We start from the raw sequence: 72,089 nt of genomic DNA, 5'->3' as shown, positions 1-72,089 counted from the left end.
CTTTATCCCCAGGACCGGTGTGCATCTGAGTCAATTGGACTCTCTCTGACCTTTCTCCCCAGTCTCTCCCCTGGACCAGTGTGCATCTGAGTCAATGGGACTGTCTCTGACCATTTTCCCCAGTCTATCCCCAGGACCAGTGTGTATCTAAGTCAATGGGACTCTCTCTGACCTTTCTCCCCAATATATCCCCAGGACCAGTGTTTATCTGAGTCAATGGGTCTCTCTCTGACCTTTCTCCCCAGTCCCCCAGGACTAGTGTGTATCTGAGTCAATGGGGCTCTCTCTGACCTTTCTCCCCAGTCTATCCCCATGACCAGTGTGTACCTGAATAAATGGGAATCTCTCTGACCTTTCACCCCAGTCCCCTAGGACCAGTGTGTATCTGAGTCAATGGGACTCTCTCTGACCTTTCTCCCCAGTCCCCCAGGACCAGTGTATAGGTGAGTCAATGGGACTCTCTCTGACCTTTCTCCCCAGTCCCCCAGGACCAGTGTGTATCTGAGTAAATGGGACTCTCTCTGACGTTTCTCCCCAGTCTATCCGCAGGACCAGTGTTTATCTGAGTCAATGGGCATCTCTCTGACTTTTCTCCCATTATATCCCCCAGGACCAGTGTGTATCTGAGTCAATGGGACTCTCTGACCTTTCTCCCCTGTCTATCCCCCAGGACCAGTGTGTATCTGAGTCAATGGGACTCTCTCTGACCTTTCTCCCCAGTCTATCCCCAGGACCAGTGTGTATCTGAGTCAATGGGACTCTCTCTGACCTTTCTCCCCTCTCTATCCCCAGGACCAGTGTGTATCTGAGTCAATTGGACTCTCTCTGACCTTTTTCCCCAGTCTATCCCCAGGACCAGTGTTTACCTGGGTCAATGGAACTCTCTCTGACCTTTCTCCCCAGTCCCCCAGGACCAGTGTTTATCTGAGTCAATGGGTCTCTCTCTGACCTTTCTCCCCAGTCCCCGAGGACTAGTGTGTATCTGAGTCAATGGGGCTCTCTCTGACCTTTCTCCCCAGTCTATCTCCATGACCAGTGTGTACCTGAGTCAATGGTAATCTCTCTGACCTTTCTCCCCAGTCCCCCAGGACCAGTGTGTATCTGAGTCAATGAGACTCTCTCTGAACTTTCTCCCCAGTCCCCCAGGACCAGTGTGTACCTGAGTCAATGGGACTCTCGCTCACCTTTCTCCCCAGTCCCCCAGGACCAGTGTGTATCTGAGTAAATGGGATTCTCTCTGACCTTTCTCCCAAGACCCGCAGGACCAGTGTGTATCTGAGTCAATGGGACTCTATGACCTTTCTCCCCAGTCTATCCCCAGGACCAGTGTTTATCTGAGTCAATGGGACACTCTCTGACCTTTCTCCCCAGTCTATCACCAGGACTAGTGTGTATCTGAGTCAATGGGACGCTCTCTTACCTTTCTCCCCAGTCTATCCCCAGGACCAGTGTGTATCTGAGTCAATGGGAATCTCTCTGATCTTTCTCCCTAGTCCCCCAGGACCTGTGTGTACCTGAGTCAATGGGACTCTCTCTGACCGTTCTCCCCAGTGCCCCAGGACCAGTGTGTATCTGAGTCAATGGGACTCTCTCTGACCTTTCTCCCCAGTCTATCCCCAGGACCAGTGTGTATCTGAGTCAATGGGCCTCTCTGACCTTTCTCCCCAGTCTATCCCCAGGACCAGTGTGTATATGTGTCAATGGGACACTCTCTTTCCTTTCTCCCCAGTCTATCCCCAGGACCAGTGTGTATCTGAGTCAATGGGACTCTCTCTGAACTTTCTCCCCAGTCCCCCAGGACCAGTGTGTATCTGAGTCAATGGGACTCTCTCTGACGTTCCTCCCCAGACTATCCCCAGGACCAGTGTTTATCTGAGTCAATGGGAATCTCTCTGACCATTCTCCCCATATATACCCCAGGACCAGTGTGTATCAGAGTCAATGGGACTCTCTGACCTTTCTCCCCAGTCTATCCCCCAGGACCAGTGTCTATCTGAGTCAATGGGACTCTTTCTGACCTTTCTCCCCAGTCTAACCCCAGGACCAGTGTGTATCTGAGTCAATGGGACTCTCTCTGACCTTTCTCCCCAGTCCCCCAGGAAAAGAGTTTATCTGAGTCAATGGGACTCTCTCTGACCTTTCTCCCCAGTCCCCCAGGACCAGAGTGTATCTGAGTCAATGGGACTCTCTCTGACCTTTCTCCCCAGTCCACCAGGACCAGAGTGTATCTGAGTCAATGGGACTCTCTCTGATCTTTCTCCCCAGTCCCTCAGGACCAGAGTGTATCTGAGTCAATAGGACTCTCTCTGACCTTTCTCCCCAGTCTATCCCCAGGACCAGTGTGTATCTGAGTCAATGGGACTCTCTCTGACCTTTCTCCCCTCTCTATCCCCAGGACCAGTGTGTATCTGAGTCAATTGGACTCTCTCTGACCTTTTTCCCCAGTCTATCCCCAGGACCAGTGTTTACCTGAGTCAATGGAACTCTCTCTGACCTTTCTCCCCAGTCCCCCAGGACCAGTGTTTATCTGAGTCAATGGGTCTCTCTCTGACCTTTCTCCCCAGTCCCCGAGGACTAGTGTGTATCTGAGTCAATGGGGCTCTCTCTGACCTTTCTCCCCAGTCTATCTCCATGACCAGTGTGTACCTGAGTCAATGGTAATCTCTCTGACCTTTCTCCCCAGTCCCCCAGGACCAGTGTGTATCTGAGTCAATGAGACTCTCTCTGAACTTTCTCCCCAGTCCCCCAGGACCAGTGTGTACCTGAGTCAATGGGACTCTCGCTCACCTTTCTCCCCAGTCCCCCAGGACCAGTGTGTATCTGAGTAAATGGGATTCTCTCTGACCTTTCTCCCAAGACCCGCAGGACCAGTGTGTATCTGAGTCAATGGGACTCTATGACCTTTCTCCCCAGTCTATCCCCAGGACCAGTGTTTATCTGAGTCAATGGGACACTCTCTGACCTTTCTCCCCAGTCTATCACCAGGACTAGTGTGTATCTGAGTCAATGGGACGCTCTCTTACCTTTCTCCCCAGTCTATCCCCAGGACCAGTGTGTATCTGAGTCAATGGGAATCTCTCTGATCTTTCTCCCTAGTCCCCCAGGACCTGTGTGTACCTGAGTCAATGGGACTCTCTCTGACCGTTCTCCCCAGTCCCCCAGGACCAGTGTGTATCTGAGTCAATGGGACTCTCTCTGACCTTTCTCCCCAGACCCGCAGGACCAGCGTGTATCTGAGTCAATGGGACTCTCTGACCTTTCTCCCCAGTCTATGCCCAGGACCAGTGTGTATATGTGTCAATGGGACACTCTCTTTCCTTTCTCCCCAGTCTATCCCCAGGACCAGTGTGTATCTGAGTCAATGGGACTCTCTCTGAACTTTCTCCCCAGTCCCCCAGGACCAGTGTGTATCTGAGTCAATGGGACTCTCTCTGACGTTCCTCCCCAGACTATCCCCAGGACCAGTGTTTATCTGAGTCAATGGGAATCTCTCTGACCATTCTCCCCATATATACCCCAGGACCAGTGTGTATCAGAGTCAATGGGACTCTCTGACCTTTCTCCCCAGTCTATCCCCCAGGACCAGTGTCTATCTGAGTCAATGGGACTCTTTCTGACCTTTCTCCCCAGTCTATCCCCAGGACCAGTGTGTATCTGAGTCAATGGGACTCTCTCTGACCTTTCTCCCCAGTCCCCCAGGAAAAGAGTTTATCTGAGTCAATGGGACTCTCTCTGACCTTTCTCCCCAGTCCCCCAGGACCAGAGTGTATCTGAGTCAATGGGACTCTCTCTGACCTTTCTCCCCAGTCCACCAGGACCAGAGTGTATCTGAGTCAATGGGACTCTCTCTGATCTTTCTCCCCAGTCCCTCAGGACCAGAGTGTATCTGAGTCAATGGGACTCTCTCTGACTTTTCTCCCCAGTCCCCCAGGACCAGTGTGTATCTGAGTCAATGGGACTCTCTCTGATATTTCTCCCCAGTCTATCCCCAGGACCAGTGTGTAACTGAGCCAATGGAACTCACTCTGACCTTTCTCCCCAGTCTCTCCCCAGGACCAGTGTGTATCTGAGTCAATGGGACTCTCTGACCTTTCTCCCCAGTCCCCCAGGACCAGTGTGTATCTGAGTCAATGGGACTCTCTCTGACCTTTCTCCCCAGTCTATGCCCAGGACCAGTATGTATCTGAGTCAATGGGACTCTCACTGAATTTTCTCCCCAGGCTATCCTTAGGACCAGTGTGTATCAGAGTCAATGGGACTCTCTCTGACCTTTCTCCCCAGTCTATCCTGAGGACCAGTGTGTATCTGAGTCAATGGGACTCTCTCTGACCTTTCTCCCCAGTCTATCCTTAGGACCAGTGTGTATCTGAGTCAATGAGACTCTCTCTGACATTTATCCCCAGTCTATCCGCACGATCAGTGTGTATCTGAGTCAATGGGACTCTCTGACCCTTCCCCCCAGTCTATCCCCAGGACCAGTTTGTATCTGAGTCAATGGGACTCTCTCTGACCTTTCTCCCCAGTGCCCCAGCACCAGTGTGTATCGGAGTTAATGGGACTCTCTCTGACCTTTCTCCCCTCTCTATCCCCAGGACCAGTGTGTATCTGAGTCAATTGGACTCTCTCTGACCTTTCTCCCCAGTCTCTCCCCTGGACCAGTGTGCATCTGATTCAATGGGACTGTCTCTGACCATTCTCCACAGTCTATCCCCAGGACCAGTGATTATCTAAGTCAATGGGACTCTCTCTGTCCTTTCTCCCCAATCTATCCCCAGGACCAGTGTTTATCTGAGTCAATGGGACTTTCTCTGACCTTTCTCCCTAGTCCCCCAGGACCAGTGTTTATCTGAGTCAATGGGTCTCTCTCTGACCTTTCTCCCCAGTCCCCCAGGACTAGTGTGTATCTGAGTCAATGGGGCTCTCTCTGACCTTTCTCCCCAGTCTATCCCCATGACCAGTGTGTACCTGAATAAATGGGAATCTCTCTGACCTTTCACCCCAGCCCTCCAGGACCATTGTGTATCTGAGTCAATGGGACTCTCTCTGACCTTTCTCCCCAGTCCCCCAGGACCAGTGTATAGGTGAGTCAATGGGACTCTCTCTGACCTTTCTCCCCAGTCCCCCAGGACCAGTGTGTATCTTAGTAAATGGGACTCACTCTGACCTTTCTCCCCAGACCCCCAGGACCAGTGTGTATCTGAGTCAATGGGACTCTCTGACCTTTCTCCGCAGTCTATCCCCAGGACCAGTGTTTATCTGAGTCAATGGGACACTCTCTGACCATTCTCCCCAGTCTATCCCCAGGACCAGTGTGTAACCGAGTCAATGGGACGCTCTCTTACCTTTCTCCCCAGTCTATCCCCAGGACCAGTATGTATCTGAGTCAATGGGACTCTCTCTGACGTTTCTCCCCAGTCTATCCGCAGGACCAGTGTTTACCTGAGTCAATGGGCATCTCTCTGACTTTTCTCCCATTATATCCCCCAGGACCAGTGTGTATCTGAGTCAATGGGACTCTCTGACCTTTCTCCCCTCTCTATCCCCAGGACCAGTGTGTATCTGAGTCAATGGGACTCTCTCTGAACTTTCTCCCCAGTCCCCCAGAACCAGTGTGTATCTGAGTCAATGGGACTCTCTCTGACCTTTCTCCCCAGTCTATCCCCAGGACCAACGTGTATCTGAGTCAATGGGACTCTCTCTGAACTTTCACCCTGTCTATCCCCAGGACCAGTGTGTACCTGAGTCAATGGGACTCTCTATGACATTTCTCCCCAGTCCCCCAGGACCAGTGTGTATCTGAGTCAATGGGACTCTCTCTGACGTTTCTCCCCAGTCTATCCCCAGGACCAGTGTGTATCTGAGTCAATGGGACTCTCTCTGAACTATCTCCCCAGTCCCCCAGGACCAGTGTGTATCTGAGTCAATGGGACTCTCTCTGACCTTTCTCCCCAGTCTATCCCCAGGACCAACGTGTATCTGAGTCAATGGGACTCTCTCTGAACTTTCACCCTGTCCATCCCCAGGACCAGTGTGAACCTGAGTCAATGGGACTCTCTATGACTTTTCTCCCCAATCCCCCACGACCAGTGTGTATCTGAGTCAATGAGACTCTCTCTGACGTTTCTCCCCAGTCTATCCCCAGGACCAGTGTTTATCTGAGTCAATGGGAATCTCTCTGACCTTTCTCCCCAGTATATCACCCAGGATCAGTGTGTATCTGAGTCAATGGGACTCTCTGACCTTTCTCCCCGGTCTATCCCCCAGGACCAGTGTGTATCTGAGTCAATGGGACTCTCTCTGACCTTTCTCCCCAGTCAATCACCAAGACCAATGTGTATCTGAGTCAATGGGACTCTCTCTGACGTTTCTCCCCAGTCTATCCGCAGGACCAGTGTTTATCTGAGTCAATGGGAATCTATCTGACCTTTCTCCCATTATATCCCCCAGGACCAGTGTGTATCTGAGTCAATGGGACTCTCTGACCTTTCTCCCCAGTCTATCCCCCAGGACCAGTGTGTATCTGAGTCAATGGGACTCTCCCTGACCTTTCCCCCCAGTCTATCCCCAGGACCAGTGTGTATCTGAGTCAATGGGACGCTCTCTGAACTTTCTCCCCAGTCTAACCCCAGGACCAGTCTGCATCTCAGTCAATGGGACTCTCTCTGACCTTTCTCCCAAGTCTATCCCCAGGACCAGTGTGTATCTGAGTCAATGGGACTTTCTCTGACCATTCTCGCAAGTCTATCCCCAGGACCAGTGTGTATCTGAGTCAATGGGACTCTCTCTGAACTTTCTCCCCAGTCTATCCCCAGGACCAGCCTGCATCTGAGTCAATGGGACTCTCTCTGACCTTTCTCCACAGTCTATCCCCAGGACCAGTGTGTATCTGAGTCAATGAGACTCTCTCTGATATTCTCCCCAGTCTATCCCCAGGACCAGTGTGTATCTGAGTCAATGGGACTCTCTCTGACATTCTCCCCAGTCTATCCCCAGGACCAGTGTTTATCTGAGTCAATGGTACACTCTCTGACCTTTCTCCCAGTCTATCCCCAGGACCAGTGTGTATCTGAGTCAATGGGACTCTCTCTGACATTCTCCCCAGTCTATCCCCAGGACCAGTGTTTATCTGAGTCAATGGTACACTCTCTGACCTTTTTCCCCAGTCTATCCCCAGGACCAGTTAGAACTGAGTAAATGGGACTCTCTCTGACCTTTCTCCCAAGCCTATCCCCAGGATCAATGTGTATCAGAGTCAATGGGACTCCCTCTGACATTCTCCCCAGTCAATCCCCAGGACCAGTGTGTATCTGTGTCAATGGGACTCTCTCTGACCTTTCTGCCCAGTCCCCCAGGACCAGTGTGTATCTGAATAAATGGGTCTCTCTCTAACCTTACTCCCCAGTCTATCCCCAGGACCAGTGTGTATCTAAGTCAATGGGACTTTCTCTGAACTTTCTCCCCTGTCTATCCCCAGGACCAGTGTGTATCTGAGTCAATGGGACGCTCTCTGACCCTTCTCCCCAGTTTATCCCCAGGACCAATGTGTATCTGAGTCAATGGGACTCTCTCTGACCTTTCTCCCCAGTCTATCACCAGGTCCAGTATTTATCTGAATCAATGGGACTCTCTCTGACCTTTCTCCCCAGTCCGCCAGGATTAGTGTGTATCTGAGTCAATGGGTCTCTCTCTGACTTTTCTCCCCAGTACCCCAGGACCAGTGTGTATCTGTGTCAATAGGGCTCTCTCTGACCTTTCTCCCCAGTCTATCCCCAGGACCAGTGTGTACCTGAGTTAATGGGACTCCGTCTGATCTTTCTCCCCATGCCCCCAGGACCAGTGTGTATCTGAGTCAATGGGACTCTCTCTGACCTTTCTCCCTAGACCACCTGGACCAGTGTGTATCTGAGTCAATGGGACTCTCTGACCTTTCTCCATAGTCTATCCCCAGGACCAGTGTTTATCTGAGTCAATGGGACACTCTCTGACCTTTCTCCCCAGTCTATCCCCAGGACCAGTGTGTATCTGAGTCAATGGAACTCTCTCTTACCTTTCTCACCAGTCTATCCCCAGGACCAGTGTGTATCTGAGTAAATGGGACTCTCTCTGACCTTTCTCCCAAGTCTATCCCCAGGACCAGTGTGTATCTGAGTCAATTGGACTTTCTCTGAACTTTATCCCCTGTCTATCCCCAGGACCAGTGTGTATCTGAGTCAATGGGACTGTCTCTGACCTTTCTCCCCAGTCCCCCAGGACCAGTGTGTATCTCATTCAATGGGACTCTCTCTGACCTTTCTCCCCAGTCTATCCCCAGGACCAGTGTTTATCAGAGTCAATGGGACTCTCTCTGACCTTTCTCCCCAGTCTATCCCCAGGACCAGTGTTTATCTGAGTCAATGGGACACTCTCTGACTATTCTCCCCAGTCTATCCCCAGGACCAGTGTGTATCTGAGTCAATGGGGATCTCTCTTACCTTTCTCCCCAGTCTATCCCCAGGACCAGTGTGTGTCTGAGTAAATGGAACTCTCTCTGACCTTTCTGCCAAGTCTATCCCCAGGACCAATGTGTATCAGAGTCAATGGGACTCCCTCTGACCTTTCTCCCCAGTCTATCCCCAGGACCAGTGTGTATCTGAGTCAATGGGACTCTCTCTGACCTTTCTCCCCAGTCCCCGAGTACCAGTGTGTATCTGAGTCAATGGGACTCTCTCTGACCTTTCTCCCCAGTCGATCCCCAGGACCAGTGTGTATCTGAGTCAATGGGACTTTCTCTGAACTTTCTTCCCTGTCTATCCCCAGGACCAGTGTACATCTGAGTAAATGGGACTCTCTCTGACCTTTCTCCCAAGTCTATCCCCAGGACCAGTGTGTATCAGAGTCAATGGGACACCCTCCGACCTTTCTCCCCAGTCTATCCCCAGGACCAGTGTGTATCTGAGTCAATGGGACTCTCTCTGAAATTTCTCCCCAGTCCCCCAGGACCAGTGTGTATCTGAATCAATGGGACTCTCTCTGACCTTACTCCCCAGTCTATCCCCAGGACCAGTGTGTATCTGAGTCAATGGGACTTTCTCTGAACCTTCTCCCCTGTCTATCCCCAGGAACAGTGTGTATCTGAGTCAATGGGACGCTCTCTGACCCTTCTCCCCAGTTTATCCCCAGGGCCAGTGTGTATCTGAGTCAATGGGACTCTCTCTGACCTTTCTCCCCAGTATATCACCAGGACCAGTGTTTATCTGAATCAATGGAACTCTCTCTGACCTTTCTCCCCAGTCACCCAGGACCAGAGTGTATCTGAGTCATTGGGTCTCTCTCTGACCTTTCTCCCCAGTCCCCCAGGACCAGTGTGTATCTGTGTCAATGGGGCTCTCTCTGACCTTTCTCTCCAGTCCCCCAGGACCAGTGTGTATCTGTGTCAATGGGGCTCTCTCTGACCTTTCTCCCCAGTCTATCCCCAGGACCAGTGTGTACCTGAGTTAATGGGACTCCCTCTGATCTTTCTCCCCAGTCCCCCAGGACCAGAGTGTATCTGAGTCAATGGGACTCTCTCTGACCTTTCTCCCCAGTCCCCCAGGACCAGAGTGTATCAGAGTCAATGGGACTCCCTCTGAACTTTCTCCCCAGTCTATCCCCAGGACCAGTGTGTATCTGAGTCAATGGGACTCTCTCTGACCTTTCTCGCCAGTCCCGAGGACCAGTGTGTATCTGAGTCAATGGGACTCTCTCTGACCTTTCTCCCCAGTCTATCCCCAGGACCAGTGTGTATCTGAGTCATTGGGACTTTCTCTGAACTTTCTCCCCTGTCTATCCCCAGGACCAGTGTGCATCTGAGTCAATGGGACTCCCTCTGACCTTTCTCCCCAGTCCCCCAGGACCAGTGTGTATCTGAGTCAATGGGACTCTCTCTGACCTTTCTCCCCAGTCTATCCCCAGGACCAGTGTTTATCTGAGTCAATGGGACTCTCTGACCTTTCTCCACAGTATATACCCCAGGACCAGTGTGTATCTGAGTCAATGGGAATCTCTCTGACCTTTCTCCCCAGTCTATCCCCAGGACCAGTGTGTATCTGAGTCAATGGGACTCCCTCTGACCTTTCTCCCCAGTCTATCCCCAGGACCAGTGTGTATCTGAGTCAATGGGACTTTCTCTGAACTTTCTCCCCTGTCTATCCCCAGGACCAGTGTGCATCTGAGTCAATGGGACTCTCTCTGACCTCTCTCCCCAGTCCCCCAGGACCAGTGTGTATCTGAGTCAATGGGACTCTCTCTGACCTTTCTCCAATGTCTATCCCCAGGACCAGTGTTTATCTGAGTCAATGGGACTCTCTGACCTTTATCCACAGTATATACCCCAGGACCAGTGTGTATCTGAGTCAATGGGACTCTCTCTGACTTTTCTCCCCAGTCTAACCCCAGGACCAGTATTTATCTGAGTCAATGGGAATCTCTATGACCTTTCTCCCCAGTCTATCCCCCAGGACCTGTGTGTGTCTGAGTCAATGGTACTCTCTTTGACCTTTCTCCTCAGTCTATCCCCAGGACCAGTGTGTATCTGAGTCAATGGGACTCTATCTGACCTTTCTCCCCAGTACCCCAGGACCAGAGTGTATCTGAGTCAATGGGACTCTCTCTGACCTGTCTCCCCAGTCCCCCAGGACTAGTGTGTATCTGAGTCAATGGGTCTCTCTCTGAACTTTCTCCCCAGTCCCCCAGGACCAGTGTGTATCTGAGTCAATGGGACTCTCTCTGACATTTATCCCCTGAAACCCTGGACCAGTGTGTATCTGAGTCAATGGGTCTCTCTCTGACCTTTCTCCCCAGTCATCCCCAGGACCAGTGTGTATCTGAGTCAATGGGACACTCTCTCACCTTTCTCCCCAGTCTATCCCCATGACCAGTGTGTATCTGAGTCAATGGGACTCTCTCTGACGTTTCTCCCCAGTCTATCCCCAGGACCAGTGTGTATCTGAGTCAACGGGACTCTCTCTGACATTTCCCCCCAGTCCCCCAGAACCAGTGTGTATCTGAGTCAATGGGATTCTCTCTGACCTTTCTCCCCTGTCTATCCCCAGGACCAGTGTTTATCTGAGTCAATGGGACTTTCTCTGAACTTTCTCCACTGTCTATCCCCAGGACCAGTGTGTATCTGAGTCAATGGGACTGTCTCTGACCTTTCTCCCCTGTCCCCCAGGACCAGTGTGTAACTGAGTCAATGGGACTCTCTCTGAGCTTTTACCCCAGTCTATCCCCAGGACCAGTGTTTACCTGAGTCAATGGGACTCTCTCTGACCTTTCTCCCCAGTATATCTACCCGGATCCAGTGTGTATCTGAGTCAATGGGACTCTCTGACCTTTCTCCCCAGTCTATCCCCAGGACCAGTTTTTATCTGAGTCAATGGGACTTTCTCTGACCTTTCTCCCCAGTCTATCCCCAGGACCAGTGTGCATCTGAGTCAATGGGACTCTCTCTGATCTTTCTCCCCAGTCCCCCAGGACCAGATTGTATCTGAGTCAATGGGACACTCTCTGACCTTTCTCCCCAGTCTATCCCCAGGACCAGTGTGTACCTGAGTTAATGAAACTCCCTCTGATCTTTCTCCCCATGCCCCAAGGACCAGTGTGTGTCTGAGTCAATGGGACTCTCTCTGACCTTTCTCCCTATACCACCTGGACCAGTGTGTATCTGAGTCAATGCGACTCTCTGACCTTTCTCCCGAGTCTATCCCCAGGACCAGTGTTTATCTGAATCAATGGGACACTCTCTGACCTTTCTCCCCAGTCTATCCCCAGGACCAATGTGTATCTGAGTCAATGGGACTCTCTCTTACCTTTCTCCCCAGTCTATCCCCAGGACCAGTGTGTGTCTGAGTAAATGGCTCTCTCTCTGACCTTTCTACCAAGTCTATCCCTAGGACCAGTGTGTATCAGAGTCAATGGGACTCCCTCTGACCTATCTCCCCAGTCTATCCCCAGGACCAGTGTGTATCTGAGTCAATGGGACTCTCTCTGACCTTTCTCCCCAGTCCCCGAGGACCAGTGTGTATCTGAGTCAATGGGACTCTCTCTGACCTTTCTCCCCAGTCTATCCCCAGGACCAGTGTGTATCTGAGTCAATGGGACTTTCTCTGAACTTTCTCCCCTGTCTATCCCCAGGACCAGTTTGCATCTGAGTCAATGGGACTCTCTCTGACCTTTCTCCCCAGTCCCCCAGGACCAGTGTGTATCTGAGTCAATGGGACGCTCTCTGACCTTTCTCCCCAGTCTATCCCCAGGACCAGTGTTTATCTGAGTCAATGGGACTCTCTGACCTTTCTCCACAGTATATACCCCAGGACCAGTGTGTATCTGAGTCAATGGGACTCTCTCTGACCTTTCTCCCCAGTCCATCCACAGGACCAGTTTTTATCTGAGTCAATGGGACACTCTCTCACCTTTCTCCCCAGTCTATCCCCAGGACCAGTTTGTATCTGAGTCAATGGGACTCTCTCTGACCTTTCTCCCCAGTCTATTTTCAAGACCAGTGTGTATATGAGTCAATGGGACTCTCTCTGACCTTTCTCCCCAGTCCCCCAGGACCAGAGTGTATCTGAGTCAATGGGACTCTCTCTGACCTTTCTCCCCAGTCCCCCAGGACCAGAGTGTATCTGAGTCAATGGGACTCTATCTGATCTTTCTCCCCAGTCCCCCAGGACCAGAATTTATCTGAATCAATGTGACTCTCTCTGACCTTTCTCCCAGTCTATCCCCTGGACCAGTGTGTATCTGAGTCAATGGGACTCTCTCTTACCTTGCTCCCTAGTCTATCCCCAGGACCAGTGTGTATCAGAGTCAATGGGACTCCCTCTGACCTTTCTCCCCAGTCTATCCCCAGGACCAGTGTGTATCTGAGTCAAAGGGACTCTCTCTGACCTTTCTCCCCAGTCCCGAGGACCAGTGTGTATCTGAGTCAATGGGACTCTCTCTGACCTTTCTCCCCAGTCTATCCCCAGGACCAGTGTCTATCTGAGTCAATGGGACTTTCTCTGAACTTTCTCCCCTGTCTATCCCCAGGACCAGTGTGCATCTGAATCAATGGGACGCTCTCTGACCTTTCTCCCCAGTCCCCCAGGACCAGTGTGTATCTGTGTCAATGGGGCTCTCTCTGACCTTTCTCTCCAGTCCCCCAGGACCAGTGTGTATCTGTGTCAATGGGGCTCTCTCTGACCTTTCTCCCCAGTCTATCCCCAGGACCAGTGTGTACCTGAGTTAATGGGACTCCCTCTGATCTTTCTCCCCAGTCCCCCAGGACCAGAGTGTATCTGAGTCAATGGGACTCTCTCTGACCTTTCTCCCCAGTCCCCCAGGACCAGAGTGTATCAGAGTCAATGGGACTCCCTCTGAACTTTCTCCCCAGTCTATCCCCAGGACCAGTGTGTATCTGAGTCAATGGGACTCTCTCTGACCTTTCTCGCCAGTCCCGAGGACCAGTGTGTATCTGAGTCAATGGGACTCTCTCTGACCTTTCTCCCCAGTCTATCCCCAGGACCAGTGTGTATCTGAGTCATTGGGACTTTCTCTGAACTTTCTCCCCTGTCTATCCCCAGGACCAGTGTGCATCTGAGTCAATGGGACTCCCTCTGACATTTCTCCCCATTCCCCCAGGACCAGTGTGTATCTGAGTCAATGGGACTCTCTCTGACCTTTCTCCCCAGTCTATCCCCAGGACCAGTGTTTATCTGAGTCAATGGGACTCTCTGACCTTTCTCCACAGTATATACCCCAGGACCAGTGTGTATCTGAGTCAATGGGACTCTCTCTGACCTTTCTCCCCAGTCTATCCCCAGGACCAGTGTGTATCTGAGTCAATGGGACTCCCTCTGACCTTTCTCCCCAGTCTATCCCCAGGACCAGTGTGTATCTGAGTCAATGGGACTTTCTCTGAACTTTCTCCCCTGTCTATCCCCAGGACCAGTGTGCATCTGAGTCAATGGGACTCTCTCTGACCTCTCTCCCCAGTCCCCCAGGACCAGTGTGTATCTGAGTCAATGGGACTCTCTCTGACCTTTCTCCAATGTCTATCCCCAGGACCAGTGTTTATCTGAGTCAATGGGACTCTCTGACCTTTATCCACAGTATATACCCCAGGACCAGTGTGTATCTGAGTCAATGGGACTCTCTCTGACTTTTCTCCCCAGTCTAACCCCAGGACCAGTATTTATCTGAGTCAATGGGAATCTCTATGACCTTTCTCCCCAGTCTATCCCCCAGGACCTGTGTGTGTCTGAGTCAATGGGACTCTCTTTGACCTTTCTCCTCAGTCTATCCCCAGGACCAGTGTGTATCTGAGTCAATGGGACTCTATCTGACCTTTCTCCCCAGTACCCCAGGACCAGAGTGTATCTGAGTCAATGGGACTCTCTCTGACCTGTCTCCCCAGTCCCCCAGGACTAGTGTGTATCTGAGTCAATGGGTCTCTCTCTGAACTTTCTCCCCAGTCCCCCAGGACCAGTGTGTATCTGAGTCAATGGGACTCTCTCTGACATTTATCCCCTGAAACCCTGGACCAGTGTGTATCTGAGTCAATGGGTCTCTCTCTGACCTTTCTCACCAGTCATCCCCAGGACCAGTGTGTATCTGAGTCAATGGGACACTCTCTCACCTTTCTCCCCAGTCTATCCCCATGACCAGTGTGTATCTGAGTCAATGGGACTCTCTCTGACGTTTCTCCCCAGTCTATCCCCAGGACCAGTGTGTATCTGAGTCAACGGGACTCTCTCTGACATTTCCCCCCAGTCCCCCAGAACCAGTGTGTATCTGAGTCAATGGGATTCTCTCTGACCTTTCTCCCCTGTCTATCCCCAGGACCAGTGTTTATCTGAGTCAATGGGACTTTCTCTGAACTTTCTCCACTGTCTATCCCCAGGACCAGTGTGTATCTGAGTCAATGGGACTGTCTCTGACCTTTCTCCCCTGTCCCAAAGGACCAGTGTGTAACTGAGTCAATGGGACTCTCTCTGAGCATTTACCCCAGTCTATCCCCAGGACCAGTGTTTACCTGAGTCAATGGGACTCTCTCTGACCTTTCTCCCCAGTATATCTACCCGGATCCAGTGTGTATCTGAGTCAATGGGACTCTCTGACCTTTCTCCCCAGTCTATCCCCAGGACCAGTTTTTATCTGAGTCAATGGGACTTTCTCTGACCTTTCTCCCCAGTCTATCCCCAGGACCAGTGTGCATCTGAGTCAATGGGACTCTCTCTGATCTTTCTCCCCAGTCCCCCAGGACCAGATTGTATCTGAGTCAATGGGACACTCTCTGACCTTTCTCCCCAGTCTATCCCCAGGACCAGTGTGTACCTGAGTTAATGAAACTCCCTCTGATCTTTCTCCCCATGCCCCAAGGACCAGTGTGTGTCTGAGTCAATGGGACTCTCTCTGACCTTTCTCCCTATACCTCCTGGACCAGTGTGTATCTGAGTCAATGCGACTCTCTGACCTTTCTCCCGAGTCTATCCCCAGGACCAGTGTTTATCTGAATCAATGGGACACTCTCTGACCTTTCTCCCCAGTCTATCCCCAGGACCAATGTGTATCTGAGTCAATGGGACTCTCTCTTACCTTTCTCCCCAGTCTATCCCCAGGACCAGTGTGTGTCTGAGTAAATGGGACTCTCTCTGACCTTTCTACCAAGTCTATCCCTAGGACCAGTGTGTATCAGAGTCAATGGGACTCCCTCTGACCTATCTCCCCAGTCTATCCCCAGGACCAGTGTGTATCTGAGTCAATGGGACTCTCTCTGACCTTTCTCCCCAGTCCCCGAGGACCAGTGTGTATCTGAGTCAATGGGACTCTCTCTGACCTTTCTCCCCAGTCTATCCCCAGGACCAGTGTGTATCTGAGTCAATGGGACTTTCTCTGAACTTTCTCCCCTGTCTATCCCCAGGACCAGTTTGCATCTGAGTCAATGGGACTCTCTCTGACCTTTCTCCCCAGTCCCCCAGGACCAGTGTGTATCTGAGTCAATGGGACGCTCTCTGACCTTTCTCCCCAGTCTATCCCCAGGACCAGTGTTTATCTGAGTCAATGGGACTCTCTGACCTTTCTCCACAGTATATACCCCAGGACCAGTGTGTATCTGAGTCAATGGGACTCTCTCTGACCTTTCTCCCCAGTCCATCCACAGGACCAGTTTTTATCTGAGTCAATGGGACTCTCTCTGACCTTTCTCCCCAGTCCCCCAGGACCAGAGTGTATCTGAGTCAATGGGACTCTATCTGATCTTTCTCCCCAGTCCCCCAGGACCAGAATTTATCTGAATCAATGTGACTCTCTCTGACCTTTCTCCCAGTCTATCCCCTGGACCAGTGTGTATCTGAGTCAATGGGACTCTCTCTTACCTTGCTCCCTAGTCTATCCCCAGGACCAGTGTGTATCAGAGTCAATGGGACTCCCTCTGACCTTTCTCCCCAGTCTATCCCCAGGACCAGTGTGTATCTGAGTCAAAGGGACTCTCTCTGACCTTTCTCCCCAGTCCCGAGGACCAGTGTGTATCTGAGTCAATGGGACTCTCTCTGACCTTTCTCCCCAGTCTATCCCCAGGACCAGTGTCTATCTGAGTCAATGGGACTTTCTCTGAACTTTCTCCCCTGTCTATCCCCAGGACCAGTGTGCATCTGAATCAATGGGACGCTCTCTGACCTTTCTCCCCAGTCCCCCAGGACCCGTGTGTATCTGAGTCAATGGGACTCTCTCTGACCTTTCTTCCCAGTCTATCCCCAGGACCAGTGTGTCTCTGATTCAATGGGACTGTCTCTGACCTTTCTCCCCAGTCCCCCTGGACCAGTGTGTATCTTAGTCAATGGGACTCTCTCTGACCTTTCTCCCCAGTCTATGCCCAGGACCAGTGTTTATCTGAGTCAATGGGACTCTCTCTGACATTTGTCCCCAGTCTATCCCCAGGACCAGTGTTTATCGAAGTCAATGGGACCCTCACTGACAATTCTCCCCAGTCTATCGCCAGGACCAGTGTGTATCTGAGTCAATGGGACTCTCTCTTACCTTTCTCCCCAGTCTATCCCCAGGACCAGTGTGTATCAGAGTCAATGGGACTCCCTCTGACCTTTCTCCCCAGTCTATCCCCAGGACCAGTGTGTATCTGAGTCAAAGGGACTCTATCTGATCTTTCTCCCCAGTCCCCCAGGACCAGAATTTATCTGAATCAATGTGACTCTCTCTGACCTTTCTCCCAGTCTATCCCCTGGACCAGTGTGTATCTGAGTCAATGGGACTCTCTCTTACCTTGCTCCCTAGTCTATCCCCAGGACCAGTGTGTATCAGAGTCAATGGGACTCCCACTGACCTTTCTCCCCAGTCTATCCCCAGGACCAGTGTGTATCTGAGTCAAAGGGACTCTCTCTGACCTTTCTCCCCAGTCCCGAGGACCAGTGTGTATCTGAGTCAATGGGACTCTCTCTGACCTTTCTCCCCAGTCTATCCCCAGGACCAGTGTCTATCTGAGTCAATGGGACTTTCTCTGAACTTTCTCCCCTGTCTATCCCCAGGACCAGTGTGCATCTGAATCAATGGGACGCTCTCTGACCTTTCTCCCCAGTCCCCCAGGACCCGTGTGTATCTGAGTCAATGGGACTCTCTCTGACCTTTCTTCCCAGTCTATCCCCAGGACCAGTGTGTCTCTGATTCAATGGGACTGTCTCTGACCTTTCTCCCCAGTCCCCCTGGACCAGTGTGTATCTTAGTCAATGGGACTCTCTCTGACCTTTCTCCCCAGTCTATGCCCAGGACTAGTGTTTATCTGAGTCAATGGGACTCTCTCTGACATTTGTCCCCAGTCTATCCCCAGGACCAGTGTTTATCGAAGTCAATGGGACCCTCACTGACAATTCTCCCCAGTCTATCGCCAGGACCAGTGTGTATCTGAGTCAATGGGACTCTCTCTTACCTTTCTCCCCAGTCTATCCCCAGGACCAGTGTGTGTCTGAGTAAATGGGACTCTCTCTGACCTTTCTCCCAAGCCTATCCCCAGGATCAGTGTGTATCAGAGTCAATGGGACTCCCTCTGACCTTCTCCCCAGTCTATCCCCAGGACCAGTGTGTATCTGTGTCAATGGGACTCTCTCTGACCTTTCTCCCCAGTCCCCCAGGACCAGTGTGTATCTGAATGAATGGGTCTCTCTCTGACCTTACTCCCCAGTCTATCCCCAGGACCAGTGTGTATCTAAGTCAATGGGACTTTCTCTGAACTTTCTCCCCAGTCTATCCCCAGGACCAGTGTGTATCTGAGTCAATGGGACGCTCTCTGACCCTTCTCCCCAGTTTATCCCCAGGACCAATGTGTATCTGAGTCAATGGGACTCTCTCTGACCTTTCTCCCCAGTCTATCACCAGGTCCAGTATTTATCTGAATCAATGGGACTCTCTCTGACCTTTCTCCCCAGTCCGCCAGGATTAGTGTGTATCTGAGTCAATGGGTCTCTCTCTGACTTTTCTCCCCAGTACCCCAGGACCAGTGTGTATCTGTGTCAATAGGGCTCTCTCTGACCTTTCTCCCCAGTCTATCCCCAGGACCAGTGTGTACCTGAGTTAATGGGACTCCCTCTGATCTTTCTCCCCATGCCCCCAGGACCAGTGTGTATCTGAGTCAATGGGACTCTCTCTGACCTTTCTCCCTAGACCACCTGGACCAGTGTGTATCTGAGTCAATGGGACTCTCTGACCTTTCTCCCTAGTCTATCCCCAGGACCTGTGTTTATCTGAGTCAATGGGACACTCTCTGACCTTTCTCCCCAGTCTATCCCCAGGACCAGTGTGTATCTGAGTCAATGGAACTCTCTCTAACCTTTCTCACCAGTCTATCCCCAGGACCAGTGTGTATCTGAGTAAATGGGACTCTCTCTGACCTTTCTCCCAAGTCTATCCCCAGGACCAGTATGTATCTGAGTCAATTGGACTTTCTCTGAACTTTATCCGTTGTCTATCCCCAGGACCAGTGTGTATCTGAGTCAATGGGACTGTCTCTGACCTTTCTCACCAGTCTATCCCCAGGACCAGTGTTTATCAGAGTCAATGGGACTCTCTCTGACCTTTCTCCCCAGTCTATCCCCAGGACCAGTGTTTATCTGAGTCAATGGGACACTCTCTGACCATTCTCCCCAGTCTATCCCCAGGACCAGTGTGTATCTGAGTCAATGGGGATCTCTCTTACCTTTCTCCCCAGTCTATCCCCAGGACCAGTGTGTGTCTGAGTAAATGGGACTCTCTCTGACCTTTCTGCCAAGTCTATCCCCAGGACCAATGTGTATCAGAGTCAATGGGACTCCCTCTGACCTTTCTCCCCAGTCTATCCCCAGGACCAGTGTGTATCTGAGTCAATGGGACTCTCTCTGACCTTTCACCCCAGTCCCCGAGGACCAGTGTGTATCTGAGTCAATGGGACTCTCTCTGACCTTTCTTCCCAGTCGATCCCCAGGACCAGTGTGTATCTGAGTCAATGGGACTTTCTCTGAACTTTCTCCCCTGTCTATCCCCAGGACCAGTGCGCATCTGAGTAAATGGGACTCTCTCTGACCTTTCTCCCAAGTCTATCCCCAGGACCAGTGTGTATCAGAGTCAATGGGACTCCCTCCGACCTTTCTCCCCAGTCTATCCCCAGGACCAGTGTGTATCTGAGTCAATGGGACTCTCTCTGACCTTTCTCCCCAGTCCCCCAGGACCAGTGTGTATCTGAATCAATGGGACTCTCTCTGACCTTACTCCCCAGTCTATCCCCAGGACCAGTGTGTATCTGAGTCAATGGGACTTTCTCTGAACCTTCTCCCCTGTCTATCCCCAGGACCAGTGTGTATCTGAGTCAATGGGACGCTCTCTGACCCTTCTCCCCAGTTTATCCCCAGGGCCAGTGTGTATCTGAGTCAATGGGACTCTCTCTGACCTTTCTCCCCAGTATATCACCAGGACCAGTGTTTATCTGAATCAATGGGACTCTCTCTGACCTTTCTCCCCAGTCACCCAGGACCAGAGTGTATCTGAGTCAATGGGTCTCTCTCTGACCTTTCTCCCCAGTCCCCCAGGACCAGTGTGTATCTGTGTCAATGGGGCTCTCTCTGACCTTTCTCCCCAGTCCCCCAGGACCAGTGTGTATCTGTGTCAATGGGGCTCTCTCTGACCTTTCTCCCCAGTCTATCCCCAGGACCAGTGTGTACCTGAGTTAATGGGACTCCCTCTGATCTTTCTCCCCAGTCCCCCAGGACCAGAGTGTATCAGAGTCAATGGGACTCCCTCTGACCTTTCTCCCCAGTCTATCCCCAGGACCAGTGTGTATCTGAGTCAATGGGACTCTCTCTGACCTTTCTCGCCAGTCCCGAGGACCAGTTTGTATCTGAGTCAATGGGACTCTCTCTGACCTTTCTCCCCAGTCTATCCCCAGGACCAGTGTGTATCTGAGTCAATGGGACTTTCTCTGAACTTTCTCCCCTGTCTATCCCCAGGACCATTATGCATCTGAGTCAATGGGACTCTCTCTGACCTTTCTCCCCAATCCCCCAGGACCAGTGTGTATCTGAGTCAATGGGACTCTCTCTGACCTTTCTCCCCAGTCTATCCCCAGGACCAGTGTTTATCTGAGTCAATGGGACTCTCTGACCTATCTCCACAGTATATACCCCAGGGCCAGTGTGTATCTGAGTCAATGGGACTCTCTCTGACCTTTCTCCCCAGTCTATCCCCAGGACCAGTTTTTATCTGAGTCAATGGGACTCTCTCTGACCTTTCTCCCCAGTCTATCCCCCAGGACCAGTGTGTATCTGAGACAATGGGACTCTCTCTGACCTTTCTCCCCAGTCTATCCCCAGGACCAGTGTGTATCTGAGTCAATGGGACTCTCTCTGACCTTTCTCCCCAGTCTATCCCCAGGACCAGTGTGTATCTGAGTCAATGGGACTTTCTCTGAACTTTCTCCCCTGTCTATCCCCAGGACCAGTGTGCATCTGAGTCAATGGGACTCTCTCTGACCTTTCTCCCCAGTCCCCCAGGACCAGTGTGTATCTGAGTCAATGGGACTCTCTCTGACCTTTCTCCAATGTCTATCCCCAGGACCAGTGTTTATCTGAGTCAATGGGACTCTCTGACCTTTCTCCACAGTATATACCCCAGGACCAGTGTGTATCTGAGTCAATGGGACTCTCTCTGACTTTTCTCCCCAGTCTAACCCCAGGACCAGTTTTTATCTGAGTCAATGGGAATCTCTATGACCTTTCTCCCCAGTCTATCCCCCAGGACCAGTGTTTGTCTGAGTCAATGGGACTCTCTTTGACCTTTCTCCCCAGTCTATCCCCAGGACCAGTGTGTATCTGAGTCAATGGGACTATATCTGACTTTTCTCCCCAGTCCCCCAGGAACAGAGTGTATCTGAGTCAATGGGACTCTCTCTGACCTGTCTCCCCAGTCCCCCAGGACTAGTGTGTATCTGAGTCAATGGGTCTCTCTCTGAACTTTCTCCCCAGTCCCCTAGGACCAGTGTGTATCTGAGTCAATGGGGCTCTCTCTGACCTTTCTCCCCAGTCTATCCCCACGGCCAGTGTGTACCTGAGTCAATGGGACCCTCTCTGACATTTCTCCCCATTCCCCCAGGACCAGTGTGTATCTGAGTCAATGGGACGCTCTCTGACCTTTATCCCCTGACACCCTGGACCAGTGTGTATCTGAGTCAATGGGTCTCTCTCTGACCTTTCTCCCCAGTCATCCCCAGGACCAGTGTGTATCTGAGTCAATGGGACACTCTCTCACCTTTCTCCCCAGTCTATCCCCATGACCAGTGTGTATCTGAGTCAATGGGACTCTCTCTGACCTTTCTCCCCAGTCTATCCCCAGGACCAGTGTGTATCTGAGTCAATGGGACTCTCTCTGACATTTCTCCCCAGTCCCCCAGGACCAGTGTGTATCTGAGTCAATGGGATTCTCTCTGACCTTTCTCCCCTGTCTATCCCCAGGACCAGTGTGTATCTGAGTCAATGGGACTTTCTCTGAACTTTCTCCACTGTCTATCCCCAGGACCAGTGTGTATCTGAGTCAATGGGACTGTCTCTGACCTTTCTCCCCTGTCCCCCAGGACCAGTGTGTAACTGAGTCAATGGGACTCTCTCTGAGCTTTTACCCCAGTCTATCCCCAGGACCAGTGTTTACCTGAGTCAATGGGACTCTCTCTGACCTTTCTCCCCAGTATATCTACCCGGATCCAGTGTGTATCTGAGTCAATGGGACTCTCTGACCTTTCTCCCCAGTCTATCCCCAGGACCAGTTTTTATCTGAGTCAATGGGACTTTCTCTGATCTTTCTCCCCAGTCTATCCCCAGGACCAGTGTGTATCTGAGTCAATGGGACTCTCTCTGATCTTTCTCCCCAGTCCCCCAGGACCAGAGTGTATCTGAGTCAATGGGACACTCTCTGACCTTTCTCCCCAGTCTATCCCCAGGACCAGTGTGTACCTGAGTTAATGAAACTCCCTCTGATCTTTCTCCCCATGCCGCCAGGACCAGTGTGTGTCTGAGTCAATGGGACTCTCCCCGACCTTTCTCCCTATACCACCTGGACCAGTGTGTATCTGAGTCAATGCGACTCTCTGACCTTTCTCCCTAGTCTATCCCCAGGACCAGTGTTTATCTGAATCAATGGGACACTCTCTGACCTTTCTCCCCAGTCTATCCCCAGGACCAGTGTGTATCTGAGTCAATGGGACTCTCTCTTACCTTTCTCCCCAGTCTATCCACAGGACCAGTGTGTGTCTGAGTAAATGGGACTCTCTCTGACCTTTCTACCAAGTCTATCCCTAGGACCAGTGTGTATCAGAGTCAATGGGACTCCCTCTGACCTTTCTCCCCAGTCTATCCCCAGGACCAGTGTGTATCTGAGTCAATGGGACTCTCTCTGACCTTTCTCCCAGTCCCCGAGGACCAGTGTGTATCTGAGTCAATGGGACTCTCTCTGACCTTTCTCCCCAGTCTATCCCCAGGACCAGTGTGTATCTGAATCAATGGGACTTTCTCTGAACTTTCTCCCCTGTCTATCCCCAGGACCAGTGTGCATCTGAGTCAATGGGACTCTCTCTGACCTTTCTCCCCAGTCCCCCAGGACCAGTGTGTATCTGAGTCAATGGGACTCTCTCTGACCTTTCTCCCCAGTCTATCCCAAGAACCAGTGTTTATCTGAGTCAATGGGACTCTCTGACCTTTCCCCACAGTATATACCCCAGGACCAGTGTGTATCTGAGTCAATGGGACTCTCTCTGTCCTTTCTCACCAGTCTATCCCCAGGACCAGTTTTTATCTGAGTCAATGGGACACTCTCTCACATTTCTCCCCAGTCTATCCCCAGGACCAGTGTGTATCTGAGTCAATGGGACTCTCTCTGACCTTTCTCCCCAGTCTATACCCAAGACCAGTGTGTATATGAGTCAATGGGACTCTCTCTGACCTTTCTCCCCAGTCCCCCAGGACCAGAGTGTACCTGAGTCAATGGGACTCTCTCTGACCTTTTTCCCCAGTCCCCCAGGACCAGAATTTATCTGAGTCAATGGGACTCTCTCTGACCTTTCTCCCAGTCTATCCCCTGGACCAGTGTGTATCTGAGTCAATGGGACTCTCTCTTACCTTGCTCCCAAGTCTATCCCCAGGACCAGTGTGTATCCGAGTCAATGGGACTCCCTCTGACCTTTCTCCCCAGTCTATCCCCAGGACCAGTGTGTATCTGAGTCAAAGGGACTATCTCTGACCTTTCTCCCCAGTCCCGAGGACCAGTGTGTATCTGAGTCAATGGGACTCTCTCTGACCTTTCTCCCCAGTATATCCCCAGGACCAGTGTCTATCTGAGTCAATGGGACTTTCTCTGAACTTTCTCACCTGTCTATCCCCAGGACCAGTGTGCATCTGAATCAATGGGACTCTCTCTGACCTTTCTCCCCAGTCCCCCAGGACAAGTGTGTATCTGAGTCAATGGGACTCTCTCTGACCTTTCTCCCCAGTCTATCCCCAGGACCAGTTTTTATCTGAGTCAATGGGACTTTCTCTGACCTTTCTCCCCAGTCTATCCCCAGGACCAGTGTGTATCTGAGTCAATGGGACTCTCTCTGATCTTTCTCCCCAGTCCCCCAGGACCAGAGTGTATCTGAATCAATGGGACACTCTCTGACCTTTCTCCCCAGTCTATCCCCAGGACCAGTGTGTACCTGAGTTAATGAAACTCCCTCTGATCTTTCTCCCCATGCCCCAAGGACCAGTGTGTGTCTGAGTCAATGGGACTCTCTCTGACCTTTCTCCCTATTCCACCTAGACCAGTGTGTATCTGAGTCAATGCGACTCTCTGAACTTTCTCCCTAGTCTATCCCCAGGACCAGTTTTTATCTGAATCAATGGGACACTCTCTGACCTTTCTCCCCAGTCTATCCCCAGGACCAGTGTGTATCTGAGTCAATGGGACTCTCTCTTACCTTTCTCCCCAGTCTATCCCCAGGACCAGTGTGTGTCTGAGTAAATGGGACTCTCTCTGACATTTCTACCAAGTCTATCCCTAGGACCAGTGTGTATCAGAGTCAATGGGACTCCCTCTGACCTTTATCCCCAGTCTATCCCCAGGACAAGTGTGTATCTGAGTCAATGGGACTCTCTCTGACCTTTCTCCCCAGTCCCCGAGGACCAGTGTGTATCTGAGTCAATGGGACTCTCTCTGACCTTTCTCCCCAGTCTATCCCCAGGACCAGTGTGTATCTGAGTCAATGGGACTTTCTCTGAACTTTCTCCCCTGTCTATCCCCAGGACCAGTGTGCATCTGAGTCAATGGGGCTCTCTCTGACCTTTCTCCCCAGTCCCCCAGGACCAGTGTGTATCTGAGTCAATGGGACTCTCTCTGACCTTTCTCCCCAGTCTATCCCCAGGACCAGTGTTTATCTGAGTCAATGGGACTCTCTGACCTTTCTCCACAGTATATACCCCAGGACCAGTGTGTATCTGAGTCAATGGGACTCTCTCTGACCTTTGTCCCCAGTCTATCCCCAGGACCAGTTTTTAACTGAGTCTATGGGACACTCTCTCACCTTTCTCCCCAGTCTATCCCCAGGACCAGTGTGTATCTGAGTCAATGGGACTCTCTCTGAACTTTCTCCCCAGTCTATCCCCAAGACCAGTGTGTATATGAGTCAATGGGACTCTCTCTGACCTTTCTCCCCAGTCCCCCAGGACCAGAGTGTTTCTGAATCAATGGGACTCTCTCTGAACTTTCTCCCCAGTCCCCCATGACCAGAGTGTATCTGAGTCAATGGGACTCTATCTGATCTTTCTCCCCAGAGCCCCAGGACCAGAATTTATCTGCGTCAATGGGACTCTCTCTGACCTTTCTCCCAGTCTATCCCCTGGACCAGTGTGTATCTGAGTCAATGGGACTCTCTCTTACCTTGCTCCCAAGTCTATCCCCAGGACCAGTGTGTATCAGAGTCAATGGGACTCCCTCTGACCTTTCTCCCCAGTCTATCCCCAGGACCAGTGTGTATCTGAGTCAAAGGGACTCTCTCTGACCTTTCTCCCCAGTCCCGAGGACCAGTGTGTATCTGAGTCAATGGGACTCCCTCTGACCTTTATCCCCAGTCTATCCCCAGGACCAGTGTGTATCTGAGTCAATGGGACTCTCTCTGACCTTTCTCCCCAGTCCCCGAGGACCAGTGTGTATCTGAGTCAATGGGACTCTCTCTGACCTTTCTCCACAGTCTATCCCCAGGACCAGTGTGTATCTGAGTCAATGGGACTTTCTCTGAACTTTCTCCCCTGTCTATCCCCAGGACCAGTGTGCATCTGAGTCAATGGGGCTCTCTCTGACCTTTCTCCCCAGTCCCCCAGGACCAGTGTGTATCTGAGTCAATGGGACTCTCTCTGACCTTTCTCCCCTGTCTATCCCCAGGACCAGTGTTTATCTGAGTCAATGGGACTCTCTGACCTTTCTCCACAGTATATACCCCAGGACCAGTGTGTATCTGAGTCAATGGGACTCTCTCTGAACTTTGTCCCCAGTCTATCCCCAGGACCAGTTTTTATCTGTGTCTATGGGACACTCTCTCACCTTTCTCCCCAGTCTATCCCCAAGACCAGTGTGTATATGAGTCAATGGGACTCTCTCTGACCTTTCTCCCCAGTCACCCAGGACCAGAGTGTATCTGAATCAATGGGACTCTCTCTGAACTTTCTCCCCAGTCCCCCATGACCAGAGTGTATCTGAGTCAATGGGACTCTATCTGATCTTTCTCCCCAGTCCCCCAGGACCAGAATTTATCTGCGTCAATGGGACTCTCTCTGACCTTTCTCCCAGTCTATCCCCTGGACCAGTGTGTATCTGAGTCAATGGGACTCTCTCTTACCTTGCTCCCAAGTCTATCCCCAGGACCAGTGTGTATCAGAGTCAATGGGACTCCCTCTGACCTTTCTCCCCAGTCTATCCCCAGGACCAGTGTGTATCTGAGTCAAAGGGACTCTCTCTGACCTTTCTCCCCAGTCCCGAGGACCAGTGTGTATCTGAGTCAATGGGACTCTCTCTGACCTTTCTCCCCAGTCTATCCCCAGGACCAGTGTCTATCTGAGTCAATGGGACTTTCTCTGAACTTTCTCCCCTGTCTATCCCCAGGACCATTGTGCATCTGAATCAATGGGACTCTCTCTGACCTTTCTCCCCAGTCCTCCAGGACCCGTGTGTATCTGAGTCAATGGGACTCTCTCTGACCTTTCTCCCCAGTCTATCCCCATGACCAGTGTTTATCTGAGTCAATGGGACTCTCTGACCTTTCTCCACAGTATATACCCCAGGACCAGTGTGTATCTGAGTCAATGGGACTCTCTCTGACCTTTCTCCCCAGTCTATCCCCAGGACCAGTTTTAATCTGAGACAATGGGACTCTCTCTGACCTTTCTCCAAAGTCTATCCCCCAGGACCAGTGTGTATCTGAGTCAATGGGACTCTCTCTGACCTTTCTCCCCAGTCTATCCCCAGGACCAGTGTGTATCTGAGTCAATGGGACTCTCTCTGACCTTTCTCCCCAGTCCATCCTTAGGACCAGTGTGTATCTGAGTCAATGGGATTCTCTCTGACATTTCTCACCAGTCTATCCGCAGGCCCAGTGTGTATCTGAGTCAATGGGACTCTCTCTGACCTTTCTCCCCAGTCCCCCAGGACTAGTGTGTATCTGAGTCAATGGGTCTCACTCTGACCTTTCTCCCCAGTCCCCGAGGACCAGTGTGTATCTGAGTCAATGGGGCTCTCTCTGACCTTTCTCCCCAGTCTATCCCCACGACCAGTGTGTACCTGAGTCAATGGGACCCTCTCTGACATTTCTCCCCAGTCCCCCAGGACCAGTGTGTATCTGAGACAATGGGACTCTCTCTGACATTTATCCCCTGACCCCCTGGACCAGTGTGTAGCTGAGTCAATGGGACTCTCAGACCTTTCTCCCCAGTCTATCCCCAGGACCAGTGTTTATCTGAGTCAATGGGACACTCTTTCACCTTTCTCCCCAGTCTATCCGCAGGGCCAGTGTGTATCTGAGTCAATGGGACTCTCTGACCTTTCCCCCCAGTCTATCCACAGGACCAGTGTGTATCTGAGTCAATGGGACTCTCTCTGACCTTCCTCCCCAGTCATCCCCAGGACCAGTGTGTATCTGAGTCAAAGGGACTCTCTCTGACCTTTCTCCCCAGTCATCCCCAGGACCAGTGTGTATCTGAGTCAAACGGACTCTCTCTGACCTTTCTCCTCAGTATCCCAGGACCAGTGTGTATCTGAGTCAATGGGACTCTCTCTGACCTCTCCCCCCTCTCTATCCCCAAGACCAGTGTGTATCTGAGTCAATGGAACTCTCTCTGACCTTTCTCCCCAGTCCCCCAGGACCAGTGTGTATCTGAGTCAATAGGGCTCTCTCTGACCTTTCTCCCCAGTCTATCCCCACGACCAGTGTGTACCTGAGTCAATGGGACCCTCTCTGACATTTCTCCCCAATCCCCGAGGACCAGTGTGTATCTGAGTCAATGGGACTCTCTCTGACCTTTATCCCCTGACACCCTGGACCAGTGTGTATCTGAGTCAATGGGACTCTCTGACCTTTCTCCCCAGTCTATCCCCAGGACCAGTGTTTATCTGAGTCAATGGGACACTCTCTCACCTTTCTCCCCAGTCTATCCCCAGGACAAGTGTGTATCTGAGTCAATGGGACTCTCTCTGACCGTTCTCCCCAGTCTATCCCCAGGACCAGTGTGTATCTGAGTCAATGGGACTCTCTCTGACATTTCTCCCCAGCCCCCCAGGACCAGTGTGTATCTGAGTCAATGGGATTCTCTCTGACCTTTCTCACCTGTCTATCCCCAGGACCAGTGTGTATCTGAGTCAATGGGACTTTCTCTGAACTTTCTCCCCTGTCTATCCCCAGGACCAGTGTGTATCTGAGTCAATGGGACTGTCTCTGACCTTTCTCCCCAGTCCCCCAGGACCAGTGTGTATCTGAGTCAATGGGACTCTCTCTGACCTTTTACCCCAGTCTATCCCCAGGACCAGTGTGTATCTGAGTCAATGGGACTCTCTCTGACCTTTCTCCCCAGTCTATCCTTAGGACCAGTGTGTATCTGAGTCAATGGGACTCTCTCTGACCTTTCTCCCCAGTCCATCCTTAGGACCAGAGTGTATCTGAGTCAATGGGATTCTCTCTGACATTTCTCACCAGTCTATCCGCAGGGCCAGCGTGTATCTGAATCAATGGGATCTCTGACCTTTTCCCACAGTCTATCCACAGGACCAGTGTGTATCTGAGTCAATGGGACTCTCTCTGACCTTCCTCCCCAGTCATCCCCAGGACCAGTGTGTATCTGAGTCAAAGGGCCTCTCTCTGACCTTTCTCCCCAGTATCCCAGGACCAGTGTGTATCTGAGTCAATGGGACTCTCTCTGACCTCTCCCCCCTCTCTATCCCCAAGACCAGTGTGTATCTGAGTCAATGGTACTCTCTCTGACTTTTCTCCCCAGTCCCCCAGGACCAGTGTGTATCTGAGTCAATGGGACTCTCTCTGACCTTTCTCCCCAGTCTATCCTTAGGACCAGTCTGTGTCTGAGTCAATGGGACTCTCTCTGACCTTTCTCCCCAGTCCATCCTTAGGACTAGTGTGTATCTGAGTCAATGGGATTCTCTCTGACATTTCTCACCAGTCTATCCGCAGGGCCAGTGTGTATCTGAGTCAAATGGACTCTCTGACCTTTCCCCCCAGTCTATCCACAGGACCAGTGTGTATCTGAGTCAATGGGACTCTCTCTGACCTTTTCTCCCAGTATCCCAGGACCAGTGTGTATCTGAGTCAATGGGACTCTCTCTGACCTCTCTCACTTCTCTATCCCCAAGACCAGTGTGTATCTGAGTCAATGGGACTCTCTCTGAACTTTCTCCCCAGTCCCCCAGGACTTGTGTGTATCTGAGTCAATGGGTCTCTCTCTGACCTTTCTTCCCAGTATATCTACCCGGATCCAGTGTGTTTCTGAGTCAATGGGACTCTCTGACCTTTCTCCCCAGTCTATCCCCAGGACCAGTTTTTATCTGAGTCAATGGGACTTTCTCTGAACTTTCTACCCAGTCTATCCCCCAGGACCAATGTGTATCTGAGTCAATGGGACTCTCTCTGACATTTATCCCCTGACCCCCTGGACCAGTGTGTATCTGAGTCAATGGGACTCTCTGATCTTTCTCCCCAGTCTATCCCCATGACCAGTGTTTATCTGAGTCAATGGGACACTCTCTCACTTTTCTCCGCAGTCTATCCCCAGGACCAGTGTGTATCTGAGTCAATGGGACTCTCTCTGACCTTTCTCCCTAGTCTATCCCCAGGACCAGTGTGTATCTGAGTCAATGGGACTCTCTCTGACATTTCTCCCCAGTCCCCCAGGACCAGTGTGTATCTGAGTCAATGGGATTCTGTCTGACCTTTCTCCCCTGTCTATCCCCAGGACCAGTGTGTATCTGAGTCAATGGGACTGTCTCTGACCTTTCTCCCCAGTCCCCCAGGACCAGTGTGTATCTGAGTCAAAGGGACTCTCTCTGACCTTTCTCCACAGTATCCCAGGACCAGTGTGTACCTGAGTCAATGGGACTCTCTCTGACCTCTCCCCCCTCTCTATCCCCAAGACCAGTGTGTATCTGAGTCAATGGATCTCTCTCTGTCCTTTCTCCCCAGTCCCCCAGGACCAGTGTGTATCTGAGTCAATGGGACTCTCTCTGACCTTTCTCCCCAGTCTATCCTTAGGACCAGTCTGTGTCTGAGTCAATGGGACTCTCTCTGACCTTTCTCCCCAGTCCATCCTTAGGACTAGTGTGTATCTGAGTCAATGGGATTCTCTCTGACATTTCTCACCAGTCTATCCGCAGGACCAGTGTGTATCTGAGTCAAATGGACTCTCTGACCTTTCCCCCCAGTCTATCCACAGGACCAGTGTGTATCTGAGTCAATGGGACTCTCTCTGACCTTCCTCTCCAGTCATCCCCAGGACCAGTGTGTATCTGAGTCAAAGGGACTCTCTCTGACCTTTCTCCCCAGTATCCCAGGACCAGTGTGTATCTGAGTCAATGGGACTCTCTCTGACCTCTCTCCCCTCTCTATCCCCAAGACCAGTGTGTATCTGAGTCAATGGGACTCTCTCTGAACTTTCTCCCCAGTCCCCCAGGACTTGTGTGTATCTGAGTCAATGAGTCTCTCTCTGACCTTTCTCCCCAGTCCCCCAGGACCAGTGTGTATCTGAGTCAATGGGACTCTCTCTGACCTTTCTCCCCAGTCTATCCCCACGACCAGTGTGTACCTGAGTCAATGGGACCCTCTCTGACATTTCTCCCCAGTCCCCCAGGACCAGTGTGTATCTGAGTCAATGGGACTCTCTCTGACCTTTATCCCCTGACCCCCTGGACCAGTGTGTATCTGAGTCAATGGGACTCTCTGATCTTTCTCCCCAGTCTATCCCCATGACCAGTGTTTATCTGAGTCAATGGGACACTCTCTCACCTTTCTCCCCAGTCTATCCCCAGGACCAGTGTGTATCTGAGTCAATGGGACTCTCTCTGACCTTTCTCCCTAGTCTATCCCCAGGACCAGTGTGTATCTGAGTCAATGGGACTCTCTCTGACATTTCTCCCCAGTCTCCCAGGACCAGTGTGTATCTGAGTCAATGGGATTCTCTCTGACCTTTCTCCCCTGTCTATCCCCAGGACCAGTGTGTATCTGAGTCAATGGGACTTTCTCTGAACTTTCGCCCCTGTCTATCCCCAGGACCAGTGTGTATCTGAATCAATGGGACTGTCTCTGACCTTTCTCCCCAGTCCCCCAGGACCAGTGTGTATCTGAGTCAATGGGACTCTCTCTGACCTTATCCCCCAGTCTATCCCCAGGACCAGTGTGTATCTGAGTCAATGGGACTCTCTCAGACCTTTCTCCCCAGTCTATCCTTAGGACCAGTGTGTATCTGAGTCAATGGGACTCTCTCTGACCTTTCTCCCCAGTCCATCCTTAGGACCAGTGTGTATCTGAGTCAATGGGATTCTCTCTGACATTTCTCACCAGTCTATCCGCAGGGCCAGTGTGTATCTGAGTCAATGGGACTCTCTGATCTTTCTCCCCAGTCTATCCCCATGACCAGTGTTTATCTGAGTCAATGGGACACTCTCTCACCTTTCTCCCCAGTCTATCCCCAGGACCAGTGTGTATCTGAGTCAATGGGACTCTCTCTGACCTTTCTCCCTAGTCTATCCCCAGGACCAGTGTGTATCTGAGTCAATGGGACTCTCTCTGACATTTCTCCCCAGTCTCCCAGGACCAGTGTGTATCTGAGTCAATGGGATTCTCTCTGACCTTTCTCCCCTGTCTATCCCCAGGACCAGTGTGTATCTGAGTCAATGGGACTTTCTCTGAACTTTCGCCCCTGTCTATCCCCAGGACCAGTGTGTATCTGAATCAATGGGACTGTCTCTGACCTTTCTCCCCAGTCCCCCAGGACCAGTGTGTATCTGAGTCAATGGGACTCTCTCTGACCTTATCCCCCAGTCTATCCCCAGGACCAGTGTGTATCTAAGTCAATGGGACTCTCTCAGACATTTCTCCCCAGTCTATCCTTAGGACCAGTGTGTATCTGAGTCAATGGGACTCTCTCTGACCTTTCTCCCCAGTCCATCCTTAGGACCAGTGTGTATCTGAGTCAATGGGATTCTCTCTGACATTTCTCACCAGTCTATCCGCAGGGCCAGTGTGTATCTGAGTCAATGGGACTCTCTGACCTTTCCCCCCAGTCTATCCACAGGACCAGTGTGTATCTGAGTCAATGGGACTCTCTCTGACCTTCCACCCCAGTCATCCCCAGGACCAGTGTGTATCTGATTCAAAGGGACTCTCTCTGACCTTTCTCCCCAGTATCCCAGGACCAGTGTGTATCTGAGTCAATGGGACTCTCTCTGACCTCTCTCGCCTCTCTATCCCCAAGACCAGTGTGTATCTGAGTCAATGGGACTCTCTCTGACCTTTGTCCACAGTCCCCCAGGACTAGTGTGTATCTGAGTCAATGGGTCTCTCTCTGACCTTTCTCCCCAGTCCCCCAGGACCAGTGTGTATCTGAGTCAATGGGGCTCTCTCTGACCTTTCTCCCCAGACTATCCCCACGACCAATGTGTACCTGAGTCAATGGGACCCTCTCTGACATTTCTCCCCAGTCCATCCTTAGGACCAGTGTGTATCTGAGTCAATGGGACTCTCTCTGACCTTTATCCCCTGACCCCCTGGACCAGTGTGTATCTGAGTCAATGGGACTCTCTGACCTTTCTCCCCAGTCTATCCCCAGGACCAGTGTTTATCTGAGTCAATGGGACATTCTCTCACCTTTCTCCCCAGTCTATCCCCAGGACCAGTGTGTATCTGAGTCAATGGGACTTTCTCTGAACTTTCTCCCCTGTCTATCCCCAGGACCAGTCTGTATCTGAGTCAATGGGAGTGTCTCTGAACTTTCTCCCCAGTCCCCCAGGACCAGTGTGTATCTGAGTCAATGGGACTCTCTCTGACCTTTTACCCCAGTCTATCCCCAGGACCAGTGTTTACCTGAGTCAATGGGACTCTCTCTGACCTTTCTTCCCAGTATATCTACCCGGATCCAGTGTGATTCTGAGTCAATGGGACTCTCTGACCTTTCTCCCCAGTCTATCCCCAGGACCAGTTTTTATCTGAGTCAATGGGACTTTCTATGAACTTTCTACCCAGTCTATCCCCCAGGACCAATGTGTATCTGAGTCAATGGGACTCTCCCTGACCTTTCTCCCCAGTCTATCCCCAGGACCAGTGTGTATCTGAGTCAATGGGACTCTCTCTGACCTTTCTCCCCAATCCCCCAGGACCAGAGTGTATCTGAGTCAATGGGACTCTCTCTGACCTTTCTCCCCAGTCCCCCAGGACCAGAGTGTATCTGAGACAATGGGACACTCTCTCACCTTTCTCTCCAGTCTATCCCCAGGACCAGTGTGTATCTGAGTCAAAGGGACTCTCTCTGACCTTTCTCCCCAGTCTATTCCCAGGACCAGTGTGTATCTGAGTCAATGGGACTTTCTCTTAACTTTCTCCCCAGTCTATCCCCAGGACCAGTTTGTATCTGAGTAAATGGGACTCTCTCTGACCTTTCTCCCAAGTCTATCCCCTGGAACAATATGTATCTGAGTCAATGGGACTCTCTCTGACCTTTCGCCCCAGTCTATACCCAGGACCAGTGTGTATCTGAGTCAATGGGATTCTTACTGACCTTTCTCCCCAGTCCCCCAGGACCAGTGTGTATCTGAGACAATGGGACCCTCTCTGACCTTTCTCCCAAGTCTATCCCCAGGACAAGTGTGTATCTGAGTCAATGGGACTGTCTCTGACCTTTCTCCCCAGTCCCCCAGGACCAGTGTGTATCTGAGTCAATGGGACTCTCTCTGACCTTTCTCCCCAGTATATCGACCCGGACCAGTGTGTATCTGAGTCAAAGTGACTCTCTGACCTTTCTCCCCAGTCTATCCCCAGGACCAGTTTTTATCTGAGTCAATGGGACTCTCTCTGACCTTTCTCCCCAGTCTATCCCCCAGGACCAGTGTGTATCTGAGTCAATGGGACTCTCCCTGACCTTTCTCCCCAGTCTATCCCCAGGACCATTGTGTATCTGAGTCAATGGGACTCTCTCTGACCTTTCTTCCCAGTCTATCTCCCAGGACCAGTGTGTGTCTGAGTCAATGGGACTCTCCCTGACCTTTCCCCCCAGTCCATCCCCAGGACCAGTGTGTATCTGAGTCAATGGGACTCTCTCTGAACTTTCTCCCCAGTCCCCCAGGACGAGAGTGCATCTGAGTCAATGGGACTCTCTCTGACCTTTCTCCCCAGTCCCCCAGTACGATAGTGTATCTGAGTCAATGGGACTCTCTCTGACCTTTCTCCCCAGTCTATCCCCAGGACCAGTGTGTATCTGAGTCAATGGGACACTCTCTCACCTTTCTCCCCAGTCTATCCCCAGGACCAGTGTGTATCTGAGTCAATGGGACTCTCTCTGACCTTTCTCCCCAGTCTATCCCCAGGACCAGTGTGCATCTGAGTCAATGGGACTCTCTCTGACATTTCTCCCCAGTCCCCCAGGACCAGTGTGTATCTGAGTCAATGGGATTCTCTCTGACCTTTCTCCCCTGTCTATCCCCAGGACCAGTGTGTATCTGAGTCAATGGTACTTTCACTGAACTTTCTCCCCTGTCTGTCCCCAGGACCAGTGTGTATCTGAATCAATGGGACTGTCTCTGACCTTTCTCCCCAGTCCCCCAGGACCAGTGTGTATCTGAGTCAATGGGACTCTCTCTGACCTTTTCCCCCAGTCTATACCCAGGACCAGTGTGTATCTGAGTCAATGGGACTCTCTCTGACCTTTCTCCCCAGTCTATCCTTAGGACCAGTGTGTATCTGAGTCAATGGGACTCTCTCTGACCTTTCTCCCCAGTCCATCCTTAGGACCAGTGTGTATCTGAGTCAATGGGATTCTCTCTGACACTTCTCACCAGTCTATCCGCAGGGCCAGTGTGTATCTGAGTCAATGGGACTCTCTGACCTTTCCCCCCAGTCTATCCACAGGACCAGTGTGTATCTGAGTCAAAGGGACTCTCTCTGACCTTTCTCCCCAGTATCCCAGGACCAGTGTGTATTTGTGTCAATGGGACTCTCTCTGACCTCTCTCCCCTCTCTATCCCCAAGACCAGTGTGTATCTGAGTCAATGGGTCTCTATCTGACCTTTCTCCCCATTCCCCCAGGACCAGTGTGTATCTGAGTCAATGGGGCTCTCTCTGACCTTTCTCCCCAGACTATCCCCACGACCAGTGTGTACCTGAGTCAATGGGACCCTCTCTGACATTTCTCCCCAGATCATCCTTAGGACCAGTGTGTATCTGAGTCAATGGGACTCTCTGACCTTTATCCCCTGACCCCCAGGACCAGTGTGTATCTGAGTCAATGGGACTCTCTGACCTTTCTCCCCAGTCTATCCCCAGGACCAGTGTTTATCTGAGTCAATGGGACACTCTCTCACCTTTTTCCCCAGTCTATCCCCAGGACCAGTGTGTATCTGAGTCAATGGGACTCTCTCTGACATTACTCCCCAGTCTCCCAGGACCAGTGTGTATCTGAGTCAATGGGATTCTCTCTGACCTTCTCCCCTGTCTATCCCCAGGACCAGTGTGTATCTGAGTCAATGGGACTTTCTCTGAACTTTCTCCCCTGTCTATCTCCAGGACCAGTGTGTATCTGAGTCAATGGGACGGTCTCTGACCTTTCTCCCCAGTATCCCAGGACCAGTGTGTATCTGAGTCAAAGAGACTCTCTCTGACCTTTTACCCCTGTCTATCCCCAGGACCAGTGTTTACCTGAGTCAATGGGACTCTCTCTGACCTTTCTCCCCAGTATATCTACCCGGATCCAGTGTGTTTCTTGAGTCAATGGGACTCTCTGACCTTTCTCCCCAGTCTATCCCCAGGACCAGTTTTTATCTGAGTTAATGGGACTTTCTCTGAACTTTCTACCCAGTCTATCCCCCAGGACCAATGTGTATCTGAGTCAATGGGACTCTCCCTGACCTTTCTCCCCAGTCTATCCCCAGGACCAGTGTGTATCTGAGTCAATGGGACTCTCTCTGACCTTTCTCCCCAATCCCCCAGGACCAGAGTGTATCTGGGTCAATGGTACTCTCTCTGACCTTTCTCCCCAGTCCCCCAGGACCAGAGTGTATCTGAGTCAATGGGACACTCTCTGACCTTTCTCCCCAGTCTATCCCCAAGACCAGTGTGTATCTGAGTCAATGGGACTCTCTCTGACCTTTCTCCCCAGTCTATTCCCAGGACCAGTGTGTATCTGAGTCAATGGGACTTTCTCTTACATTTCTCCCCAGTCTATCCCCAGGACCAGTTTGTATCTTAGTAAATGGGACTCTCTCTGACCTTTCTCCCAAGGCTATCCCCTGGAACAATATGTATCTGAGTCAATGGGACTCTCTCTGACCTTTCGCCCCAGTCTATCCCCAGGACCAGTGTGTATCTGAGTCAATGGGACTCTCTCTGACCTTTCTCCCCAGTCCCCCAGGACCAGTGTGTATCTGAGTCAATGGGACCCTCTCTGACCTTTCTCCCAAGTCTATCCCCAGGACCAGTGTGTATCTGAGTCAATGGGACTTTCTCTGAACTTTCTCCCCTGTCTATCCCCAGGACAAGTGTGTATCTGAGTCAATGGGACTGTCTCTGACCTTTCTCCCCAGTCCCCCAGGACCAGTGTGTATCTGAGTCAATGGGACTCTCTCTGACCTTTCACCCCAGTCTATCCCCAAGACCAGTGTTTATCTGAGTCAATGGGACTCTCTCTGACCTTTCTCCCCAGTATATCTACCCGGAGCAGTGTGTATCTGAGTCAAAGGGACTCTCTGACCTTTCTCCCCAGTCTATCCCCAGGACCAGTTTTTATCTGAGTCAATGGGACTCTCTCTGACCTTTCTCCCCAGTCTATCCCCCAGGACCAGTGTGTATCTGAGTCAATGGGACTCTCCCTGACCTTTCTCCCCAGTCTATCCCCAGGACCAGTGTGTATCTGAGTCAATGGGACTCTCTCTGACCTTTCTCCCCAGTCCCCCAGGACCAGAGTGTATCTGAGTCAATGGGACTCTCTCTGACCTTTCTCCGCAGTCCACCAGGACGATAGTGTATCTGAGTCAATGGGACTCTATCTGACCTTTCTCCCCAGTCTATCCCCAGGACCAGTGTGAATCTTAGTCAATGGGACTCTCTCTGACCTTTCTCACCAGTCTATCCCCCAGGACCAGTGTGTATCTGAGTCAATGGGACTCTCCCTGACCTTTCCCCCCAGTCTATCCCCAGGACCAGTGTGTATCTGAGTCAATGGGACTCTCTCTGAACTTTCTCCCCAGTCCCCCAGGACGAGAGTGTATCTGAGTCAATGGGACTCTCTCTGACCTTTCTCCCCAGTCCCCAAGTACGATAGTGTATCTGTGTCAATGGGACTCTCTCTGACCTTTCTCCCCAGTCTATCCCCAGGCGCAGTGTGTATCTGAGTCAATGGGACTCTCTCTGACATTCTCCCCAGTCTATCCCCAGCACCAGTGTTAATCTGAGTCAATGGGACTCTCTCTGACCTTTCTCCCCAGTCCCCCAGGACCAGAGTGTATCTGAGTCAATGGGACTCTCTCTGACCTTTCTCCCCAGTCCCCCAGGACGATAGTGTATCTGAGTCAATGGGGCTGCATCTGACCTTTCTCCCCAGTCCCCCAGGACCAGTGTGTATCTGAGTCAATGGGACTCTCTCTGACCTTTCACCCCAGTCTATCCCCAAGACCAGTGTTTATCTGAGTCAATGGGACTCTCTCTAACCTTTCTCCCCAGTATATCTACCCGGACCAGTCTGTATCTGAGTCAAAGGGACTCTCTGACCTTTCTCCCCAGTCTATCCCCAGGAACAGTTTTTATCTGAGTCAATGGGACTCTCTCTGACCTTTCTCCCCAGTCTATCCCCCAGGACCAGTGTGTACGTAAGTCAATGGGACTCTCCCTGACCTTGCTCCCCAGTCTATCCCCAGGACCAGTGTGTATCTGAGTCAATGGGACTCTCTCTGACCTTTCTCCCCAGTCCCCCAGGACCAGAGTGTATCTGAGTCAATGGGACTCTCTCTGACCTTTCTCCCCAGTCCCCCAGGACGATAGTGTATCTGAGTCAATGGGACTCTCTCTGACCTTTTTCCCCAGTCTATCCCCAGGACCAGTGTGCATCTGAGTCAATGGGACTCTCTCTGACCTTTCTCCCCAGTCTATCCCCAGGACCAGTCTGTATCTGAGTCAATGGGACTCTCTCTGACTTTTCTCCGCAGTCTGTCCCCAGGACCAGTGTGTATCTGAGTCAATGGGACTCTCTCTGACATTCTCCCCAGTCTATCCCCAGGACCAGTGTGTATCTGAGTCAATGGGACTTTCTCTGACCTTTCTCCCCAGTCTATCCCCAGGACCAATGTGTATCTGAGTCAATGGGACTCTCTCTGACTTTTCTCCCCAGTCTATCCCCAGGACCAGTGTGTATCTGAAACAATGTGACTCTCTCTGACCTTTCTCCACAGTCTATCCTCAGGACCAGTGTGTATCCGAGTCAATGGGACTCTCTCTGACATTCTCCCCAGTCTATCCCCAGGACCAGTGTGTATCTGAGTCAATGGGTTCTCTCTCTCCATTCTCCCCTGTCTATCCCCAGGACCAGTGTGTATCTGATTCAATGGGACTCTCTCTGACCTTTCTCCCAAGTCTATCCCCAGGACCAGTGTGTATCTGAGTCAATGGGACTTTCTCTGAACTTTCTCCCCTGTCTATCCCCAGGACAAGTGTGTATCTGAGTCAATGGGACTGTCTCTGACCTTTCTCCCCAGTCCCCCAGGACCAGTGTGTATCTGAGTCAATGGGACTCTCTCTGACCTTTCACCCCAGTCTATCCCCAAGACCAGTGTTTATCTGAGTCAATGGGACTCTCTCTGACCTTTCTCCCCAGTATATCTACCCGGAGCAGTGTGTATCTGAGTCAAAGGGACTCTCTGACCTTTCTCCCCAGTCTATCCCCAGGACCAGTTTTTATCTGAGTCAATGGGACTCTCTCTGACCTTTCTCCCCAGTCTATCCCCCAGGACCAGTGTGTATCTGAGTCAATGGGACTCTCCCTGACCTTTCTCCCCAGTCTATCCCCAGGACCAGTGTGTATCTGAGTCAATGGGACTCTCTCTGACCTTTCTCCCCAGTCCCCCAGGACCAGAGTGTATCTGAGTCAATGGGACTCTCTCTGACCTTTCTCCGCAGTCCACCAGGACGATAGTGTATCTGAGTCAATGGGACTCTATCTGACCTTTCTCCCCAGTCTATCCCCAGGACCAGTGTGTATCTTAGTCAATGGGACTCTCTCTGACCTTTCTCCCCAGTCTATCCCCCAGGACCAGTGTGTATCTGAGTCAATGGGACTCTCCCTGACCTTTCCCCCCAGTCTATCCCCAGGACCAGTGTGTATCTGAGTCAATGGGACTCTCTCTGAACTTTCTCCCCAGTCCCCCAGGACGAGAGTGTATCTGAGTCAATGGGACTCTCTCTGACCTTTCTCCCCAGTCCCCAAGTACGATAGTGTATCTGTGTCAATGGGACTCTCTCTGACCTTTCTCCCCAGTCTATCCCCAGGCGCAGTGTGTATCTGAGTCAATGGGACTCTCTCTGACATTCTCCCCAGTCTATCCCCAGCACCAGTGTTAATCTGAGTCAATGGGACTCTCTCTGACCTTTCTCCCCAGTCCCCCAGGACCAGAGTGTATCTGAGTCAATGGGACTCTCTCTGACCTTTCTCCCCAGTCCCCCAGGACGATAGTGTATCTGAGTCAATGGGGCTGCATCTGACCTTTCTCCCCAGTCCCCCAGGACCAGTGTGTATCTGAGTCAATGGGACTCTCTCTGACCTTTCACCCCAGTCTATCCCCAAGACCAGTGTTTATCTGAGTCAATGGGACTCTCTCTAACCTTTCTCCCCAGTATATCTACCCGGACCAGTCTGTATCTGAGTCAAAGGGACTCTCTGACCTTTCTCCCCAGTCTATCCCCAGGAACAGTTTTTATCTGAGTCAATGGGACTCTCTCTGACCTTTCTCCCCAGTCTATCCCCCAGGACCAGTGTGTACGTAAGTCAATGGGACTCTCCCTGACCTTGCTCCCCAGTCTATCCCCAGGACCAGTGTGTATCTGAGTCAATGGGACTCTCTCTGACCTTTCTCCCCAGTCCCCCAGGACCAGAGTGTATCTGAGTCAATGGGACTCTCTCTGACCTTTCTCCCCAGTCCCCCAGGACGATAGTGTATCTGAGTCAATGGGACTCTCTCTGACCTTTTTCCCCAGTCTATCCCCAGGACCAGTGTGCATCTGAGTCAATGGGACTCTCTCTGACCTTTCTCCCCAGTCTATCCCCAGGACCAGTCTGTATCTGAGTCAATGGGACTCTCTCTGACTTTTCTCCGCAGTCTATCCCCAGGACCAGTGTGTATCTGAGTCAATGGGACTCTCTCTGACATTCTCCCCAGTCTATCCCCAGGACCAGTGTGTATCTGAGTCAATGGGACTTTCTCTGACCTTTCTCCCCAGTCTATCCCCAGGACCAATGTGTATCTGAGTCAATGGGACTCTCTCTGACTTTTCTCCCCAGTCTATCCCCAGGACCAGTGTGTATCTGAAACAATGTGACTCTCTCTGACCTTTCTCCACAGTCTATCCTCAGGACCAGTGTGTATCCGAGTCAATGGGACTCTCTCTGACATTCTCCCCAGTCTATCCCCAGGACCAGTGTGTATCTGAGTCAATGGGTTCTCTCTCTCCATTCTCCCCTGTCTATCCCCAGGACCAGTGTGTATCTGATTCAATGGGACTCTCTCTGACCTTTCTCCCCAGTCTATCCCCAGGACCAGTGTGTATCTGAGTCAGTGGGACTCTCTGATCTTTCCCACCAGTCTATCCCCAGGACCAGTGTGTATCTGAGTCAATGGGACTCTCTCTGACCTTTCTGCCCAGTCTATCCCCAGGACCAGCGTGTATCTGAGTCAATGGGACTCTCTCTGACCTTTCTCCCCAGTCCCCCAGGACCAGTGTGTATCTGATTCAATGGGACTCTCTCTGACTTTTCTCCCCTGTCTATCCCCAGGACCAGTGTGTATCTGAGTCAATGGGACTCTCCCTGACCTTTCTCCCCTGTCCCCCAAGGACTAGTGTGTATCTGAGTCAATGGGTCTCTCTCTGACCTTTCTCCCCAGTCCCCCAGGACCAGTGTGTATCTTTGTCAATGGGGCTCTCTCTGACCTTTCTCCCCAGTCTATCCCCAGGACCAGTGTGTACCTGAGTCAATGGGACTCCCTCTGATCTTTATCCCCATGCCCCCAGGACCGGTGTGTACCTGAGTCAATGGGACCCTCTCTGACCTTTATCCCCAGTCCCCCAGGACCAGTGTGTATCTGACTCATATGGGACTCTCTCTGACATTTCTCCCCAGACTATCCCCAGGACCAGTGTGTATCTGAGTAAATGGGACTCACTCTGACTTTTCTCACAGGTCTATCCCCAGGACCAGTGTGTATCTGAGTCAATGGGACTCTCTCTGACCTTTTTCCCCAGTCTATCCCCAGGACCAGTTTGTATCTGAGTCAATGGGACTCTCTCTGATCTTTCTCCCCAGTCCCCCAGGACCAATGTGTATCTGAGTCAATGGGATTTTCTCTGAACTTTCTCCCCTGTCTATTCCCAGGACCAGTGTGTCTCTGATTCAATGGGACTGTCTCTGACCTTTCTCCCCAGTCCCCCTGGACCAGTGTGTATCTTAGTCAATGGGACTCTCTCTGACCTTCCTCCCCAGTCTATGCCCAGGACCAGTGTTTATCTGAGTCAATGGGACTCTCTCTTACCTTTCTCCCCAGTCTATCCCCAGGACCAGTGTTTATCGAAGTCAATGGGACCCTCACTGACAATTCTCCCCAGTCTATCGCCAGGACCAGTGTGTATCTGAGTCAATGGGACTCTCTCTTACCTTTCTCCCCAGTCTATCCCCAGGACCAGTGTGTGTCTGAGTAAATGGGACTCTCTCTGACCTTTCTCCCAAGCCTATCCCCAGGATCAGTGTGTATCAGAGTCAATGGGACTCCCTCTGACTTTCTCCCCAGTCTATCCCCAGGACCAGTGTGTATCTGTGTCAATGGGACTCTCTCTGACCTTTCTCCCCAGTCTATCCCCAGGACCAGTCTGTATCTGAGTCAATGGGACTCTCTCTGACTTTTCTCCACAGTCTATCCCCAGGACCAGTGTGTATCTGAGTCAATGGGACTCTCTCTGACATTCTCCCCAGTCTATCCCCAGGACCAGTGTGTATCTGAGTCAATGGGACTTTCTCTGACCTTTCTCCCCAGTCTATCCCCAGGACCAATGTGTATCTGAGTCAATGGGACTCTCTCTGACTTTTCTCCCCAGTCTATCCCCAGGACCAGTGTGTATCTGAGACAATGTGACTCTCTCTGACCTTTCTCCACAGTCTATCCTCAGGACCAGTGTGTATCCGAGTCAATGGGACTCTCTCTGACATTCTCCCCAGTCTATCCCCAGGACCAGTGTGTATCTGAGTCAATGGGTTCTCTCTCTCCATTCTCCCCTGTCTATCCCCAGGACCAGTGTGTATCTGATTCAATGGGACTCTCTCTGACCTTTCTCCCCAGTCTATCCCCAGGACCAGTGTGTATCTGAGTCAATGGGACTCTCTCTGACCTTTCTCCCCAGTCTATCCCCAGGACCAGTGTGTATCTGAGTCAATGGGACGCTCTCTGACCCTTCTCCCCAGTTTATCCCCAGGACCAATGTGTATCTGAGTCAATGGGACTCTCTCTGACCTTTCTCCCCAGTCTATCACCAGGTCCAGTATTTATCTGAATCAATGGGACTCTCTCTGACCTTTCTCCCCAGTCCGCCAGGATTAGTGTGTATCTGAGTCAATGGGTCTCTCTCTGACTTTTCTCCCCAGTACCCCAGGACCAGTGTGTATCTGTGTCAAAAGGGCTCTCTCTGACCTTTCTCCCCAGTCTATCCCCAGGACCAGTGTGTACCTGAGTTAATGGGACTCCCTCTGATCTTTCTCCCCATGCCCCCAGGACCAGTGTGTACCTGATTCAATGGGACTCTCTCTGACCTTTCTCCCTAGACCACCAGGACCAGTGTGTATCTGAGTCAATGGGACTCTCTGAACTTTCTCCCTAGTCTATCCCCAGGACCAGTGTTTATCTGAGTCAATGGGACACTCTCTGACCTTTCACCCCAGTCTATCCCCAGGACCAGTGTGTATCTGAGTCAATGGAACTCTCTCTTACCTTTCTCACCAGTCTATCCCCAGGACCAGTGTGTATCTGAGTAAATGGGACTCTCTCTGACCTTTCTCCCAAGTCTATCCCCAGGACCAGTGTGTATCTGAGTCAATTGGACTTTCTCTGAACTTTATCCCCTGTCTATCCCCAGGACCAGTGTGTATCTGAGTCAATGGGACTGTCTCTGACCTTTCTCCCCAGTCCCCCAGGACCAGTGTGTATCTGATTCAATGGGACGCTCTCTGACCTTTCTCCCCAGTCTATCCCCAGGACCCGTGTTTATCAGAGTCAATGCGACTCTCTCTGAACTTTCTCCCCAGTCTATCCCCAGGACCAGTGTTTATCTGAGTCAATGGGACACTCTCTGACCATTCTCCCCAGTCTATCCCCAGGACCAGTGTGTATCTGAGTCAATGGGGCTCTCTCTTACCTTTCTCCCCAGTCTATCCCCAGGACCAGTGTGTGTCTGAGTAAATGGGACTCTCTCTGACCTTTCTGCCAAGTCTATCCCCAGGACCAATGTGTATCAGAGTCAATGGGACTCCCTCTGACCTTTCTCCCCAGTCTATCCCCAGGACCAGTGTGTATCTGAGTCAATGGGACTCTCTCTGACCTTTCTCCCCAGTCCCCGAGGACCAGTGTGTATCTGAGTCAATGGGACTCTCTCTGACATTTCTCCCCAGTCGATCACCAGGACCAGTGTGTATCTGAGTCAATGGGACTTTCTCTGAACTTTCTCCCCTGTCTATCCCCAGGACCATTGTGCATCTGAGTAAATGGGACTCTCTCTGACCTTTCTCCCCTGTCTATCCCCAGGACCAGTGTGTATCAGAGTCAATGGGACTCCCTCCGACCTTTCTCCCCAGTCTATCCCCAGGACCAGTGTTTATCAGAGTCAATGGGACTCTCTCTGGACTTTCTTCCCAGTCTATCCCCAGGACCAGTGTTTATCTGAGTCAATGGGACACTCTCTGACCATTCTCCCCAGTCTATCCCCAGGACCAGTGTGTATCTGAGTCAATGGGGCTCTCTCTTACCTTTCTCCCCAGTCTATCCCCAGGACCAGTGTGTGTCTGAGTAAATGGGACTCTCTCTGACATTTCTGCCAAGTCTATCCCCAGGACCAATGTGTATCAGAGTCAATGGGACTCCCTCTGACCTTTCTGCCCAGTCTATCCCCAGGACCAGTGTGTATCTGATTCAATGGGACTCTCTCTGACCTTTCTCCCCAGTCCCCGAGGACCAGTGTGTATCTGAGTCAATGGGACTCTCTCTGACATTTCTCCCCAGTCGATCCCCAGGACCAGTGTGTATCTGAGTCAATGGGACTTTCTCTGAACTTTCTCCCCTGTCTATCCCCAGGACCAGTGTGCATCTGAGTAAATGGGACTCTCTCTGACCTTTCTCCCCTGTCTATCCCCAGGACCAGTGTGTATCAGAGTCAATGGGACTCCCTCCGACCTTTCTCCCCAGTCTATCCCCAGGACCAGTGTGTATCTGAGTCAATGGGACGCTCTCTGACCTTTCTCCCCAGTCCCCCAGGACCAGTGTGTATCTGAATCAATGGGACTCTCTCTGACCTTACTCCCCAGTCTATCCCCAAGGACCAGTGTGTATCTGAGTCAATGGGACTTTCTCTGAACCTTCTCCCCTGTCTATCCCCAGGACCAGTGTGTATCTGAGTCAATGGGACTCTCTCTGACCCTTCTCCCCAGTTTATCCCCAGGGCCAGTGTGTATCCGAGTCAATGGGACTCTCTCTGACCTTTCTCCCCAGTATATCACCAGGACCAGTGTTTATCTGAATCAATGGGACTCTCTCTGACCTTTCTCCCCAGTCACCCAGGACCAGAGTGTATCTGAGTCAATGGGTCTCTCTCTGACCTTTCTCCCCAGTCCCCCAGGACCAGTGTGTATCTGTGTCAATGGGTCTCTCTCTGACCTTCCTCCCCAGTCTATCCCCAGGACCAGTATGTACCTGAGTTAATGGGAGTCCCTCTGATCTTTCTCCCCATGCCCCCAGGACCAGTGTGTGTCTGAATCAATGGGACTCTCTCTGACCTTTCTCACTAGACCACGTGGACGAGTGTGTATCTGAGTCAATGGGACTCTCTGACCTTTCTCCCCAGTCTATCCCCAGGACCAGTGTTTATCTGAGTCAATGGGACACTCTCTGACCTTTCTCCCCAGTCTATCCCCAGGACCAGTGTGTATCTGAGTCAATGGGACTCTCTCTTACCTTTCTTACCAGTCTATCCCCAGGACCAGTGTGTGTCTGAGTAAATGGGACTCTCTCTGACCTTTCTGCCAAGTCTATCCCCAGGACCAGTATGTATCAGAGTCAATGGGACTCACTCTGACCTTTCTCCCCAGTCTATCCCCAGGACCAGTGTGTATCTGAGTCAATGGGACTCTCTCTGACCTTTCTCCCCAGTCCCCGAGGACCAGTGTGTATCTGAGTCAATGGGACACTCTCTGACCTTTCTCCCCAGTCGATCCCCAGGACCAGTGTGTATCTGAGTCAATGGGACTTTCTCTGAACTTTCTCCCCTGTCTATCCCCAGGACCAGTGTGCATCTGAGTAAATGGGACTCTCTCTGACCTTTCTCCAAAGTATATCCCCAGGACCAGTGTGTATCAGAGTCAATGGGACTCTCTCTGACCTTTCTCCCCAGTCTATCACCAGGTCCAGTATTTATCTGAATCAATGGGACTCTCTCTGACCTTTCTCCCCAGTCCGCCAGGATTAGTGTGTATCTGAGTCAATGGGTCTCTCTCTGACTTTTCTTCCCAGTACCCCAGGACCAGTGTGTATCTGTGTCAATAGGGCTCTCTCTGACCTTTCTCCCCAGTCTATCCCCAGGACCAGTGTGTACCTGAGTTAATGGGACTCCGTCTGATCTTTCTCCCCATGCCCCCAGGACCAGTGTGTATCTGAGTCAATGGGACTCTCTCTGACCTTTCTCCAAAGACCACCTGGACCAGTGTCTATCTGAGTCAATGGGACTCTCTGACCTTTCTCCCTAGTCTATCCCCAGGACCAGTGTTTATCTGAGTCAATGAGACACTCTCTGACCTTTCTCCCCAGTCTATCCCCAGGACCAGTGTGTATCTGAGTCAATGGAACTCTCTCTTACCTTTCTCACCAGTCTATCCCCAGGACCAGTGTGTATCTGAGTAAATGGGACTCTCTCTGACCTTTCTCCCAAGTCTATCCCCAGGACCAGTGTGTATCTGAGTCAATTGGACTTTCTCTGAACTTTATCCCCTGTCTATCCCCAGGACCAGTGTGTATCTGAGTCAATGGGACTGTCTCTGACCTTTCTCCCCAGTCCCCCAGGATCAGTGTGTATCTGATTCAATGGGACTCTCTCTGACCTTTCTCCCCAGTCTATCCCCAGGACCAGTGTTTATCAGAGTCAATGGGACTCTCTCTGACCTTTCTCCCCAGTCTATCCCCAGGACCAGTGTTTATCTGAGTCAATGGGACACTCTCTGACCATTCTCCCCAGTCTATCCCCAGGACCAGTATGTATCTGAGTCAATGGGGCTCTCTCTTACCTTTCTCCCCAGTCTATCCCCAGGACCAGTGTGTGTCTGAGTAAATGGGACTCTCTCTGACCTTTCTGCCAAGTCTATCCCCAGGACCAATGTGTATCAGAGTCAATGGGACTCCCTATGACCTTTCTCCCCAGTCTATCCCCAGGACCAGTGTGTATCTGAGTCAATGGGACTCTCTCTGACCTTTCTCCCCAGTCCCCGAGGACCAGTGTGTATCTGAGTCAATGGGACTCTCTCTGACCTTTCTCCCCAGTCGATCCCCAGGACCAGTGTGTATCTGAGTCAATGGGACTTTCTCTGAACTTTCTCCCCTGTCTATCCCCAGGACCAGTGTGCATCTGAGTAAATGGGACTCTCTCTGACCTTTCTCCCAAGTCTATCCCCAGGACCAGTGTGTATCAGAGTCAATGGGACTCCCCCCGACCTTTCTCCCCAGTCTATCCCCAGGACCAGTGTGTATCTGAGTCAATGGGACGCTCTCTGACCTTTCTCCCCAGTCCCCCAGGACCAGTGTGTATCTGAATCAATGGGACTCTCTCTGACATTACTCCCCAGTCTATCCCCAGGACCAGTGTGTATCTGAGTCAATGGGACTTTCTCTGAACCTTCTCCCCTGTCTATCCCCAGGACCAGTGTGTATCTGAGTCAATGGGACGCTCTCTGACCCTTCTCCCCAGTTTATCCCCAGGGCCAGTGTGTATCTGAGTCAATGGGACTCTCTCTGACCTTTCTCCCCAGTCTATCACCAGGACCAGTGTTTATCTGAATCAATGGGACTCTCTCTGACCTTTCTCCCCAGTCACCCAGGACTAGTGTGTATCTGTGTCAATGGGGCTCTCTATGACCTTTCTCCCCAGTCTATCCCCAGGACCAGTGTGTACCTGAGTTAATGGGACTCACTCTGATCTTTCTCCCCATGCCCCCAGGACCAGTGTGTATCTGAGTCAATGGGACTCTCTCTTACCTTTCTTACCAGTCAATTCCCAGGACCAGTATGTGTCTGAGTAAATGGGACTCTCTCTGACCTTTCTGCCAAGTCTATCCCCAGGACCAGTGTGTATCAGAGTCAATGGGACTCACTCTGACCTTTCTCCCCAGTCTATCCCCAGGACCAGTGTGTATCTGAGTCAATGGGACTCTCTCTGACCTTTCTCCCCAGTCCCCGAGGACCAGTGTGTATCTGAGTCAATGGGACACTCTCTGACCTTTCTCCCCAGTCGATCCCCAGGACCAGTGTGTATCTGAGTCAATGGGACTTTCTCTGAACTTTCTCCCCTGTCTATCCCCAGGACCAGTGTGCATCTGAGTAAATGGGACTCTCTCTGACCTTTCTCCCAAGTATATCCCCAAGACCAGTGTGTATCAGAGTCAATGGGACTCCCTCTGACCTTTCTCCCCAGTCTATCCCCAGGACCAGTGTGTATCTGAGTCAATGGGACTCTCTCTGACCTTTCTCCCCAGTCCCCCAGGACCAGTGTGTATCTGAATCAATGGGGCTCTCTCTGACCTTACTCCCCAGTCTATCCCCAGGACCAGTGTGTATCTGAGTCAATGGGACTTTCTGTGAACCTTCTCCCCTGTCTATCCCCAGGACCAGTGTGTATCTGAGTCAATGGGACGCTCTCTGACCCTTCTCCCCAGTTTATCCCCAGGGCCAGTGTGTATCTGAGTCAATGGGACTCTCTCTGACCTTTCTCCCCAGTCTATCACCAGGACCAGTGTTTATCTGAATCAATGGGACTCTCTCTGACCTTTCTCCCCAGTCACCCAGGACTAGTGTGTATCTGAGTCAATGGGTCTCTCTCTGACCTTTCTCCCGAGTCCCCCAGGACCAGTGTGTATCTGTGTCAATGGGGCTCTCTCTGACCTTTCTCCCCAGTCTATCCCCAGGACCAGTGTGTACCTGAGTTAATGGGACTCCCTCTGATCTTTCTCCCCATGCCCCCAGGACCAGTGTGTGTCTGACTCAATGGGACTCTCTCTGACCTTTCTCCCGAGACCACCTGGACCAGTGTGTATCTGAGTCAATGGGACTCTCTGACCTTTCTCCCTAGTCTATCCCCAGGACCAGTGTTTATCTGAGTCAATGGGACTCTGTGACCTTTCCCCACAGTATATACCCCAGGACCAGTGTGTATCTGAGTCAATGGGACTCTCTCTGTCCTTTCTCACCAGTCTATCCCCAGGACCAGTTTTTATCTGAGTCAATGGGACACTCTCTCACATTTCTCCCCAGTCTATCCCCAGGACCAGTGTGTATCTGAGTCAATGGGACTCTCTCTGACCTTTCTCCCCAGTCTATACCCAAGACCAGTGTGTATATGAGTCAATGGGACTCTCTCTGACCTTTCTCCCCAGTCCCCCAGGACCAGAGTGTACCTGAGTCAATGGGACTCTCTCTGACCATTCTCCCCAGTCCCCCAGGACCAGAATTTATCTGAGTCAATGGGACACTCTCTGACCTTTCTCCCCAGTCGATCCCCAGGACCAGTGTGTATCTGAGTCAATGGGACTTTCTCTGAACTTTCTCCCCTGTCTATCCCCAGGACCAGTGTGCATCTGAGTAAATGGGACTCTCTCTGACCTTTCTCCCAAGTATATCCCCAAGACCAGTGTGTATCAGAGTCAATGGGACTCCCTCTGACCTTTTTCCCCAGTCTATCCCCAGGACCAGTGTGTATCTGAGTCAATGGGACTCTCTCTGACCTTTCTCCCCAGTCCCCCAGGACCAGTGTGTATCTGAATCAATGGGGCTCTCTCTGACCTTACTCCCCAGTCTATCCCCAGGACCAGTGTGTATCTGAGTCAATGGGACTTTCTCTGAACCTTCTCCCCTGTCTATCCCCAGCACCAGTGTGTATCTGAGTCAATGGGACGCTCTCTGACCCTTCTCCCCAGTTTATCCCCAGGGCCAGTGTGTATCTGAGTCAATGGGACTCTCTCTGACCTTTCTCCCCAGTCTATCACCAGGACCAGTGTTTATCTGAATCAATGGGACTCTCTCTGACCTTTCTCCCGAGTCCCCCAGGACCAGTGTGTATCTGTGTCAATGGGGCTCTCTCTGACCTTTCTCCCCAGTCTATCCCCAGGACCAGTGTGTACCTGAGTTAATGGGACTCCCTCTGATCTTTCTCCCCATGCCCCCAGGACCAGTGTGTGTCTGACTCAATGGGACTCTCTCTGACCTTTCTCCCGAGACCACCTGGACCAGTGTGTATCTGAGTCAATGGGACTCTCTGACCTTTCTCCCTAGTCTATCCCCAGGACCAGTGTTTATCTGAGTCAATGGGACACTCTCTGACCTTTCTCCCCAGTCTATCCCCAGGACCAGTGTGTATCTGAGTAAATGGGACTCCCTCTGACCTTTCACCCAAGTCTATCCCCAGGACCAGTGTGTATCTGAGTCAATGGGACTTTCCCTGAACTTTCTCCCCTCTCTATCCCCAGGACCAGTGTGTATCTTTGTCAATGGGACTGTCTCTGAACTTTCTCCCCAGTCCCCCAGGACCAGTGTGTATCTGATTCAATGGGACTCTCTCTGACATTTCTCCCCAGTCTATCCCCAGACCATTGTTTATCAGAGTCAATGGGACTCTCTCTGACCTTTCTCCCCAGTCTATCCCCAGGACCAGTGTTTAACTGAGACAATGGGACACTCTCTGACCATTCTCCCCAGTCTATCCCCAGGACCAGTGTGTATCTGAGTCAATGGGGCTCTCTCTTACCTTTCTCCCCAGTCTATCCCCAGGACCAGTGTGTGTCTGAGTAAATGGGACTCTCTCTGACCTTTCTCCCAAGTCTATCCCCAGGACCAGTGTGTATTAGAGTCAATGGGACTCCCTCTGACCTTTCTCCCCAGTCTATCCCCAGGACCAGTGTGTATCTGAGTCAATGGGACTCTCTCTGACCTTTCTCCCCAGTCCCCGAGGACCAGTGTGTATCTGAGTCAATGGGACTCTCCCTGACCTTTCTCCCCAGTCTATCCCCAGGACCAGTGTGTGTCTGAGTAAATGGGACTCTCTCTTACCTTTCTCCCCAGTCTATCCCCAGGACCAGTGTGTATCTGAGTCAATGGGGCTCTCTCTTACCTTTCTCCCCAGTCTATCCCCAGGACCAGTGTGTGTCTGAGTAAATGGGACTCTCTCTGACCTTTCTCCCAAGTCTATCCCCAGGACCAGTGTGTATTAGAGTCAATGGGACTCTCTCTGAACTTTCTCCCCTGTCTATCCCCAGGACCAGTGTGCATCTGAGTAAATGGGACTCTCTCTGACCTTTCTCCCAAGTATATCCCCAGTACCAGTGTGTATCAGAGTCAATGGGACTCCCTCTGACCTTTCTCCCCAGTCTATCCCCAGGACCAGTGTGTATCTGAGTCAATGGGACTCTCTCTGACCTTTCTCCCCAGTCCCCCAGGACCAGTGTGTATCTGAATCAATGGGGCTCTCTCTGACCTTACTCCCCAGTCTGTCCCCAGGACCAGTGTGTATCTGAGTCAAAGGGACTTTCTCTGAACCTTCTCCCCTGTCTATCCCCAGGACCAGTGTGTATCTGAGTCAATGGGACGCTCTCTGACCCTTCTCCCCAGTTTATCCCCAGGGCCAGTGTGTATCTGAGTCAATGGGACTCTCTCTGACCTTTCTCCCCAGTCTATCACCAGGACCAGTGTTTATCTGAATCAATGGGACTCTCTCTGACCTTTCTCCCCAGTCACCCAGGACTAGTGTGTATCTGAGTCAATGGGTCTCTCTCTGACCTTTCTCCCGAGTCCCCCAGGACCAGTGTGTATCTGTGTCAATGGGGCTCTCTCTGACCTTTCTCCCCAGTCTATCCCCAGGACCAGTGTGTACCTGAGTTAATGGGACTCCCTCTGATCTTTCTCCCCATGCCCCCAGGACCAGTGTGTGTCTGACTCAATGGGACTCTCTCTGACCTTTCTCCCCAGTCTATCCCCAGGACCAGTGTGTGTCTGAGTAAATGGGACTCTCTCTGACCTTTCTCCCCAGTCTATCCCCAGGACCAGTTTTTATCTGTGTCAATGGGACTCTCTCTGACCTTTGTCCCCAGTCTATCCCCCAGGACCAGTGTGTATCTGAGTCAATGGGACTCTCTCTGACCTTTCTCCCCAGTCTATCCCCAGGACCAGTGTGTATCTGAGTCAATGGGACTCTCTCTGACCTTTCTCCCCAGTCCCCAAGGACCAGAGTGTATCTGAGTCAATGGGACTCTATCTGATCTTTCTCCCCAGTCCCCCAGGACCAGAGTGTATCTGAGTCAATGGGACTCTATCTGACCTTTCTCCCAGTCTATCCGCAGGACCAATGTGTATCTGAGTCAATGGGACTCTCTCTTACCTTTCTCCCCAGTCTATCCCCAGTACCAGTGTGTATCTGAGTCAATGGGACTCTCTCTGACCTTTCTCCCCAGTCCCCAAGGACCAGAGTGTATCTGAGTCAATGGGACTCTATCTGATCTTTCTCCCCAGTCCCCCAGGACCAGAGTGTATCTGAGTCAATGGGACTCTATCTGACCTTTCTCCCAGTCTATCCGCAGGACCAGTGTGTATCTGAGTCAATGGGACTCTCTCTTACCTTTCTCCCCAGTCTATCCCCAGGACCAGTGTGTATCTGAGTCAATGGGACTCGCTCTGACCTTTCTCCCCAGTCTATCCTTAGGACCAGTGTGTATCTGAGTCAATGGGACTCTCTCTGACCTTTCTCCCCTGTCCATCCTTAGGACCAGTGTGTATCTGAGTCAATGGGATTCTCTGTGACATTTCTCACCAGTCTATCCGCAGGGACAGTGTGTTTCTGAGTCAATGGGACTCTCTGACCTTTCCCCCCAGTCTATCCACAGGACCAGTGTGAATCTGAGTCAATGGGACTCTCTCTGACCTTTCTCCCCAGTCCTCCCCAGGACCAGTGTGTAACTGAGTCAAAGGGACTCTCTCTGACCTTTCTCCCCAGTATCCCAGGACCAGTGTGTATCTGAGTCAATGGGACTCTCTCTGACCTCTCTCCCCTCTCTATCCCCAAGACCAGTGTGTATCTGAGTCAATGGGACTCTCTCTGACCTTTCTCCCCAGTCCCCCAGGACTAGTGTGTATCTGAGTCAATGGGGCTCTCTCTCACCTTTCTCCCCAGATTATCCACACGACCAGTGTGTACCTGAGTCAATGGGACCCTCTCTGACATTTCTCCCCAGTCCCCCAGGACCAGTGTGTATCTGAGTCAATGGGACTCTCTCTGACCTTTATCCCCTGACCTCCTGGGTACCAGTGTGTATCTGAGTCAATGGGACTCTCTGAACTTTCTCCCCAGTCTATCCCCAGGACCAGTGTTTATCTGAGTCAATGGGACACTCTCTCACCTTTCTCCCCAGTCTATTTCCAGGACCAGTATGTATCTGAGTCAATGGGACTCTCTCTGACATTTCTCCCCAGACCCCAGGACCAGTGTGTATCTGAGTCAATGGGACTTTCTCTGAACTTTCCCCCCTGTCTATCCCCTGGAACAGTGTGTATCTGAGTCAATGGGACTGTCTTTTACCTTTCTCCCCAGTCCCCCAGGACCAGTGTGTATCTGAGTCAATGGGACTCTCTCTGACCTTTTACCCCAGTCTATCCCCAGGACCAGTGTTTACCTGAGTCAATGGGACTCTCTCTGACCTTTCTCCCCAGCATATCTACCCGGATCCAGTGTGTATCTGAGTCAATGGGACTCTCTGACCTTTCTCCGCAGTCTATCCCCAGGACCAGTTTTTATCTGAGTCAATGGGACTTTCTCTGACCTTTCTCCCCAGTCTATCCCGCAGGACGAATGTGTATCTGAGACAATGGGACTCTCCCTGACCTTTCTCCCCAGTCTATCCCCATGACCAGTGTGTATCTGAGTCAATGGGACTCTCTCTGACCTTTCTCCCCAATCCCCCAGGACCAGAGTGTATCTGAGTCAATGGGACTCTCTCTGACCTTTCTCCCCAGTCCCCCAGGACCAGAGTGTATCTGAGTCAATTGGACACTTTCTGACCTTTCTCCCCAGTCTCTCCCCAGGACCAGTGTGTATCTGAGTCAATGGGACTCTCTCTGACCTTTCTCCCCAGTCTATTCCCAGGACCAGTGTGCATCTGAGTCAATGGGACTTTCTCTTACCTATCTCTCCAGTCTATCCCCAGGACCAGTTTGTATCTGAGTAAATGGGACTCTCTCTGACCTTTCTCCCAAGTCTTTCCCTGGAACAATATGTATCTGAGTCAATGGGACTCTCTCTGACCTTTCGCCCCAGGCTATCCCCAGGACCAGTGTGTATCTGAGTCAATGTGACTCTCTCTGACCTTTCTCCCCAGTCCCCCAGGACCAGTGTGTATCTGAGTCAATGGGACCCTCTCTGACCTTTCTGCCAAGTCTATCGCCAGGACCAGTGTGTATCTGAGTCAAAGGGACTTTCTCTGAACTTTATCCCCTGTCTATCCCCAGGACCAGTGTGTATCTGAGTCAAAGGGACTCTCTGACCTTTCTCCCCAGTCTATCCCCAGGACCAGTTTTTATCTGAGTCAATGGGACTCTCTCTGACCTTTCTCCCAAGTCTATCCCCGGGACCAGTGTGTATCTGAGTCAATGGGACTTTCTCTGAACTTTATCCCCTGTCTATCCCCAGGACCAGTGTGTATCTGAGTCAAAGGGACTCTCTGACCTTTCTCCCAAGTCTATCCCCAGGACCAGTGTGTATCTGAGTCAATGGGACACTCTCTGACCATTCTCCCCAGTCTATCCCCAGGACCAGTGTGTATCTGTGTCAATGGGACTCTCTCTGACATTTTACCCCAGTCTATCCCCAGGACCAGTGTTTACCTGAGTCAATGGGACTCTCTCTGACCTTTCTCCCCAGCATATCTACCCGGATCCAGTGTGTATCTGAGTCAATGGGACTCTCTGACCTTTCTCCGCAGTCTATCCCCAGGACCAGTTTTTATCTGAGTCAATGGGACTTTCTCTGACCTTTCTCCCCAGTCTATCCCCCAGGACCAATGTGTATCTGAGTCAATGGGACTCTCCCTGACCTTTCTCCCCAGTCTATCCCCAGGACCAGTGTGTATCTGAGTCAATGGGACTCTCTCTGACCTTTCTCCCCAATCCCCCAGGACCAGAGTGTATCTGAGTCAATGGGACTCTCTCTGAGCTTTCTCCCCAGTCCCCCAGGACCAGAGTGTATCTGAGTCAATTGGACACTTTCTGACCTTTCTCCCCAGTCTCTCCCCAGGACCAGTGTGTATCTGAGTCAATGGGACTCTCTCTGACCTTTCTCCCCAGTCTATTCCCAGGACCAGTGTGCATCTGAGTCAATGGGACTTTCTCTTACCTATCTCTCCAGTCTATCCCCAGGACCAGTTTGTATCTGAGTAAATGGGACTCTCTCTGACCTTTCTCCCAAGTCTTTCCCTGGAACAATATGTATCTGAGTCAATGGGACTCTCTCTGACCTTTCGCCCCAGTCTATCCCCAGGACCAGTGTGTATCTGAGTCAATGTGACTCTCTCTTACCTTTCTCCCCAGTCCCCCAGGACCAGTGTGTATCTGAGTCAATGGGACCCTCTCTGACCTTTCTGCCAAGTCTATCGCCAGGACCAGTGTGTATCTGAGTCAATGGGACTTTCTCTGAACTTTATCCCCTGTCTATCCCCAGGACCAGTGTGTATCTGAGTCAAAGGGACTCTCTGACCTTTCTCCCCAGTCTATCCCCAGGACCAGTTTTTATCTGAGTCAATGGGACTCTCTCTGACCTTTCTCCCAAGTCTATCCCCAGGACCAGTGTGTATCTGAGTCAATGGGACTTTCTCTGCACTTTCTCCCCTGTCTATCCCCAGGACCAGTGTGTATCTGAGTCAATGGGACTGTCTCTGACCTTTCTCCCCAGTCCCCCAGGACCAGTGTGTACCTGATTCAATGGGACTCTCTCTGACCTTTCTCCCCAGTCTATCCCCAGGACCAGTGTTTATCAGAGTCAATGGGACTCTCTCTGACCTTTCTCCCCAGTCTATCCCCAGGACCAGTGTTTATCTGAGTCAATGTGACACTCTCTGACCATTCTCCCCAGTCTATCCCCAGGACCAGTGTGTATCTGTGTCAATGGGACTCTCTCTTACCTTTCTCCCCATTCTATCCCCAGGACCAGTGTGTGTCTGAGTAAATGGGACTCTCTCTGACCTTTCTCCCAAGTCTATCCCCAGGACCAGTGTGTATCAGAGTCAATGGGACTCCCTCTGACCTTTCTCCCCAGTCTATCCCCAGGACCAGTGTGTATCTGAGTCAATGGGACTCTCTCTGACCTTTCTCCCCAGTCCCCAAGGACCAGAGTGTATCTGAGTCAATGGGACTCTATCTGATCTTTCTCCCCAGTCCCCCAGGACCAGAGTGTATCTGAGTCAATGGGACTCTCTCTGACCTTTCTCCCAGTCTATCCGCAGGACCAGTGTGTATCTGAGTCAATGGGACTCTCTCTTACCTTTCTCCCCAGTCTATCCCCAGGACCAGTGTGTATCTGAGTCAATGGGACTCGCTCTGACCTTTCTCCCCAGTCTATCATTCGGACCAGTGTGTATCTGAGTCAATGGGACTCTCTCTGACCTTTCTCCCCAGTCCATCCTTAGGACCAGTGTGTATCTGAGTCAATGGGATTCTCTGTGACATTTCTCACCAGTCTATCCGCAGGGACAGTGTGCTTCTGAGTCAATGGGACTCTCTGACCTTTCCCCCCAGTCTATCCACAGGACCAGTGTGTATCTGAGTCAATGGGACTCTCTCTGACCTTTCTCCCCAGTCATCCCCAGGACCAGTGTGTAACTGAGTCAAAGGGACTCTCTCTGACCTTTCTCCCCAGTATCCCAGGACCAGTGTGTATCTGAGTCAATGGGACTCTCTCTGACCTCTCTCCCCTCTCTATCCCCAAGACCAGTGTGTATCTGAGTCAATGGGACTCTCTCTGACCTTTCTCCCCAGTCCCCCAGGACTAGTGTGTATCTGAGTCAATGGGGCTCTCTCTCACCTTTCTCCCCAGATTATCCCCACGACCAGTGTGTACCTGAGTCAATGGGACCCTCTCTGACATTTCTCCCCAGTCCCCCAGGACCAGTGTGTATCTGAGTCAATGGGACTCTCTCTGATCTTTATCCCCTGACCTCCTGGACCAGTGTGTATCTGAGTCAATGGGACTCTCTGACCTTTCTCCCCAGTCTATCCCCAGGACCAGTGTTTATCTGAGTCAATGGGACACTCTCTCACCTTTCTCCCCAGTCTATTTCCAGGACCAGTGTGTATCTGAGTCAATGGGACTCTCTCTGACATTTCTCCCCAGACCCCAGGACCAGTGTGTATCTGAGTCAATGGGACTTTCTCTGAACTTTCCCCCCTGTCTATCCCCTGGAACAGTGTGTATCTGAGTCAATGGGACTGTCTTTTACCTTTCTCCCCAGTCCCCCAGGACCAGTGTGTATCTGAGTCAATGGGACTCTCTCTGACCTTTTACCCCAGTCTATCCCCAGGACCAGTGTATACCTGAGTCAATGGGACTCTCTCTGACCTTTCTCCCCAGCATATCTACCCGGATCCAGTGTGTATCTGAGTCAATGGGACTCTCTGACCTTTCTCCGCAGTCTATCCCCAGGACCAGTTTTTATCTGAGTCAATGGGACTTTCTCTGACCTTTCTCCCCTGTCTATCCCCCAGGACCAATGTGTATCTGAGTCAATGGGACTCTCCCTGACCTTTCTCCCCAGTCTATCCCCAGGACCAGTGTGTACCTGAGTCAATGGGACTATCTCTGATCTTTCTCCCCATGCCCCCAGGACCAGTGTGTATCTGAGTCAATGGGACTCTCTCTGACCTTTCTCCCAAGACCACCTGGACCAGTGTGTATCTGAGTCAATGGGACTCTCTGACCTTTCTCCCTAGTCTATCCCCAGGACCAGTTTTTATCTGAGTCAATGGGACTCTCTCTGACCTTTCTCCCAAGTCTATCCCCAGGACCAGTGTGTATCTGAGTCAATGGGACTTTCTCTGCACTTTCTCCCCTGTCTATCCCCAGGACCAGTGTGTATCTGAGTCAATGGGACTGTCTCTGACCTTTCTCCCCAGTCCCCCAGGACCAGTGTGTACATGATTCAATGGGACTCTCTCTGACCTTTCTCCCCAGTCTATCCCCAGGACCAGTGTTTATCAGAGTCAATGGGACTCTCTCTGACCTTTCTCCCCAGTCTATCCCCAGGACCAGTGTTTATCTGAGTCAATGGGACACTCTCTGACCATTCTCCCCAGTCTATCCCCAGGACCAGTGTGTATCTGAGTCAATGGGACTCTCTCTTACCTTTCTCCCCAGTCTATCCCCAGGACCAGTGTGTGTCTGAGTAAATGGGACTCTCTCTGACCTTTCTCCCAAGTCTATCCCCAGGACCAGTGTGTATCAGAGTCAATGGGACTCCCTCTGACCTTTCTCCCCAGTCTATCCCCATGACCAGTGTGTATCTGAGTAAATGGGACTCTCTCTGACCTTTCTCCCAAGTCTATCCCCAGGACCAGTGTGTATCAGAGTCAATGGGACTCCCTCTGACCATTCTCCCAAGTCTATCCCCAGGACCAGTGTGTATCTGTGTCAATGGGACTCTCTCTTACCTTTCTCCCCAGTCTATCCCCAGGACCAGTGTGTGTCTGAGTAAATGGGACTCTCTCTGACCTTTCTCCCAAGTCTATCCCCAGGACCAGTGTGTATCAGAGTCAATGGGACTCCCTCTGACCTTTCTCCCCAGTCTATCCCCAGGACCAATGTGTATCTGAGTCAATGGGACTCTCTCTGACCTTTCTCCCCAGTCCCCAAGGACCAGAGTGTATCTGAGTCAATGGGACTCTATCTGATCTTTCTCCCCAGTCCCCCAGGACCAGAGTGTATCTGAGTCAATGGGACTCTCTCTGACCTTTCTCCCAGTCTATCCGCAGGACCAGTGTGTATCTGAGTCAATGGGACTCTCTCTTACCTTTCTCCCCAGTCTATCCCCAGGACCAGTGTGTATCTGAGTCAATGGGACTCGCTCTGACCTTTCTCCCCAGTCTATCATTCGGACCAGTGTGTATCTGAGTCAATTGGACTCTCTCTGACCTTTCTCCCCAGTCCATCCTTAGGACCAGTGTGTATCTGAGTCAATGGGATTCTCTGTGACATTTCTCACCAGTCTATCCGCAGGGACAGTGTGCTTCTGAGTAAATGGGACTCTCTGACCTTTCCCCCCAGTCTATCCACAGGACCAGTGTGTATCTGAGTCAATGGGACTCTCTCTGACCTTTCTCCCCAGTCATCCCCAGGACCAGTGTGTAACTGAGTCAAAGGGACTCTCTCTGACCTTTCTCCCCAGTATCCCAGGACCAGTGTGTATCTGAGTCAATGGGACTCTCTCTGACCTCTCTCCCCTCTCTATCCCCAAGACCAGTGTGTATCTGAGTCAATGGGACTCTCTCTGACCTTTCTCCCCAGTCCCCCAGGACTAGTGTGTATCTGAGTCAATGGGGCTCTCTCTCACCTTTCTCCCCAGATTATCCCCACGACCAGTGTGTACCTGAGTCAATGGGACCCTCTCTGACATTTCTCCCCAGTCCCCCAGGAGCAGTGTGTATCTGAGTCAATGGGACTCTCTCTGATCTTTATCCCCTGACCTCCTGGACCAGTGTGTATCTGAGTCAATGGGACTCTCTGACCTTTCTCCCCAGTCTATCCCCAGGACCAGTGTTTATCTGAGTCAATGGGACACTCTCTCACCTTTCTCCCCAGTCTATTTCCAGGACCAGTGTGTATCTGAGTCAATGGGACTCTCTCTGACATTTCTCCCCAGACCCCAGGACCAGTGTGTATCTGAGTCAATGGGACTTTCTCTGAACTTTCCCCCCTGTCTATCCCCTGGAACAGTGTGTATCTGAGTCAATGGGACTGTCTTTTACCTTTCTCCCCAGTCCCCAGGACCAGTGTGTATCTGAGTCAATGGGACTCTCTCTGACCTATCTCCCAAGACCACCTGGACCAGTGTGTATCTGAGTCAATGGGACTCTCTGACCTTTCTCCGCAGTCTATCCCCAGGACCAGTTTTTATCTGAGTCAATGGGACTTTCTCTGACCTTTCTCCCCAGTCTATCCCCCAGGACCAATGTGTATCTGAGTCAATGGGACTCTCCCTGACCTTTCTCCCCAGTCTATCCCCAGGACCAGTGTGTACCTGAGTCAATGGGACTATCTCTGATCTTTCTCCCCATGCCCCCAGGACCAGTGTGTATCTGAGTCAATGGGACTCTCTCTGACCTTTCTCCCAAGACCACCTGGACCAGTGTGTATCTGAGTCAATGGGACTCTCTGACCTTTCTCCCTAGTCTATCCCCAGGACCAGTTTTTATCTGAGTCAATGGGACTCTCTCTGACCTTTCTCCCAAGTCTATCCCCAGGACCAGTGTGTATCTGAGTCAATGGGACTTTCTCTGCACTTTCTCCCCTGTCTATCCCCAGGACCAGTGTGTATCTGAGTCAATGGGACTGTCTCTGACCTTTCTCCCAAGTCCCCCAGGACCAGTGTGTACCTGATTCAATGGGACTCTCTCTGACCTTTCTCCCCAGTCTATCCCCAGGACCAGTGTTTATCAGAGTCAATGGGACTCTCTCTGACCTTTCTCCCCAGTCTATCCCCAGGACCAGTGTTTATCTGAGTCAATGGGACACTCTCTGACCATTCTCCCCAGTCTATCCCCAGGACCAGTGTGTATCTGAGTCAATGGGACTCTCTCTTACCTTTCTCCCCAGTCTATCCCCAGGACCAGTGTGTGTCTGAGTAAATGGGACTCTCTCTGACCTTTCTCCCAAGTCTATCCCCAGGACCAGTGTGTATCAGAGTCAATGGGACTCCCTCTGACCTTTCTCCCCAGTCTATCCCCATGACCAGTGTGTATCTGAGTAAATGGGACTCTCTCTGACCTTTCTCCCAAGTCTATCCCCAGGACCAGTGTGTATCAGAGTCAATGGGACTCCCTCTGACCATTCTCCCCAGTCTATCACCAGGACCAGTGTGTATCTGTGTCAATGGGACTCTCTCTTACCTTTCTCCCCAGTCTATCCCCAGGACCAGTGTGTGTCTGAGTAAATGGGACTCTCTCTGACCTTTCTCCCAAGTCTATCCCCAGGACCAGTGTGTATCAGAGTCAATGGGACTCCCTCTGACCTTTCTCCCCAGTCTATCCCCAGGACCAGTGTGTATCTGAGTCAATGGGACTCTCTCTGACCTTTCTCCCCATTCCCCAAGGACCAGAGTGTATCTGAGTCAATGGGACTCTATCTGATCTTTCTCCCCAGTCCCCCAGGACCAGAGTGTATCTGAGTCAATGGGACTCTCTCTGACCTTTCTCCCAGTCTATCCGCAGGACCAGTGTGTATCTGCGTCAATGGGACTCTCTCTTACCTTTCTCCCCAGTCTATCCCCAGGACCAGTGTGTATCTGAGTCAATGGGACTCGCTCTGACCTTTCTCCCCAGTCTATCATTCGGACCAGTGTGTATCTGAGTCAATTGGACTCTCTCTGACCTTTCTCCCCAGTCCATCCTTAGGACCAGTGTGTATCTGAGTCAATGGGATTCTCTGTGACATTTCTCACCAGTCTATCCGCAGGGACAGTGTGCTTCTGAGTCAATGGGACTCTCTGACCTTTCCCCCCAGTCTATCCACAGGACCAGTGTGTAACTGAGTCAAAGGGACTCTCTCTGACCTTTCTCCCCAGTATCCCAGGACCAGTGTGTATCTGAGTCAATGGGACTCTCTCTGACCTCTCTCCCCTCTCTATCCCCAAGACCAGTGTGTATCTGAGTCAATGGGACTCTCTCTGACCTTTCTCCCCAGTCCCCCAGGACTAGTGTGTATCTGAGTCAATGGGGCTCTCTCTCACCTTTCTCCCCAGATTATCCCCACGACCAGTGTGTACCTGAGTCAATGGGACCCTCTCTGACATTTCTCCCCAGTCCCCCAGGACCAGTGTGTATCTGAGTCAATGGGACTCTCTCTGATCTTTATCCCCTGATCTCCTGGACCAGTGTGTATCTGAGTCAATGGGAATCTCTGACCTTTCTCCGCAGTCTATCCCCAGGACCAGTTTTTATCTGAGTCAATGGGACTTTCTCTGACCTTTCTCCCCAGTCTATCCCCCAGGACCAATGTGTATCTGAGTCAATGGGACTCTCCCTGACCTTTCTCCCCAGTCTATCCCCAGGACCAGTGTGTATCTGAGTCAATAGGACTCTCTCTGACCTTTCTCCCCAATCCCCCAGGACCAGAGTGTATCTGAGTCAAAGGGACTCTCTCTGACCTTTCTCCCCAGTCCCCCAGGACCAGAGTGTATCTGAGTCAATTGGACACTTTCTGACCTTTCTCCCCAGTCTCTCCCCAGGACCAGTGTGTATCTGAGTCAATGGGACTCTCTCTGACCTTTCTCCCCAGTCTATTCCCAGGACCAGTGTGCATCTGAGTCAATGGGAATTTCTCTTACCTATCTCTCCAGTCTATCCCCAGGACCAGTTTGTACCTGAGTAAATGGGACTCTCTCTGACCTTTCTCCCAAGTCTTTCCCTGGAACAATATGTATCTGAGTCAATGGGACTCTCTCTGACCTTTCGCCCCAGTCCATCCCCAGGACCAGTGTGTATCTGAGTCAATGTGACTCTCTCTGACCTTTCTCCCCAGTCCCCCAGGACCAGTGTGTATCTGAGTCAATGGGACCCTCTCTGACCTTTCTGCCAAGTCTATCGCCAGGACCAGTGTGTATCTGAGTCAATGGGACTTTCTCTGAACTTTATCCCCTGTCTATCCCCAGGACCAGTGTGTATCTGAGTCAAAGGGACTCTCTGACCTTTCTCCCCAGTCTATCCCCAGGACCAGTTTTTATCTGATTCAATGGGACTCTCTCTGACCTTTCTCCCAAGTCTATCCCCAGGACCAGTGTGTATCTGAGTCAATGGGACTTTCTCTGCACTTTCTCCCCTGTCTATCCCCAGGACCAGTGTGTATCTGAGTCAATGGGACTGTCTCTGACCTTTCTCCCCAGTCCCCCAGGACCAGTGTGTACCTGATTCAATGGGACTCTCTCTGACCTTTCTCCCCAGTCTATCCCCAGGACCAGTGTTTATCAGAGTCAATGGGACTCTCTCTGACCTTTCTCCCCAGTCTATCCCCAGGACCAGTGTTTATTTGAGTCAATGGGACACTCTCTGACCATTCTCCCCAGTCTATCCCCAGGACCAGTGTGTATCTGTGTCAATGGGACTCTCTCTTACCTTTCTCCCCAGTCTATCCCCAGGACCAGTGTGTGTCTGAGTAAATGGGACTCTCTCTGACCTTTCTCCCAAGTCTATCCCCAGGACCAGTGTGTATCAGAGTCAATGGGACTCCCTCTGACCTTTCTCCCCAGTCTATCCCCAGGACCAGTGTGTATCTGAGTCAATGGGACTCTCTCTGACCTTTCTCCCCAGTCCCCAAGGACCAGAGTGTATCTGAGTCAATGGGACTCTATCTGATCTTTCTCCCCAGTCCCCCAGGACCAGAGTGTATCTGAGTCAATGGGACTCTCTCTGACCTTTCTCCCAGTCTATCCGCAGGACCAGTGTGTATCTGAGTCAATGGGACTCTCTCTTACCTTTCTCCACAGTCTATCCCCAGGACCAGTGTGTATCTGAGTCAATGGGACTCGCTCTGACCTTTCTCCCCAGTCTATCATTCGGACCAGTGTGTATCTGAGTCAATGGGACTCTCTCTGACCTTTCTCCCCAGTCCATCCTTAGGACCAGTGTGTATCTGAGTCAATGGGATTCTCTGTGACATTTCTCACCAGTCTATCCGCAGGGACAGTGTGCTTCTGAGTCAATGGGACTCTCTGACCTTTCCCCCCAGTCTATCCACAGGACCAGTGTGTATCTGAGTCAATGGGACTCTCTCTGACCTTTCTCCCCAGTCATCCCCAGGACCAGTGTGTAACTGAGTCAAAGGGACTCTCTCTGACCTTTCTCCCCAGTATCCCAGGACCAGTGTGTATCTGAGTCAATGGGACTCTCTCTGACCTCTCTCCCCTCTCTATCCCCAAGACCAGTGTGTATCTGAGTCAATGGGACTCTCTCTGACCTTTCTCCCCAGTCCCCCAGGACTAGTGTGTATCTGAGTCAATGGGGCTCTCTCTCACCTTTCTCCCCAGATTATCCCCACGACCAGTGTGTACCTGAGTCAATGGGACCCTCTCTGACATTTCTCCCCAGTCCCCCAGGACCAGTGTGTATCTGAGTCAATGGGACTCTCTCTGATCTTTATCCCCTGACCTCCTGGACCAGTGTGTATCTGAGTCAATGGGACTCTCTGACCTTTCTCCCCAGTCTATCCCCAGGACCAGTGTTTATCTGAGTCAATGGGACACTCTCTCACCTTTCTCCCCAGTCTATTTCCAGGACCAGTGTGTATCTGAGTCAATGGGACTCTCTCTGACATTTCTCCCCAGACCCCAGGACCAGTGTGTATCTGAGTCAATGGGACTTTCTCTGAACTTTCCCCCCTGTCTATCCCCTGGAACAGTGTGTATCTGAGTCAATGGGACTGTCTTTTACCTTTCTCCCCAGTCCCCCAGGACCAGTGTGTATCTGAGTCAATGGGACTCTCTCTGACCTTTTACCCCAGTCTATCCCCAGGACCAGTGTTTACCTGAGTCAATGGGACTCTCTCTGACCTTTCTCCCCAGCATATCTACCCGGATCCAGTGTGTATCTGAGTCAATGGGACTCTCTGACCTTTCTCCGCAGTCTATCCCCAGGACCAGTTTTTATCTGAGTCAATGGGACTTTCTCTGACCTTTCTCCCCAGTCTATCCCCCAGGACCAATGTGTATCTGAGTCAATGGGACTCTCTCTGACCTTTCTCCCCAGTCCCCGAGGACCAGTGTGCATCTGAGTCAATGGGACTCTCTCTGACCTTTCTCCCCAGTCGATCCCCAGGACCAGTGTGTATCTGAGTCAATGGGACTTTCTCTGAACTTTCTCCCCTGTCTATCCCCAGGACCAGTGTGCATCTGAGTAAATGGGACTCTCTCTGACCTTTCTCCCAAGTCTATCCCCAGGACCAGTGTGTATCAGAGTCAATGGGACTCCCTCCGACCTTACTCCCCAGTCTATCCCCAGGACCAGTGTGTATCTGAGTCAATGGGACGCTCTCTGACCTTTCTCCCCAGTCCCCCAGGACCAGTGTGTATCTGAATCAATGGGACTCTCTCTGACCTTACTCCCCAGTCTATCCCCAGGACCAGTGTGTATCTGAGTCAATGGGACTTTCTCTGAAACTTCTCCCCTGTCTATCCCCAGGACCAGTGTGTATCTGAGTCAATGGGACGCTCTCTGACCCTTCTCCCCAGTTTATCCCCAGGGCCAGTGTGTATCTGAGTCAATGGGACTCTCTCTGACCTTTCTCCCCAGTCTATCACCAGGACCAGTGTTTATCTGAATCAATGGGACTCTCTCTGACCTTTCTCCCCAGTCACCCAGGACTAGTGCGTATCTGTGTCAATGGGGCTCTCTCTGACCTTTCTCCCCAGTCTATCCCCAGGACCAGTGTGTACCTGAGTTAATGGGACTCCCTCTGATCTTTCTCCCCATGCCCCCAGGACCAGTGTGTGTCTGAATCAATGGGACTCTCTCTGACCTTTCTCGCTAGACCACGTGGACCAGTGTGTATCTGAGTCAATGGGACTCTCTGACCTTTCTCCCCAGTCTATCCCCAGGACCAGTGTTTATCTGAGTCAATGGGACACTCTCTGACCTTTCTCCCCAGTCTATCCCCAGGACCAGTGTGTATCTGAGTCAATGGGACTCTCTCTTACCTTTCTTACCAGTCAATTCCCAGGACCAGTGTGTGTCTGAGTAAATGGGACTCTCTCTGACCTTTCTGCCAAGTCTATCCCCAGGACCAGTGTGTATCAGAGTCAATGGGACTCACTCTGACCTTTCTCCCCAGTCTATCCCCAGGACCAGTGTGTATCTGAGTCAATGGGACTCTCTCTGACCTTTCTCCCCAGTCCCCGAGGACCAGTGTGTATCTGAGTCAATGGGACACTCTCTGACCTTTCTCCCCAGTCGATCCCCAGGACCAGTGTGTATCTGAGTCAATGGGACTTTCTCTGAACTTTCTCCCCTGTCTATCCCCAGGACCAGTGTGCATCTGAGTAAATGGGACTCTCTCTGACCTTTCTCCCAAGTATATCCCCAAGACCAGTGTGTATCAGAGTCAATGGGACTCCCTCTGACCTTTCTCCCCAGTCTATCCCCAGGACCAGTGTGTATCTGAGTCAATGGGACTCTCTCTGACCTTTCTCCCCAGTCCCCCAGGACCAGTGTGTATCTGAATCAATGGGGCTCTCTCTGACCTTACTCCCCAGTCTATCCCCAGGACCAGTGTGTATCTGAGTCAATGGGACTTTCTCTGAACCTTCTCCCCTGTCTATCCCCAGGACCAGTGTGTATCTGAGTCAATGGGACGCTCTCTGACCCTTCTCCCCAGTTTATCCCCAGGGCCTGTGTGTATCTGAGTCAATGGGACTCTCTCTGACCTTTCTCCCCAGTCTATCACCAGGACCAGTGTTTATCTGAATCAATGGGACTCTCTCTGACCTTTCTCCCCAGTCACCCAGGACTAGTGTGTATCTGAGTCAATGGGTCTCTCTCTGACCTTTCTCCCGAGTCCCCCAGGACCAGTGTGTATCTGTGTCAATGGGGCTCTCTCTGACCTTTCTCCCCAGTCTATCCCCAGGACCAGTGTGTACCTGAGTTAATGGGACTCCCTCTGATCTTTCTCCCCATGCCCCCAGGACCAGTGTGTGTCTGACTCAATGGGACTCTCTCTGACCTTTCTCCCGAGACCACCTGGACCAGTGTGTATCTGAGTCAATGGGACTCTCTGACCTTTCTCCCTAGTCTATCCCCAGGACCAGTGTTTATCTGAGTCAATGGGACACTCTCTGACCTTTCTCCCCAGTCTATCCCCAGGACCAGTGTGTATCTGAGTCAATAGGACTCTCTCTTACCTTTCTTACCAGTCTATCCCCAGGACCAGTGTGTATCTGAGTAAATGGGACTCCCTCTGACCTTTCTCCCAAGTCTATCCCCAGGATCAGTGTGTATCTGAGTCAATGGGACTTTCTCTGAACTTTCTCCCCTCTCTATCCCCAGGACCAGTGTGTATCTTTGTCAATGGGACTGTCTCTGAACTTTCTCCCCAGTCCCCCAGGACCAGTGTGTATCTGATTCAATGGGACTCTCTCTGACATTTCTCCCCAGTCTATCCCCAGACCATTGTTTATCAGAGTCAATGGGACTCTCTCTGACCTTTCTCCCCAGTCTATCCCCAGGACCAGTGTTTATCTGAGACAATGGGACACTCTCTGACCATTCTCCCCAGTCTATCCCCAGGACCAGTGTGTATCTGAGTCAATGGGGCTCTCTCTTACCTTTCTCCCCAGTCTATCCCCAGGACCAGTGTGTGTCTGAGTAAATGGGACTCTCTCTGACCTTTCTCCCAAGTCTATCCCCAGGACCAGTGTGTATTAGAGTCAATGGGACTCCCTCTGACCTTTCTCCCCAGTCTATCCCCAGGACCAGTGTGTATCTGAGTCAATGGGACTCTCTCTGACCTTTCTCCCCAGTCCCCGAGGACCAGTGTGTATCTGAGTCAATGGGACTCTCCCTGACCTTTCTCCCCAGTCTATCCCCAGGACCAGTGTGTGTCTGAGTAAATGAGACTCTCTCTTACCTTTCTCCCCAGTCTATCCCCAGGACCAGTGTGTATCTGAGTCAATGGGGCTCTCTCTTACCTTTCTCCCCAGTCTATCCCCAGGACCAGTGTGTGTCTGAGTAAATGGGACTCTCTCTGACCTTTCTCCCAAGTCTATCCCCAGGACCAGTGTGTATTAGAGTCAATGGGACTCTCTCTGACCTTTCTCCCCAGTCCCCGAGGACCAATGTGTATCTGAGGAAATGGGACTCTCTCTGACCTTTCTCCCCAGTCGATCCCCAGGACCAGTGTGTATCTGAGTCAATGGGACTTTCTCTGAACTTTCTCCCCTGTCTATCCCCAGGACCAGTGTGCATCTGAGTAAATGGGACTCTCTCTGACCTTTCTCCCAAGTATATCCCCAGGACCAGTGTGTATCAGAGTCAATGGGACTCCCTCTGACCTTTCTCCCCAGTCTATCCCCAGGACCAGTGTGTATCTGAGTCAATGGGACTCTCTCTGACCTTTCTCCCCAGTCCCCCAGGACCAGTGTGTATCTGAATCAATGGGGCTCTCTCTGACCTTACTCCCCAGTCTATCCCCAGGACCAGTGTGTATCTGAGTCAAAGGGACTTTCTCTGAACCTTCTCCCCTGTCTATCCCCAGGACCAGTGTGTATCTGAGTCAATGGGACGCTCTCTGACCCTTCTCCCCAGTTTATCCCCAGGGCCAGTGTGTATCTGAGTCAATGGGACTCTCTCTGACCTTTCTCCCCAGTCTATCACCAGGACCAGTGTTTATCTGAATCAATGGGACTCTCTCTGACCTTTCTCCCCAGTCAACCAGGACTAGTGTGTATCTGAGTCAATGGGTCTCTCTCTGACCTTTCTCCCGAGTCCCCCAGGACCAGTGTGTATCTGTGTCAATGGGGCTCTCTCTGACCTTTCTCCCCAGTCTATCCCCAGGACCAGTGTGTACCTGAGTTAATGGGACTCCCTCTGATCTTTCTCCCCATGCCCCCAGGACCAGTGTGTGTCTGACTCAATGGGACTCTCTCTGACCTTTCTCCCGAGACCACCTGGACCAGTGTGTATCTGAGTCAATGGGACTCTCTGACCTTTCTCCCTAGTCTATCCCCAGGACCAGTGTTTATCTGAGTCAATGGGACACTCTCTGACCTTTCTCCCCAGTCTATCCCCAGGACCAGTGTGTATCTGAGTCAATAGGACTCTCTCTTACCTTTCTTACCAGTCTATCCCCAGGACCAGTGTGTATCTGAGTAAATGGGACTCCCTCTGACCTTTCTCCCAAGTCTATCCCCAGGACCAGTGTGTATCTGAGTCAATGGCACTTTCTCTGAACTTTCTCCCCTCTCTATCCCCAGGACCAGTGTGTATCTTTGTCAATGGGACTGTCTCTGAACTTTCTCCCCAGTCCCCCAGGACCAGTGTGTATCTGATTCAATGGGACTCTCTCTGACATTTCTCCCCAGTCCAACCCCAGACCATTGTTTATCAGAGTCAATGGGACTCTCTCTGACCTTTCTCCCCAGTCTATCCCCAGGACCAGTGTTTATCTGAGACAATGGGACACTCTCTGACCATTCTCCCCAGTCTATCCCCAGGACCAGTGTGTATCTGAGTCAATGGGGCTCTCTCTTACATTTCTCCCCAGTCTATCCCCAGGACCAGTGTGTGTCTGAGTAAATGGGACTCTCTCTGACCTTTCTCCCAAGTCTATCCCCATGACCAGTGTGTATTAGAGTCAATGGGACTCCCTCTGACCTTTTTCCCCAGTCTATCCCCAGGACCAGTGTGTATCTGAGTCAATGGGACTCTCTCTGACCTTTCTCCCCAGTCCCCGAGGACCAGTGTGTATCTGAGTCAATGGGACTCTCCCTGACCTTTCTCCCCAGTCTATCCCCAGGACCAGTGTGTGTCTGAGTAAATGGGACTCTCTCTGACCTTTCTCCCCAGTCTATCCCCAGGACCAGTTTTTATCTGTGTCAATGGGACTCTCTCTGACCTTTGTCCCCAGTCTATCCCCCAGGACCAGTGTGTATCTGAGTCAATGGGACTCTCTCTGACCTTTCTCCCCAGTCTATCCCCAGGACCAGTGTGTATCTGAGTCAATGGGACTCTCTCTGACCTTTCTCCCCAGTCCCCAAGGACCAGAGTGTATCTGAGTCAATGGGACTCTATCTGATCTTTCTCCCCAGTCCCCCAGGACCAGAGTGTATCTGAGTCAATGGGACTCTATCTGACCTTTCTCCCAGTCTATCCGCAGGACCAATGTGTATCTGAGTCAATGGGACTCTCTCTTACCTTTCTCCCCAGTCTATCCCCAGTACCAGTGTGTATCTGAGTCAATGGGACTCTCTCTGACCTTTCTCCCCAGTCCCCAAGGACCAGAGTGTATCTGAGTCAATGGGACTCTATCTGATCTTTCTCCCCAGTCCCCCAGGACCAGAGTGTATCTGAGTCAATGGGACTCTATCTGACCTTTCTCCCAGTCTATCCGCAGGACCAGTGTGTATCTGAGTCAATGGGACTCTCTCTTACCTTTCTCCACAGTCTATCCCCAGGACCAGTGTGTATCTGAGTCAATGGGACTCGCTCTGACCTTTCTCCCCAGTCTATCCTTAGGACCAGTGTGTATCTGAGTCAATGGGACTCTCTCTGACCTTTCTCCCCTGTCCATCCTTAGGACCAGTGTGTATCTGAGTCAATGGGATTCTCTGTGACATTTCTCACCAGTCTATCCGCAGGGACAGTGTGTTTCTGAGTCAATGGGACTCTCTGACCTTTCCCCCCAGTCTATCCACAGGACCAGTGTGAATCTGAGTCAATGGGACTCTCTCTGACCTTTCTCCCCAGTCATCCCCAGGACCAGTGTGTAACTGAGTCAAAGGGACTCTCTCTGAACTTTCTCCCCAGTATCCCATGACCAGTGTGTATCTGAGTCAATGGGACTCTCTCTGACCTCTCCCCCTCTCTATCCCCAAGACCAGTGTGTATCTGAGTCAATGGGACTCTCTCTGACCTTTCTCCCCAGTCCCCCAGGACTAGTGTGTATCTGAGTCAATGGGGCTCTCTCTCACCTTTCTCCCCAGATTATCCCCACGACCAGTGTGTACCTGAGTCAATGGGACCCTCTCTGACATTTCTCCCCAGTCCCCCAGGACCAGTGTGTATCTGAGTCAATGGGACTCTCTCTGACCTTTATCCCCTGACCTCCTGGGTACCAGTGTGTATCTGAGTCAATGGGACTCTCTGACCTTTCTCCCCAGTCTATCCCCAGGACCAGTGTTTATCTGAGTCAATGGGACACTCTCTCACCTTTCTCCCCAGTCTATTTCCAGGACCAGTATGTATCTGAGTCAATGGGACTCTCTCTGACATTTCTCCCCAGACCCCAGGACCAGTGTGTATCTGAGTCAATGGGACTTTCTCTGAACTTTCCCCCCTGTCTATCCCCTGGAACAGTGTGTATCTGAGTCAATGGGACTGTCTTTTACCTTTCTCCCCAGTCCCCCAGGACCAGTGTGTATCTGAGTCAATGGGACTCTCTCTGACCTTTTACCCCAGTCTATCCCCAGGACCAGTGTTTACCTGAGTCAATGGGACTCTCTCTGACCTTTCTCCCCAGCATATCTACCCGGATCCAGTGTGTATCTGAGTCAATGGGACTCTCTGACCTTTCTCCGCAGTCTATCCCCAGGACCAGTTTTTATCTGAGTCAATGGGACTTTCTCTGACCTTTCTCCCCAGTCTATCCCCCAGGACCAATGTGTATCTGAGTCAATGGGACTCTCCCTGACCTTTCTCCCCAGTCTATCCCCAGGACCAGTGTGTATCTGAGTCAATGGGACTCTCTCTGACCTTTCTCCCCAATCCCCCAGGACCAGAGTGTATCTGAGTCAATGGGACTCTCTCTGACCTTTCTCCCCAGTCCCCCAGGACCAGAGTGTATCTGAGTAAATTGGACACTTTCTGACCTTTCTCCCCAGTCTCTCCCCAGGACCAGTGTGTATCTGAGTCAATGGGACTCTCTCTTACCTTTCTCCCCAGTCTATTCCCAGGACCAGTGTGCATCTGAGTCAATGGGACTTTCTCTTACCTATCTCTCCAGTCTATCCCCAGGACCAGTTTGTATCTGAGTAAATGGGACTCTCTCTGACCTTTCTCCCAAGTCTTTCCCTGGAACAATATGTATCTGAGTCAATGGGACTCTCTCTGACCTTTCGCCCCAGGCTATC

Source organism: Pristiophorus japonicus, unplaced genomic scaffold (assembly GCF_044704955.1).
Source record: "Pristiophorus japonicus isolate sPriJap1 unplaced genomic scaffold, sPriJap1.hap1 HAP1_SCAFFOLD_56, whole genome shotgun sequence".
NCBI classification, from domain to species: Eukaryota; Metazoa; Chordata; class Chondrichthyes; family Pristiophoridae; genus Pristiophorus; species Pristiophorus japonicus.
This window is presented reverse-complemented; position numbering follows the sequence as displayed.